Below are 72,089 nucleotides of genomic sequence, written 5' to 3' on the forward strand. Positions count from 1 at the left end.
GCCCCACCATGGATTAAAACCAAAAATCAGAGATAAAATCTCATTTCTACAAACATTGCTTATAAATGATGTGTTAATTTTTTCCCCCCTCTGGTTGACTTTGTAGTAGTCAGCTTAGGCTACCATAACAAAATACTATAGACTGGGTTGTTTAAATAATAGATATTTATTTTCTTACAATTTTGGAGGCTGGAAGTTTTAGATCAGAGTACCAGTATGGTTGGTTTCTGTTGAGAGCTTGAGAACTCTCTTTCTGGCCACCTTCTCACTGTGTCCTCACATAGTGGAGAGGGAGAGAGAGAGAGAGTTGGGGGGGGAGGAAGGTTGGGGGGCTTGTGGGAGGGGGCAAGCTCTCTGCTGTCTCTTCTGATAAAGGCACTAATCCCATTATGAGGGCCCCACCCTCATAACCTCATCCAACTCTAATTACCACCCAAAGGCCCCATTACCAAATACCATCGCTGGGGGTTAAGGCTTCATCACATGAATTTTGGGAGGACAAAAACATTCAGTCCATAGCAGACTTATCGTCCCCTCTGTATTTTTTCCATACCAACTTTTAAGTACCTGTTTTCTAGAAAGCAAAGTTCAAGCTATTCTTTGTAGAGTATCTCTTATGTGTCACAGAATTTTGACATTTAAAGAATGATTTCTGGTAGTTGTGATTGCATTCAAACTTTTAGTTTGTAGGAACGCAGAAGCAAAAAAAAAAAAAAAGTAGATTGTATAGCATTAAACCTTTAAAATAATATCTTTAAAAAATACTGCTAAAAAGTGCTGCAATGCAGGCAGGGATCATGGATTCAGATATAGTTTTAAGGGTTAATAAAATGTATTTTGCACAGAGCAACATCAAACTGTAAAGCTACACTCTCTTAAAAATCCCAGTTACCTTATATACGAACATTTACGCCGAGTGGCCTGAAATAAGGTCATTATACCCTGATGCTTTCACAACCTTCTCCTTTTCTTTATAACAAGTGCTCACTATTATGGGAAGAATGCCTGCCTTTTCTTTGCAGCTTTGCAGAGCTTTAAGGAAGCAGGGTTTTTAATCACACTCTTTTCTTGCTTGCACTTCTGACTTCTCTGAGTTGGCAAGAGAATTTTAAGTTCATCTCCGAGATAGCATCACTCTTTAACCTTGGACAGTTTAAAAGTCTCTACCGGGGCATTTCTAGGCATTTTATTGCTTCATTCCTTTATTCTCATGTCAAGGATAAGTGGACTTGAGCCAACAAACAAAATTAGAGCAGAGCCCTTACTCTATTTCCAGATCAGCTAAACCAATTAATACAATTTAATTAAAACTTATTTTCTTTCCTCTCTGCAGAAGGGGCTCAGAGAGCAGCTGTTGCAACTGGGCTTTCAGAATGTGGTTCCAGCTTCATTTAACTCTTAAGGGACATTTGCCGAGTGAGACATTACAGGCATGTGACACCACTAATTGATTTCACTTTAAATTTCCTGTGTAATACCTCTTTAAACTATATATGTTCTTCATCAAAAAGGGGAAAGTTTATTTCATTCCTACTTTTTTCCCCCTTGGGATTGAGTGCTTTAGTTGTACTTGTGCCTACAATGAGCTACTCATAGTTGGCAGGTCTCAACCAATTCATTTGAACAAATGTAAAATACACCTGTAACAAGGAGAAAAGTCCTCTATCACAACACAGGATGTATTTTTTTAATTGAAGTATAGTTGATTTACAGTGTTGTGTTAGTTTCAGGTGTATAGCACAGCGATTCAGTTATACGTGTGTACGCGCGCACACACACTCACACACTCTTTTTCAGATTCTTTTCCCTCATAGGTTATTACAAAATATTGAGTATAGTTTCCTGTGCTACACAGTAGGTCCTTGTTGGTTATCTATTTCATATATAGGAGTGTATATATGTTAATCCCAAACTCCTAATTTATCCCCCCACCTGGATGTATTTTTACCTTGAATGGAGTAAAAGTTTGTAACGGTAATAGTTCCCACTTTCCCCCTGTAATATTTACCTTGAGCATTCCTACAAGTTATATGTATGATATTGATAAAACAGTCTCTGATTCATTGGGAGGTAAGAGAAATCCAGCAAGAGCTTCCCTCTTCCCTTGGATCCCCACATTTACCTTGGGTTTCTAGAGGTCCATCCTGGGGTTCAGCCTGAACTCTGGGGACAGAGTTCAATTCCCTTCTCAAAAGTACACAGTTGTAACTTACTTTATTGCTCTTCTCTTCCACTCCTTTTTATGCCTCCTTAGACCATGAAATCTTTATTGAGACTAGGGCAGAAACAGTTGCTTTTACTTTGTATCAGTTAGAACTGAGTTTGATTGCAAGTAACAGAAACTCCAACAGAGGTTTAAGTGGCTTATACTGCTCATGGAAGTCTGGGGAGGAGTAGACTAAGCTGATACAGCAGCCAAGAGCACCACATGGGACCCAGGCTTTCCTTTTTTCTTACCCGCCAAACCTAATGGATAGCCTTCAACCTCATGGATATAGAACAATTCTAGAAACTTCACTCACCCCATCTATGTTCCAGGAAGGAACAAAGGAAAGGAAACAGACAAAAGCCTTATGCCAGCAAAGTCTGTCTTACTTTAAAAGATTTTCCTGGAAGCCCCTTCTAGTGATTTCTGCATACTTCTTTTGGACTTCAGGTAAGTACAGAGGAATCTGGAAGGATAAGCATCTTATCTTGACACGGTGGTTCTTACAGTAAAAAAGAAGATGAAAGTATATACATTTGGTGGACAACTAGTTATATCTGCCAAAGTCTACTCCTATGGATATCCAACATCCATATATGCATTTATTGTAGTATCCTGCCCCTTAGGGAACATTGTAAAATGTGTGAAGACATTTTTACTTGTCAAGACGACTGGGGAAGGGCAGTATGTTCAAGTAGTATTTGGCATCTAGGACTGTTGTTAATTGTCCTGTAACCTGTGGGATATCCTGAATAACAGAGAATTATCTCACCCAGAATCCCAGTATTGACTCCCATTGGGAAACACTTTCAAATGTAGGAATGCTACTCTCCTGAAAGGGGATTATATCCTGAATTCATAATTATTCTTCTTCTAGGTCAAATAAAAGTCTTTCTGGGATTGTGTAACTTTTACTAAATGTAACATCTCATTAACCAGTAATCTAGTTATCCACTTGCAAAACCTCCCGTATACAATGGTGGGGTAGGAACAGCATTAGCTGCAATAAAAATTTACACGTGGAAAAAAAATGAAGTCAATGACTCAGGACGTATATCAGATCCTGCCGATAAGAAGAACTGCAGCTCTTGTTTGACTCAGCTGGTCGCCCCAGTTTGGGTACTTTGGGAGATGTCTCTGGTCTGTCATCCTTCACTGCAATATTCAGCCCTGGGGTAGGAGTGCACCTTCAGGGCTACATGTGCTTTTAGTGCAGTTCAGAATCCAAGGATTGCTTTGGGGGTAGAATAGTCACAAGCAGATATTGTCCTGTCCCAGGATTTTTGTTTAGATGAGATAGGTCTCTCAAAACTTAGTAGGCTTTCAGGCTATTTGCTCCAGTCAATTCTCTGACTAACAATAGCCAAGGATCTTAGGTGGACGTAGCTTTATGCATTAAGTCTTTTATCTACTGGTTTCTGTGACCTGACCATTTTCCTAAAGTCCTCCTGGTCACTGCCTTGAGGTAATTAGAAACAACCTTGGATGGGGATACAAACATTTAGAGTAACAATTTTTTCTTCTAATACTTCCTCCCTGTATTTGGCAGAGAATTTTTGTAGAAGGGTTGTGGGCAAGGCCCAAGGTACCAATTTAAAGCTGCCTCTTCTAAGCCGTCCTCTGTTTAAGATGGAGAAGAACTTAGCTTGTTCTATCTTGGAAGGTTCAAACCATGAGAGCTTCACTCAACTTCGTTTCCAGGTCATTTGCAGGAAGTGCGTCTCACAGCCAAGTTAGTTAATCCATCTCTGCTTGCAGATGGTCTAATCATAGTCTGAGCTCATTTAGCTCTTGTAGGACTTGGCTCAAAGAGGAAAAAAGAAAGCGTAGATCCCACCATTCTTAATTGTTCCCACCATTTTCCCTAACATAACACCCTTGGTTTGCACATGGCCAATACCCCATGTGGTAACAGTTGAATAAAATGTTTTGTTATGATCATTTTGTAATATTTTCTATAGAAACACCAAGAAGATAATTCAGTCTTTTTCTCCTGCAGTGTTGATTTTTTTTTAAATTTATTATTATATACGCTTTAGATAAGTTTTTTTTCAGTTGCACAACATGGTGTTGATACTACTGCTTAAACATTTAGGTTTGTATCAAGTTTGGAAACTATCAAATTTCTGTCGCCTACGAACTGTAGACTTAGAGGGCATTTCAAGTGTTCTTGTGTAGTGATTCATTTAGCTGGAGACACTCACTAAGTGACAGGCTGTGGATGTGATCACGTTATTACTCTGGGTGCACTGGCACCGTAGACAGTGGGAGTGTTTACACCAGGACGGCTAGCAATGACCTAACTGTACACAGAAGTGACTGCAAGCCATAACGCCATATCCCCCAACTTGCCCAACCCCCAAAATGTTAACTCCCACTTGGGAGGGGAAGCGGGGAAGGGTAAGTGTTGTGAACTTCACAGGAGATGTTGGAATAAGAAATGGCAGACAACTGGGATTGAAATGTCTTAATTTTGCAAATTTTAGAAACCTTATGCACATAGCGCATCATTTGCAGTCACGTCCAGTATAGTTCAGTTATTGCTAGCTGTCCTGGTAAAGGAACACTCCTACAGCCTTCCGTGCTGGTTCACTTAGAGTAATAACATTATGACATTCATGATATATCTCTTATGTAACCCCAATTAAATGTCTCTACACAAAAAAACCTGAAATGCATTCTAATGGCTTGCTAAGGCCTCTCACACAGTTGGGTAAGGCCTGAAGTTAAGCTCCATTAGTGGCACAGGAAATCCTTCTCTGGTAAACTATTATCAGAGTAGAGTCTAACAAATCACTAGGCAATCACCAAGTAAAACTAATCAGAAAGTCACACCTCTTGATTGCTCTGCAATCACTCTGCTTATGACAGCCTTTAAATAAGGGAGGATGAATAACTTGCAATTTTGCGTATGTCTCATAAAATCTCCTTTATTTGATAGGGATTTTTGTTATTTTTTAAGTTATAAATTTGCTACCTTAGCTAGGTAAATGTTTGGCTTTTAATTTTTTTTAATTTCTTCTTTTCTTTTTCTTTCTAAAATTTTATTTTCTTTATTATAGATTCAAAGGCAAACAAACGGTAAAAACCATGTCACAGTAATACACGGAAGCAATCAGGAAAGTACAAAGCTTAACAAACTAATTGAACCTTAGGGTAGAGAAAGCTCTGTTACACCCAGAAGCTTAGCTTTGAAGGAAGTTAATACTTCTTCAACAGTTGTACTAAGAACATTAAAAATACTTTTGCCCAGGAAGGGTATCAACACTTTAATCTACCTTACACTGATAAAAAGAAAAACACACAGCAGGGAGGCAGCAGGGGCCGGTTTTCATGAAGCCACAGAAGGTAGAAACAAAATGTTCTTTGTCTGGAGAATATTGCACCTGCATTAAATTTACTGCTGACATCTCTTCGTAGAAATTTGATTTTTCTCCCATTCCCCCACCTCTGATTGTTTTCAACACTGAAGAATGTGAAGCATGCCAGTTGTCCTCCTTGTATTTGCAACATTTCTGTTTTCAGCTATGAAAGAGAACAGGGCTACCTCACCCCCTGGCCATCAGCACGTCATTTCAGCAATGCACCTGCACCCGTAACACGACACTGTACCATGCAGAGCTTCATACTTCTGTGACAGACACAAGAGATCAATTTCCTGCCTATTGGGCCTCAAAGTTTGGGTCCTGTTCTGACAAGGAAGGTCTCTTTCAAATAACCCTAACTACTAAGGGCAGCTCAAATAGAGATGAAATCTTTTAGAGGAGTTGTGATATCGGTATCATAAAGGAAGCAACTTTTGACCATATGACCAATGACCATAGGCACAGTGATTGTGGGGTATTTCTTAAGGGGAGGGGTATCCATAACCTCAATGTCCCTATAGTGGGTTGACTGACATTTTATGTTTTCTTAATATTCCATATAGCTGGGAATAATGTAAGTGCGATGGATAACGCATAGTATGGGTTTTGTTCAGAAATATTTTACCTGTGAAAGCATTATATATTATAAATTAGTTCAGCTTTGTTTCTTATGTTTAGGCCCTTTTAGCTTTCTGTCAGCCATTGTAAAGGCAGAGTTTATCCCTCCTCTGTACCCTGTGCTCACCTCTACTATTGCACCTGTAATTCTGCATGGCAGTTATTTACTTAGCTATCATCTCCTTTCCTATGTGTGAGTTTCCTAGGACAGAGCCAGGCTGTATTCCCAGGTTGCCAGTGCTTACACCTGCATTTCCATCTCGGCAAATCCCTGTTAAGTGTTTGGATTTTTTAATGTATTAATGGATTGTCAATCACGTTCGTCACCTCCTAGGAAATCCTGAAGGTACAATAATATATACTTCATATTGAAATTATGTCAGTTTGGCCTTGACTTAGAGCTCAGAAGTTTATCTTTTTTTTTTAATCAATTTTTAAATTGAAGTATAGTTAGTTGATTTACAATGTTGTGTTAGTTTCAGGTGTACGGCAAAGTGATTTGGTTATATGTGTATTCTTTTTCAGATTCTTTTCCCTTACAGACTATTATAAGATATTGAGTATAGTTCCCTGTGCTATACAGTAGGTCCTTGTTGGTTATCTGTTTTATATATAGTACTGTGTATATTTTAAGCCCAAACTCCTAATTTATTCCTCCCCATTCCCTTCCTCTTTGGTATCCATAGATTTGTTCTCTATGTCTGTGACTCTATTTCTGTTTTGTAAAGAAGTTCATTTGTATTTTTTTTTTTTTTTAGATTCCACATATAAGCAATATCATAGAATTTGTCTTTCTCTCTCTGACTTACTTCACTTAGTATGAGATCTCTAGGTCCATTCATGTTGCTGCAAATGGCAGTATTTCATTCTTTTTTATGGCTGATTAGTATTCAGCCATAAAAAAACTAGTGTGTATGTATATACCACATCTTCTTTATCCATTCATCTGTTGATGGACATTTAGGTTGCTTCCATGTCTTGGCTATTGTAAATAGTGCTGCTATGAACATTGGGGTGCATGTATCTTTTTGAATTAGAGTTCAGAAATTTATCCTGAGTTGGGTAAGAAGAGAAGAAAGTGGAGGAGGGAAAGAAGGACCAGAGGAAGATGAATTGTGTTATCTTAGAGTCAGAAGGCCTGGGCTCCAAAGATGGCTCCAACACCTACAAGTTATGTGACTTTGAGAACTGACTTAATATCTAAGCATCATTCTCCTTACTGAAAAATGGGGATACTAATAGCATCTGGGGGATTAAATGAGACCATTAATGTACAATGCTTAGAAGTGCTTCTTCCAGAGAAAAAATTCAGTAAAAATTAGCAGTTGGTACTAGCAGGGTAAGAAAAAACTTTGGCTTCAGCTTATCAAAGATGTTATCGTCATATCATAATTTAAAAGAAAGTTCCAAAAAGGCAGAGGCACAATTAGGAAGCCTTAAGTTAGAAGATGTGCCTTAGGCCACCTGCTCTTCCTATCCACTCAGAAATCACCAGGCAGGGTCTGGCTTCTACTCTATCGTTTGCTTTATGAATACCTGCAAACCTCTCTCTGTCACTGCAAATGTGCTCCAGGTTAATTTACTTTTGGCAAAGGGCAGAATTTAAATGGAAGCCTTTTACATGTCATGTCATGGATCTCGGAACAGAAAAAAGAACATCAGTGCAAACCGGTGAAGTTCAAATAAGAACTGTTGCTCATTTAGTAATATTGTACTGATGTTAATATCTTGTTCTTGACAATTATACTATGACTATGTAAGATCTTTACACAAGGGGAAGTGAAGTGAGGGTATAAAGGAACACTTGTACTATGTTTGCAACTTCCCTGTTAAGTCTAAAATTGTTTTTTAAGTTTGTTTTGTTTAGCTGAGAAATAATCTGCATTAATCATAGAGGAGGCTTCAGCAGATTTTTATTCGTTCCCAGATCACTCACTACAGACATTTGGACACACGTGGGCTGACTCTTCTAAGACCTCATGGAGACAGTATCTTGCAAGCACAGAAAATTGGAGGGCATTTACGGAGTCCACATGATATAGTTCTCCCCTGAGGACAAGATGATTGTGACGCTAAAAACTCGGAGCTGAGGCAATGCTATTGACCAGGAAAAGCAAAACAAACAGCATTCAAACCCTTCTGATAAGAAATCCCTTTTATCAACTGTGGAAGACCTTAGTTTGAAGCAGATATTTCATTCCATAGACATAGTTAGGCTTTCATACAAACAGGTCAGGTAATTCCTTCCTCAACTATGTGATATTTTATAAATGGAACGCTTCATACTTTATAGATTCCAGTGATAGTGACTACAACGCAAACCAACAATTATTTGCATTGTTAAACAATTCAAAGAAACGACTACAGAACATTTATTCATAAATCCATTATCGACTGAGCAAGCACTATGTAGGAACCTGGATCCCTGCTGCTAGCATATAATGAGATCAGCTCTTTTTCCGTGGAGACACTGCTTTGGTGACAGGCTCAGTGTAGGATTAGGATAGGGAGAGATTGGAGACAGAGGTATGAGGTTACTGCTGGGTTAGGTAAGATAGAATAGGGGCCTTACCTGAAGCAGTGTTAGGAAGGATAAAGAAGATGGCATGAAATTAAGCGATAAGATCACTAGCAAGAGAACAAAGGTATATGCTGACCTGTCTCAAATATGGCATGCAATGGAGTAGCAAAGGAAGGAGGAGGATATTGCGTGGGAAGAGAGTGTGGATGTGATGAGGTCGTATAAGGGAGAAAGGAGGTAGGAAGAAAGGCAAGCTGATAGAAGAGAAAGAGAAAGTACATAATTAAATTTTTAGGCAAAAAAAACAACAACCTTGCTTACCAAGAATCCTTGGTTTTCCTAAACTTTTCTATTTTTATCTTAGCCAACTCTGAATGACCTCTGTAATACCCAGACAACCACCACTATAATTCTAGGTAATATTGGTCTCAGGCATTATAGTATCAGTCTTAATATAATTTAGACCCTACAGCCCTCTACCAGTTTTTTTTTTTTTTCCTGAGAAAGTTATTAAGATGCAGTCAGTTATCAGGGAGCAGTGTCCTTCATTAGCTACAGGATGTTTTTAGGAACTCAGATATACTCAGGCACCAATAAATAAACAAAAGTGGCTGAGTTATACTGATATGAACTAAACTCGTGTTACACTGTTGCTATAACAGTAGTGAGTGGTCATGAAGCAAATTGCTAGTGATAATGATCAGTTTGAGTGGGTCCTGTGTCCACAGTTAGGATGCAGAAGACAGCAAGTACATGTATTCATTCTTTCAGGAAGTATTTATTAAGCCCTACTATGCATCAGGCAATGCTCTAGATTCTGGGGATATAATGGGGAATAGGAAGGACAATATCTCTGTTCAAAAACAAATTGTTTTCACTATAGTAAATGTTAGGCAGAAAATAAAGCAGGGTAGTTATAACCTGACCCACCTGGGGAGAGGGGCAGAGGGAGGAGTGCTACTTGATTTAGATGATCAGTTCTCCAAGGAACTGTCATTTGAGCTGAGACCTGGCAGGAAAGCAAAGGCAGCCACGAGAAGTTCTAGAAGGAGTGGGGGAAATGCTCCAGATGGAGGCATCCTGTGCTGGTTACAGGCACAAAATCAGAGCCAGACTCTGTAGGTTTGAATCATGATTTCCAATTACCAGCTGTTTGGTCTTAGACAAATTCCTTAGCTTTTGTGTGCCTCAGTTTCCTCATCTATAAACTGGAGATAATAAGGGGACTGAATGTATTAAATACTTGAATAAAGTGCTATTTGTGTTTGTTAAATATATACATACATACATACATACAGTCAGCTTCAGCCTGGGGTTGCACTTGGCGACAAGTAGTAAAGAAACGTTTTTAAGAGTGTAATTGTTATGCTGAATCTTGAGGTTTGGAGCAGAAACTCTTGAAGCAGAGGCAAGAGTAGATAGAAAAGCTGTTCAAAAACAACTTAGGCTGCTTGGGTACTTAAGTAATTTGGAATAGATAGGGGCACAGGGGTGTTCCAAGTCAATCTTCTGGTTACCTGTCGCTATATGACAAACTATCCCAAGACTGAGTGCTTAAAATAACTTGTTATTATCTCTCTTGATTGTGGAGCTTGATGGGCTCACCTGGGGGATCTTGTGAAACTGCGGTAAGATGGTATATGAGTCTGGATTCATCTGGAGACTTCTTACCTAGAGGTCTGGCTCCTGGGCTGCAATGGCTGGAACAGCTAGATGTTAGTTAGGTGTCTCCCTGTCCATGGGGCCCTTCCTCGTGGCTAGCTTGGGCTCTCTCACAGAATGGCGGTCTCAGGGCAGTCATACCTTTAACTTGGCAGTTTCCCCTAGAGGAACAGTTCCAAGAGACAGGAAGCGAAAGCTGCTAGTTTCCTAAGGCCTGTATTTGGAACTGACACGATGAGATTTCCACCGTACTTTGTTGGTTAAAGGAGACACAGACCAGTCCAGATTCAGGGGACTGGTTTTTTTTTGTTTGTTTTTCTTTTAATTTATCTATTTATTTATGTTTATTTTTGGCTGTGTTGGGTATTCGTTGCGGTGCACGGGCTTCTCATTGCGGTGGCTTCTCTTGTTGTGGAGCACGGGCTCTAAGCACGCGGGCTTCAGTAGTTGCAGCATGCGGGCTCAGTACTTGCGGTTTGTGGGCTCTAGAGCGCAGGCTCAGTAGTTGTGGTGCATGGGCTTAGTTGCTCCAAGGCATGTGGGATCTTCCCGGGCCAGGGCTCGAACCCCTGTCCCGTGCATTGGCAGGCGGATTCTTAACCACTGCGCCACCGGGGAAGTCTTTGATTGGAGAAGAGTCAAAGAGTGTGTGGCCATTTTGAATCTGCTTCAAGGGGTGATGAGAGGCAGAGCTGTAGACGTGGGGGATAGGAGGCTGCCTATATTCAGGAGGGCCTTGTATGACATTCGATCATGTTCAAAATTTATCTGGTGGGCAGTGTTAGAACCAGTTTAGGTTTTAAGTATGGAAATACTAACGTCCGGATGTTACAGCTGAAGACAAGATAAAACAGATTCCTTTCTTCTAAAGTTGTGGTGGAAACATGAGAACAAAAAGGGAAGGTAAAGATTAATGTAATAGTCTTCAATTCTAAAGGGTTATAATGTTCTTCCAGTACTGCTCCCTGCAGAGAAATTCTCTAATGCCTACAGATGGGTCCTAAGAACAAAGAGATGCAATTGTAACCAGGATGCATTGCGAATAAGAGGTGAGATTGGAGAGAAGGTCCTTTGCCTAGTACTCAGAATTTCTCATTTAGTTTTATTGCTTTGATCTACACAGAGACTATTTTGGGGTGGGAGACTTAACCGATCTTGGGAGATGGGTGTTGCCTTTTTTATATAGTGCAATAGTAACTTACCTTAAAGGAGCTGATCTGATACTGTAGTAATTCATGAGTAACTGGTTCTATGAAGCATGTAGACAGAATCCGTTTTCTATACACTTACATAAGCATTGATTAACACTTTCTAACCACCCCCCCATGTCTTTTTTTTTTTTTTTTCCCCATGTCTATTTTTAAAATTAGAGCCGAAGAATTTCAAAAGTTGCTCATGGAAGGAACATTTATAAAGTTATGAAACTTAAGGCAATCTGACTTTCAACAACAAAATCCCATCTGGGATTGCCACGTGTGTGATTTCTGTGCTAAATGGGAGAATTCTTATTTTATGTGTCGACTTCTAAGTTCCAGGACTAAGTACCTGGTATGGATAACATGTTTCTTTCTTCACCATGAAAAATGAACCACATACCTCAAAATAGTTTCTTCTTCTCTAATCATTTTCCCAAGCCATAGGGCTTTATTTATTCAGCAAACACTTGCATCCTGCTCGTGATGTGACAGGTATGATTTGAAGAACTTTATAAATATGAAGTCATCTTCTCATCGTCACTACCCGAGGAGGCCAGAGCTGTTATCATCATGCTCTGTTTTGTAGATAAGCCATAGAGCAGTTAGGAACACAGGTAGTAAATGACAGAGCTGGGACATGAACCCATACAGCTGGGCTCCAGAAGTCACATTCTCAAACACTATGCTTGGTTGCCGCCATTTTTCCCTTAACACCGCTATTTTAGCCTCTACATAGCTCTCCTTTAGCCCTGACCCACAGTATTACAATTTTTGTAAGCTCTCCAAGAGGAAAAGTCCTGATCTATTCTTCTGTGAATCCATGGTATCTGGCATTGGACTTAGCAAAAATAGAAGGTATTCAGTAAATAGGTTTGCCTAAATGAATGAAACTGGGTTAATAATCAGAGGTATAAATGATTCTTAGACCTTCATATCTAGATTTTTATTATCCAATAATTATGATGTCTACACATGCTTTTCACTTTCACTCACATTGGCATAAAAGTATGTATTTATCCCATTTCTCCTGCATGTCTAAGCACTCACATTTTCTTGCTCTCTAGGAAGGTTCATAGGAAGTCTAATAATTTAAATTTGATTCCAGGACAAAGGTTAATTGGCAAGGATTGCACAAGCATTAAATATCATACATGAATCACAAGGTTAGTTGGCATTTCTGAATCATATGGCTCTTATCATAATGAAATTTTTCAAAGAAATGACATCTTGCTCACTAACTAATGGTTTTTTGCCCTATTGAGAAATCATTTCTTTAACATTAGTAGGTTAATCAAGATTGATATCTGTGAACTATAAACTCCTAAGTATACAATCTAATTGGAGGCATTGTTGACAAAATGTCTATTTTATAGGCAGGGTCACTGAACAAACATCACTTGCAAATATATCACAGACATTTGAAAATGTATAGGATTCAGCAAATATTGTACATTTTATTCATTCATTTTTTTCACTATCTTTTTACAGTGGCGATGCATTTTAAGATAGAACATACTTTAATCATTGAACTACACATGCTCAATTTTAAAACAAGCCTCTTGACAAATAGAAAAGTTAAAAAAAAAAAGGAAGAAAAGGGAAAAAAGTTTAATTTTTCCCTAGATAAGAGGGCAGTTTTATGATAAAGTCACAATTGTAATCCTGATTTCTCAAGTTTATTGATTTGAGTTCTTAGAAGTATTCAGCCATTTTTTTTCTTCTGAGAACAAGACAAACAAACATATACAAATACATACATATATATATATATATACAAATATATATAAGAAATACTTCCAATATTTGAAAGCTATTTCCTCTGAAAATTCTTAGTTACAAATGCACTGTTTTACATCTTTTCTGAAAATGAATTTATTAAAAAAGTGAATTATTTTATATTGCAGGATTTGTATATATAATATTTCTTGTATTCCTTGTAAAAAATGAAACAAAATCTTTTTTTTTTTTTTTACAAACACCAAACTCAGAGACTCTGAAAAAATAAACATATGAAAAGGTAAAAAGGCAATTTCAATATTGTTTTAATTAAAGCATGTTTTTCTTATTAAAGTTTTGGGATGGATTTAAGATGCATAAAGCACAAACCAGGAATATTTGAACTGGGACAGCACACACTTTGGGGACCTAATAAAACTGCAGACCACAAGCCTCCATCTCTTGCTTCAGGGATGTTATCCGAACTCCTAAGTGTGGCTGTGAGTCTGATTAGTCATCTATCTCTGCATCGGACCGAGAAAAGACCAACCTCTACCTCACTTCTCATTTTTAAATATATGTGGGGCTGGGGATTAGTGGAGACAGCACAGAATATACCAGATGAAACAGTATATTGTAGGAAACTAGTTTTGCTATTTTATCTTTTTCTTCAACTAGGGAATCACCCTATCCATGACGAAGGTTCTGACAGCAACCAAGGCAGATCCAATAGTGCTGAGTCAAGTTGGTAGTTAGATCCTAAAAGCAGCAGAGAGATGTATTTAAAGGCCAGAGACTTGCGAATAGACTAAGAGGTGAGAAGCTGTACATTTGACAACTAAAGACCCCAGTACAGAGATGGCTTTGGACATGGTACCTGGTAAATGAAAATGCACACCTTAAGGAAAAATCAGATGTACAATAACCTGTCTTCCTGTTTTCTGATCCTGAGGTGTCCTGTTTCTAGGTTGGAGGCCAAAGAGAAAGCTCAGCTCCTAATCATCTTATGTCTGCTTTCCTTGACTTTCCCAAAGACACCAGGCTAGGAACAGGAATCATTTATGGAATAGATTGGAAGAGAGCTTCAAGATCATAAAATTGTTCTCCCCTCCTTGTTTTTCAGGTAGAGAAAAAGCGAGGTCCAGAGTGGTTAAGCAAGTCATCCAAGATGCACAGCTCTTTAAGGTCTAGTTCAGATAAAACCAGAGGTGAAGTTCCAAACTCCCAATGTCACCTTTTGATAACATGCACACAATAAAATGATTGCTAGAAAATTATCAAAAAGACAAGGAGAATGTTATTCATAAATGAGGGGATGATTCAACAGCTTGAGTTGAATCCCCCTCTGCATTTTAACAATACTCATGCTGCTTACTCATGCTGTATTTTTTTTAGTTTCCAGCTTAAGAATCCAGTTACTGGGCTTCCCTGGTGGTGCAGTGGTTAAGAATCCGCCTGCCAATGCAGGGGACATGGGTTCGAACCCTGGTCCGGGAAGATCCCACATGCGGCAGAGCAACTAAGCCCGTGCGCCACAACTACTGAGCCTCCGCTCTAGAGCCCGGGAGCCACAACTACTGAGCCCGTGCGCCACAACTACTGAAGCCCACGCACCTAGAGCCTGTGCTCCACCACAAGAGAAGCCACCGCAATGAGAAGCCGGCCCACCGCAACAAAGAGCAGCCCCCGCTTGCCGCAACTAGAGAAAGCCTGCGCAGCAACGAAGACCCAACAGAGCCAAAAATAATAAATAAATAAAATTAATTAATTTTTTAAAAAAAGAATCCAGTCACTGTTCCTGTTATTAAATCATAGGTTGTAGCCTCTTACTTGAATAGTTGAATGGATTGAAGCCTTGGGAGGTTGAGTGACTTGCTCATGGGCATGCAGTTATTTGCCAAGCGGATACCAGGTAGATGAGTTCAGTCTTGCGACTTTCTCTCATGGTACCACATTTTGTTCAGAGACTTCCTCTTAGCCCTAAGAAATGCTGGACTCCCAAGTCCTGCAGGAGAGGACGATTGGAGGTAGATGCTGTAAGGCACAGTATCTCTTTCTCTGATCCAGGAGCCACCAGGGCTTTGGAAGTTTGGGAAAGGGCAATCTTATGGGCGCCCTTTCAGAGCCGAGGGCTTACCACCATTGACGATGCATTTTTTAGGATAGTGCCTGGTGCCAGGATGTTTTGCTAAAAGGCCATGTTGTCACACTGCACAAAGCCCAAAGGTTGTTTTGCAAGTCCCCGTGCTTGCTGAATTACAGGATAGAAGACAGTCTGTGTAAGGGGGAAATAATGAGATGAGTTTTTATCAAAGGTAAAAATGTAAGGACTTGTTTATTTAATTATCTTCTGAACAGGAATCCATAAGCTCATTTCTCTGCTTTTAAAGCAAAAAGTACTCAAGAACATCTTTCAACCCAGTGCCAAAATTTGACATGAAATGGAAAAGTGAAGGCATAACTGCAGCAGAGTGTGAGAGAGTCACACAGGCGTGCCACACCTACTGGATGCTATTGCTACCTTTGCAGAGGGTTGAGGGTAAGGGACTCAGTTGCTATAGGCATTGGTGAACAAACGAATTGGCGCACAAGAAGTCCACGTTGCTGGATCAGAAGATTTCAGCCCTCCAAGAGCTGAAATAGTAATACATGACGGGCCACAGTAACCTGTTATGGTTTTTAGGGCCGGGATACTTTGAGGACATGAATTGTACTATCGTGAACCCTGAGAGTCTGCAGGATTCTGTCTCCAGCTAGTGCTATAGTACTTCTTGCCACCATTGACATTGGCATGCACTGTTCTGCCTGAGGCATTAGATGTCTAATTTGATCAAAATCAGACCCTATAATTTGAGTTCAAGCCAAGCCACAATCAAATCATAAAATTTCCAAAGCTGCCACCATCTTGGAAATGTCAAAAGCCGGGTGGGGGAGCAGGAAATGACTATAAAGGGAATAAATAGAGCCCATTTTAATGGATTTTGCATCTGGTCCTTATATGAGGCCATTAGATATCATTTAAATGTCTTGATTAACATTTCATTACTTTACATGACTGCTGGAAAAAAAAATTGTGTGTCCATGCACCACCCGTATCAAAATATCCTAAATTCCTTTGAGTTTTAAGGTGCTAAATATAGTGCTTTCAGGCTACTTAGATGGTGTCTGAAGTCTGCTCGATATTCAGCATAAAAAATAAACCTGAGAAAAAGGGTTGTTTTTCTATGCTGAGATCTAGGACCCGCTGGAAGCATGGCCTGCTTTGGCAGTCACTGTCGGACCTCCCGGGTGTCTAAGGAATTGTACACTCCTTTCTAAATCCTTTCGGAAATTGCCAGTTTGATAGAATAACATTGCAGGAAACCACTCAAATTGAACATATTTGTTGTTTTATGTTCTGCCAGGCAAATGTCAGAACAATGCCAGGAGAGCGGAGTGGGTCAGAATTGGAGGGTGCAGCAGGGGAAGTGAAGGGAGGGAACCAGGAGCAAAAGAGACAATGAGAATAGAATGAAAAGCTATTTTAATGGGGAGTTTTAAACGCGTAAAACAAACTCTTGATTTTGAGAATTAGAAGCAAAATAGATTGCGTCTTCTCAATTGTCTCGCGGTCCACAGCATGAGGTTCAATCTGAGAATTTTTTGTTGTAGAATTTAATAATTGTGGTCGACAATTTTCTGGTAAATCTCTATCCACTGGTCAATATGCTGCCAACAGTGAAGACTAAATTGAAGGCTTACTTGGAGAACACACTAATGGAGACTTATTCTTCCAGTTTTATTCCATTTATCTTGAATATGCATCTACTTTACCATGGGGACCTTTGTTTTCACTTTGCATTTTTCAGTTACACAGCATGTCACGTTAATCATTTGAATTAATTCGGGACAACAATTTGCCATAATCATTTCTTCAATCTCCTGTTTGAAGTCCCAGGGAAACTTTTTTTATTTTCTAAGTCTGGCAGTATAATAGATCTTACTGGTAGTGACTCCGAGCAGTCCTGCAGGAATTGATTTTTCCAGAAAGATCAGCGTGAGGAAAGGCTGCATGAACGACTATGTTAGCACTGCCTTTTTTTTTTTTTAAGTGGCTGACTCATAAATTAGGAACTTGATTCTCTCTCCCTGGCTTTGGATGATTTCCTAATGAGCAGAAGGGCTGTTGTATTTATTTATTTACCAACCGGTGTGGACTCAAGCTCTTGATAGCCCTTTAAAACCTTAGTGACTGCGGTTATATTGGGACTGCAGGCACTCGGTATTGGCTTGGTTACTAGAAAAAACTTTTTGCCTCATCCCCACTCAAGTATTGAGCCCAGGGCCAAACACATGCTCTCTATTTTTGCCAGATTATCATTACATTTTAGTACATTGAACAAATATGATACTGATTAAAACTGAATGTCACTTTAAAGTCAATAAATCTACTTTATTTTCCAGATCAGTTAAAAAAAAAAAAACAACAAGCCTGTAGCTTCCTTTCTAAATTATCTAAATACATTTGTTTTGGCAGCAGCCAAATAGTGAAAACTGTATCTTATTTTCAAATATGTAATAGCACACCCAGTCAAATTTTTTAAAATCAGAATTTGGATTACTTAGTCTTTGGAAAATATTAATGTTTGATCTTAGATCCATATTCATCTAATTCCTCTAAAACTGGGGATTTTCTTGTGATGTGCATGCCAAAATATTCTGTGTACTCTAAGAATAACTCTGGTAGGTTTGATGGTAGATATTATTTTTACTTAGCAGGAAGGAAATGGATGTGCAGAGGAAGTGAAGTGAGTTATTCAGTGTCATAAAGAGTTACACCAATGGAGTTAAAGATCACCAAACTTATTGCTAAAGCATTGTTGAGTAAACATACATTTGTGATCTCATTTTTTTTCTGAACTCATACAATTGCTTTGCCAGAGTAGCAAGAGAATAAGGGAATCATTTGCTACTTTCACAGGCCTTCAGGCGAATGGAGTAAAGTGAGAATTACACACAGCTTATATAAGGAGTCTGTCGAGTTTCCTGGTAGGGAGAGTAGGTGCTCACATATGTTGTGTGATTGTAGAGATACAGAAAATTTCTCCCTGCTATGAATCCCCTAAGCTGCTTTTATTAAGGTTAGACAGCTTCAACAAGGTGAACTATCCTCATGCAATTTTTTCGGTTACTCCTCATTGCTCATCAACTAGTAGAGAGCTCCATCACCCACCCCACCCCATCCAACGCAATTTACTTTTGTCTGATTGTATTTGCCTCCAACTCTCATTTTAGATGCTCCCTCCTCACGAGGTCTTCTCTAATGCCCTAGCTGTGACCATTAGCAAAGAATGAGTTTTACATTTTTAAAGAGTTGGAAAAAAGATCAAAAGATAAACATTTCATGACGTATGAAAATATAAGAAATTCAAAGTTCAGTGTCCATAAATAAAGTCTTCTTAAAACATACCATTGGTTGTAATATTCTGTGTGGCACCAAAGCCTAAAATATTTACCATCTGGACCTTCACAAAAAGAAAAAGTTTGCCGGCCCTTACCCTAAACTTCTTAATCAAGTAAACTGATGCCCTTAAGTGGCCATAGCACTGCGATGGCTAAATGTGTCTTCTCTACTGAAGTTTAAGCTTCATGGGCCAAGCTTATATTACTCGGTGTAGTATCTCCAACACCAAGAGAATACCGGAGCATACGGTAAATACTAAATAATGGGATGTCAAATTACTGAACCTTCCTAAGAATGTTTTCTTCTATGAATATCTTTGTAGATAATATGATTCATACTGAGTTCCTCCTTTATCAGTCAGTTAAAAATTATTTTGCAGGTAACCCTGATCTTGGTTAAAACAAACAACAAACACAGAAACAAACCATGGATAAGAAAGTAAGGCAGTCATTAAGTAAAAGCCATTGCCTAGAGTGGTTCTATTTTACTTCTTACCAATGATCAAGTAAAACAGGGTTAATATTAGGTATAGAATTTTTTTCACTTATTCCAATCACCCTGATTTTAGGATTGAAGGAGGAACCAGAACTTTGTGTTAAAATTTATTTCTGGCTATCTGGGGAAATCTTCTAATAAAAATATTGTTTTATTCCTCCATAACCATGGAGATGGCAACTTTTCTAGATTCTTGACATTGTTGCTAAGACACTCATGGAAGAATATTCATGTGGTCCGTCTGTTACTAACTTGTAGATGGTTAAGTGGCCACAAACCATGAAATCTAAAGGTGACAGACGATAACTGTGTCAGCTTGCTCGGGCTGTCATAACAAGGTGACACAGACCAGGTGGCTTAAATAACAGAAATATCTTTTCTCCCAGTTCTGGAGGCTGGAACTCTGAGATCAAGGTGTCCACAGGGATGATTTCTTATGAGGCCTCTCCTGACCTTGTAGATCAGCAGTCCCGAACCTTTTTGGCACCAGGGACCGGTTTCACGGAAGACAATTTTTCCACGGACCAGGGGTGGGAGGTGTGAAGGGAAATGGTGCAGGCCGTAATGCGAGCGATGGGGAGAGGCAGATGAAGCTTCTCTTGCTCGCCTGCCTCTCACCTCCTGCCGTGTGTCCTGGTTCCTAACAGGTACCGGTCCGAGGCCCGGGGGTTGGGGACCCCTTGTTGTCGATGACCACCTCCCTGTGTCTTCACATGGGCTTTCCTCTGTGCATGTCTCTGTCCTGTTCTTCTCTTCTTATGAGGACACCGGTCATATTGGATCAAGACCCACCGCAATGACATTTAGTCTTAATTACTCTTTAATGACCCTGTCTCCAAGTGCAAGTCACATTCTGAACATACTGGAGGTTAGGACTTCAACAAACGGATTTGAGGGGGACACAATTCAGCCCATAATACCTACTAAAATGTTCAAGAAAATCTCTGTCCACAGATATGTATGGCTCAAAAAAGAACACCCAATAAGCCATGCCTAAATTCTACCACTTGGGATAGCAACCTCTCCAGTGAAAAAGAAATATATCATACACCTTGATGTGAAATACAAATATCTGTTCATTAATTCAAATTTTTTGCTCATATTTGTCCTCCTCACTCAAGTAATTGATTCTCTGGCAGTGGTACCCTAGTAAATGCAATGGAATCCTATCAACATGAACAGTATCATATCATTTCCAAGGATCTAAGCAACTCTAGTGTCACAATGAGATATTTTGGTTCAGTGTATTCAGTGATTTATTCACCTTAACATATTTAAATAAGGTGGTCATGTGAGGTGTCTCTAAGATGGTAATAGGGATTTACTGAGAAACAGTCTGCACCAGGACCTCATTCCTATGGCAATTAGCCCTTTGCAGTGTAGATATTTTTCTTAGAGGGGGGTCTTCTCCCCTTTTCTCTCTGCTCTTCAGTCCCTAGGGCTGGAGCCTGGACTGGACTGAATACTGTGGTATAAACTCAACACATTCTGAACAACCTTTGACTTACTAGAATGGCTGTCATCAAGTTTACACCGATACCTAGAACTTAACCTTCCTCTTTCCCATAGTTTGCAGTTATTTTAAAAGAACAGCATAACTAAACTTCAAACTTGTACCTAAATATTTTGTCCTTTCAAACCTTGAAATTTCACAGATTCCTTTTGTCCACCTTTCTTCTCAAAAAAAAAAAAAATCTGTATTTCTTCTCTTTCAATGTATCCTCTCAGTTTGGAGACCCTAAAATAGTTTGTAGGGAGAGAAATTCTGAAGTGTAGATGTTTTAGCAGATCTCCCAGGTGAATACATTTTTAATTACACCAAGAAACCACCTACTAATGTGTCCGTGGTCCAATTTTGTTTTCTTCCTCCCTCATTCTTGTCCTCTTGTTCCTCATTCTTCTTTTAAATGAGTTTTTTGGTTGGTTTGTTTGTTTTCTAAGAACCCATGTTTCTTCTTTCAGACAATTGGTATTTCTGTTACTAGTTCTAATATGTAATTAAAAAACATGAAGAGAAAAATTAAAACTCTTAAATGCATGAGTAAGATAGAGACCAATATTAGAATATTAGACATTAATGGGAGTGAAGGGTTAGAGGTGGGGCTTGCACTCTGTATGTTTATTTATTTTTTAATGAGAGAGCTCTGACTCAAATATGGCAAAATATATCAATTAAATCTACGTGCCTGTTATATTCTTCACTTTTCTCTATATTTGAGTTCTCCAGAGCATGAGAGTTGAGTTGTGTTCTCCATTGACTTTGGGCCATCTCCAAAATCTCTCCATCTGTGTCGGTGACCAGAGCGTCATTTAGTGTTGCTGCTGGACCAAATGAGTGGCCAGTCTGTTTGGGCTTTTCTATGAGTTGTACTTTTTTTTTTTTTTTTTGGACATCAATAATTCTGCCAATGATAAATTGTGTCTTTTAAATAGAGAGTGATGAGTTTACCGGGAGGGAGTCGGTGGTGCTGGTGAAGACGGATGAGGCGATTATGTCTCATAGAGTCAGGACTGGCCATCAACAGTTATCTTCAGTTCTTAGGGTGAATCATGAGGGTTTTCTAATACTGACTCAAGTATAATCCCGCTTTGTTACACAATATTTGAGGTGGAAACGGCTAGCATGAAGTTCATTCCACAACAAACATTTCTGCCTCCAGTACCTACAGAAGGCCTTCCTTTGTGGCCTTACATGGAACCTTCCTTGCTGCCTTTGGTTCTTTGACAGGTCATCCTCAACAGCTCCTGCTGCCCTTTCCTCTCCCCTAACTGCTATGCCTGCTCTTGCCTTAATATACGGCTGCAGTACGTCGTTAACTTATGCCCAGCACAACTACAGGTCTGTGAGTGGGATGGCAATGATTAGACAAGAAGGTTGTAGGCTTTTTTTTTTCTTCTTTTTTCAAATAAATCAGGCATTCTGTTGATTAGCAGTTGACAAAGCTCCAAGCTTTACAACTTGGTCTTAGCACACTGAACACTAACTGGCTAATACTCTCAGAGTTATATTACAAATCTTTTATTATTTTTTTTAATTCTGGGTAGGTAGTAGGCACCTGTAAATATTTGTTAATTGAGATTCAATTTTATAAATGTATGTATTCCTTCTTAAACAATCACCAGTACGTTCACTCTATGTCAAATGTATGTCATCTTAGCATCTTAATATGTTTTACCTATGAAATGTAATTTAAAATTTCTCGTATATTCAAAGTTTCAAATAAGATTAAAATAGAAGTACTATCAGCAAGAATAATCTAAAACTAGAATTTAAAATTTTGTTTGTGAATAAATTTGTATAAATGCCATGTTAAGTGTTAAAAAGCAGAGTGATTAAGTGGTACAATTTATTTACCTGGACATTTTAATTATTATTTAGACAGTAATTCTAGAAGAAATGTTTCCTTTTATTGGGAAATCAGAAGATAAAGCAGAAGAAAATGTGCACTTTTAAACAGTTGTTTTTCAAAAAGCATAAAATTTTTTAAAAAACTAACATATAGATTTCATGATTAATTTTAATATATTGGCTCATCTGGGGTTAAACCTTATTTTCTCTGAATCAGTCCCCTTGACATTCTGGCATTAGAAATTGTAACAAAGACTTGAAATTGTTTTGCTTTTAAAGGATTGGAACATGGAAACTGGAAATAAAAGCTTTTCTTATAGCCCTTGAAGCATGGAGCTATAATAGAATTCGATCTTATGTAGTGAGCACTCTCTCAATGGTGATTTATAGCAGGTTATATTCATTCAGTTTATAAAACTATGATTTTAGTGAGCTTGAGTTTTCCCAAAGACTTTTCAAAATTCATGTCCTTTTGAATGGAAAACTTGTCACATGATTGATATTTCACTTATTTGGCTTCTTAATATTCTTAACAGCATGAGTAATTGACACAGTGCTGTCCTGTTTATGAGGTATAGTCCCCTCCAAGTATTCTTCCTGTCTCATACATATGAAATAGCTCATTTCATCACATCTCATGTGTCTAAAATATGTTACTCGACCAACCAAAGTCACCCTTTTTTTGCTTTCCCTATTGAATTTTTAAATTATGAAATTCCAGGAAAAAATTAATTATAGAAATAAAAATCAATATTTGTAAAATCACCTCTTAGCTCTAACAAATCTTTTTTTTTTTTTAATATTTATTTATTTGGTTGTGCTGGGTCTTTAGTTGAGGCAGGTGGGCTCCTTATTGTGGCATGAACGTGGGATAGAGTTCCCCAACAAGGGATCAAACCCGGGCCCCCTGCATTGGGAGCATGGAGTCTTAACCACTGTGCCACCAGGGAAGTCCCTCTAACAAATCTTAACATTTAAAAATATTTTCTTCAGACCATGTGTCTGAATTCTCATGTATTTTTTGTGTTTTTCTATGTAGCTATATAACTATTAAAAGCAATATGTACTATAGTTTTACAAGTTTTAAAACTTCGCATAAATAGATTCATACTCTCTCTATATATAATATGACCAGATTTTTTAAAATGTCCATTTAATAGATGTAACTCTAATTTATTCATTCCATTTTATAATATTGCATTTATACATATAGTACAGATTACTTAATATGTTCTTCTGCAGATGGACATTTAGGTAATTTATAATTTATTATTAAATCAGCACAATTACAAAGATTATTGGTACATGTCTGCTTTGCACATATTAGAGTGGGTTTCTTTTGTGGGGGGAAGCACAGTGGAGAGTTTTATCCCTAGAAGTGGAATTTGAGGACTTAGGATATATAGGTACATATGTCTATATCTATATGTATCTTCATCTATATTAAATATTGTCAAGTTCTTTCCAAAGTAATTTTAACAATTTCCATCACAAGCAGCAACTTTTGAGAATTACTATTTCCAAATATGCTTGACAACATTTGATACTGGTAGATTTAAAATTTTGCCAATTTGAAGACTAGCATTTTCATAGGCACTGACCTGATTACTTATGACTTTGCAATCATTTTACATATGTCATCATTATGTGTATAATCATTATATATATATATATTAGAAATCCAAGCTTTATTTATATGAATTACAACTATTCAAAACTTTGCTCATTTTTTCTCAATGTTTTATATATTTCTTATATATTCAATATATGAATCCTTTGTCATTTTTATGCTTTTATGCAACTATTTTTGCAATTATTTTATGCAGTTATTTTTTCACATTTTTTTGCAATTTACTGGTAGTTTATTTTTCTGTTCACATTATTTTTATTTCAATGCTATCAAAGTTATCAATATTGTACCTTAATCTTTATGTTTTTGTGGGGTTTGGGTCTAAGAAATCTTTCCCTAACCCATTATCATGTTGTCATTATCCTGCATTTTCTTCCAAAAGATTTAAAGTTTAGCTTTTCATATTTATAGGTTAGATTCACTTGTAAATTATTTTTTTAATACTGTGTGAAGTAGTGTTTTAATTTACATTTTCCCACATAGAAAAGTATCATCCCAGCATGATTTATTTAAAAGTTCCCAATGACTATTCATGCCATGTCTGCTATGTACCAAGTTGCATATATAGCTATCTGTATGGATCTGTTTCTGAGTATTCAGAAGGTAACTACTATCAGACTATCAGCTTAGGTCCTTGATATGTCAGGGAATTAATCATTAATTTTTTTTTAGATTGTTGATTTTCAGATTGTTGACTCAGATATTGCTTGGCACTGACCTCTTCACGTGTTTCTCAATTCCAGCTTATTCTGTTTCTGGTTCATTTTGTCCATTTTATTTTTGAGCTCAGTTAAATTTACTTAATTTTTTTCTTTCATATTTTTGTTTATTGCTGTGAGTCAGAAATCTTGTATTTATTGCTAGAACCCAAATTACGATCACTTGAGGCTGATGCCAGATAAGTACTGTCATATATTGACCCCAGCTTTTTCTGCAAAAACAGCTTAAAAAAGCACAGAAATGTCCTCCCACCCAGCCCCCCATCTTACTTCTACTCATTCCTCTTGTGGCATCGGCGCTTTGCTATGCTGTTTTCTGCTGATGAAAGAAGGCCACGGCCCTCACCACTCTCTTTCTGGGAGAAGGGACCAAACACACTGCCCTCTCTTTCCTGAGCCGGCTCAGTTTCTCAGCCAAGACTAATAGGTCACGGTCAGTGGTACTCTGCTGAAGGTTCTAAGAGAAGGAAAGAGACCTTCACCAGTCTGTGACCATGCCTTTGGCTCTCTTTTCAGGCCACTTCCTTACCTCACTCTGGGTCTAACTCTATGAGGCAAGAGCTGCCTTACTCTCCACGACAGAGGTGTTCTGTTTATCTCCATGGCATGGAGTCTTAAACAGGAGCTCTGACCCTACCCCCCACCAGGAGGAGGAGAAATTTGCAGTCTCAGGCTTTTCTCCTGAGTCCTGTCTTTCTGCTTATTAGCTGACTCTTCTCTGGGATGACTGATCTTCAGTAATCCACTGCATTTGAAATTGTATTCGTTTCCCATTGCTGTTGTAACAAATTACCAAAAACTTAGTGGCTTAAAACAACACAAATATATTATGTTACAGTTCTGAAGGTCAGAAATCCAAAACAGGTCTCAGTAGGTTAAAATCAAAGTGCTGGCAGGACTGCATTCCTTCTGGAGGCTCTAGCAGATAATTCGTTTCCTTGCCTTTTCCAGCTTCTAGATGCTGCCTGCATTCCTTGGCTTGAGGAATCTCATCTTCAAAGCCAGCAATGGTCTGTTGAGTCTCACATCACATCACTCTGATTCTGCTTCTGTTGTCACAACTCCTTCTCTGGTTCTTCTGCCTCTCTCTTCTACATTTAAAGGACCCTTGTGATTTCATTAGATCCACCCTGACAATCCAGGATAATTTCCTTATTTTAAGGTCATCTGATTAGCAACTTTAATCCCCCCTCATTATGTAATATAACATGTCCATGGGTTCTAGGGAGTTAGACATGGACACCTTTGGGAGCCATTAGTCTGCCGTCTGCCTACCACAGAGACAAACCCTGCTTTATGCCCAGGATTACAAAATGGCTCTAAAAAGGCATCAGAATATAACAGTTTAGTATCCATACATTCACCAAATTCCACGATATTTGTCTTAAATATCTTTACGGATGAGACATCCCTCACTCTGTCCAGGATGTGCTACATAAATGTGGGTCCACCTCCTATAGCATATGGCCATAATATGAGGGGAACATCAGGTCTTTATGTCTTTCTCTCATATTCCAGGGTCTCCTCACCCATCCCCTGTAGGCAGCTGCTTTAGGCAACAGAATGTACAATACATGCCTCCTAAGAACAAGATACAGTATACATGTAGAAACAGTCTGGACCCACTCTTAGGAAAGGAAATGTGTCTCTATCAGAAATAAGATTTGCAGAGACTTGTAATTCCTAACAACACACCCAATTTACAACTCTAAACTGCTCAACCAACGATTTTGTTTGTAGTATTTATGTTCGATTTAATTCCTTGCATCTAGCTCATCCCTCAGGACATAAATGGCCTCTCTGTTTTTCTCTCTCTCAATCTCTTTCTCTCCATATATATATATATATATGAGTGTGTGTGTGTGTGTGTGTGTGTGTGTGTGTGTGTGTGTATGTCCACTTCCAATGTTAACTTTTTTATGGAACAATGCAAAAGTCTGTCCCAGAGTTAAATTTAGGTCTTCATTTTAGAGACGAAAAACAATATGCAACATATAAATGAGAGTGTTTTTTGTTTAAAAATTATTGAGGTCCTATTTACAGTGTGCCCAATACACAAAATAGTCTCACCACCTATAGCTTTGATGCCCATGTGATAGATTTTTCAAGACTTCCTAAATTTTAAGATGTTTGCTTTTGTTGTCTATGTCCAGACTTCAAGCAATAAGTGTCACCTATTTCTACCCTACCTTAACATTTCTTTACCGTAAATACTGCTAAAAGAACTTGCCAGTGAGTTAACGTAACTTCTGCCCTTTGTCTCCTCTAAACCCCTATCTAATCCCATCTGAAGTTTATGTAAGTTTCTCCCACACCCTACAGTGTTTCTCTCCCATTTCCAGCTCCTACTCCAGCAAATTCCTTTTGCCCATTTAAGACATTTTTTCCCGTGAAAGTCCAGCCCAAGCTTTTGTCATATTGAAATCAATACTGGGACCTCTCCTTGATGAGACCAAGAATACATTTGATCTATCTGCCTTTCTCTTTTTTCCTCTTACGTGTTATAAATTATAAAGAACACTGTATCTTAATTGTCTAAAAATATATATCCCATGGGGGCAAGGATTGCATCTTTTTTACATTCTATAACCTTCCAACAATTGTGTGTAGAAAATGTTGGCGTGCTCAATTAACAAATGAATCAAGGCACTACCATTTCTTTCTTAAATGTCACATATTTTTACCCAGCTAAAAATATTTTTCTGTGGTCTTGGCATTTTGCATGTGACATGGCATCTGCTCTGAAAGTAACAATAGAATTATAACAGACCCCACAACTGCTATTTTCAGTAAACTATTTTGTCTTTGTGAAATCTTTTGTTAAAATGCAAGAAAAGATAATTATTCTTTTTTTTTTTCTTAACACTATTGTGAATAAAAGTGCCATGTACTTACAATGGAAAAATTATCCTTGAACTGTCTAATGAGGTTGATGTGGAGGCATTTAAGTAATGTGTTAATCCTCTTGGGACCACTTTATATTTTTTTCTGCACAAGTTATTTCTGCCTCAATAACTTAAACATTGCTACTCTGACCATAATCTGTCCCTCAGGCTTTTCTTCTAAGGGGGACAAATACATAATCACTTCCTTTCCTGCTTAAATAGAAACTTGGCACCACAGATATATCTGAATAACAGATTATTGCCACCGGGAAGCCTGGCACAATGGAATCAGACCTAGGAACAGGCAGTGACATTTGCCCAGAGAATTTACTAGATTAAAATCCAAGCCTCCCAAGTATTTCAGTTGCAGATGATCAAATTAAATAAAAATCAAACAATTAAAGGTGATCAACTCCCTTTGTATATAAATGCCTGGATTACTTTTCTCCCATAAAATTGATGGGTTGGTTAATTGATTAGCAGGTTGTTGGCCAAACTGTAGAAGCAGAATACAATTGGTCTCAGAATTATAATTCTCGAGATAAGAAAAGTAAAGAGGAAATACAATGAAGTACTTGAACAGGTAATTATGCATATAAAAACTGTGACAGAAAAGCAATCTTGTTTCTTACCTGATTTCTGAGGATGTGTCCGTATCAATATAGTTTGCCATACAAGTTCTGCTTCTAGTTTACAAAATTTTTCATATTTCCCCTAATTTTTCTTTTTTTAAGCAGCAAAACTAAAAGAAAAGATCAATAATTCTCATTTTCTACATTTCAAAATTATAAAATCTTTCCTCTGTGTATAAGTTGTTTCCCTTAGCTGTTACACGCACAAGCATTTGTATTTGCAGTTTAACGTTTTCTGGGTTTATTTCATCTTTAAAATCCATAAATATTTCACTCTACTCCATAACTTATCTGTATTTGTGTCTCTGTGAAAATGCTGTTTTTCCCTCAAACTTTGAGTAAAGTTGATTCTCAAGGAGACTGCTCCTACTTTATGCTGTGGCCTTGCCTTCCACCTTCACACAACCTGGGGCAGAAGTCTCCTGGCTGGGCTCTTGCTCAGCAGTCTTCAATAAAAAAAGCCAGCTTTCTCACCCCAGGGGGGCAGAGGAGCAAAGGAATTAACCAAAGTTTGACCACCTTTGGAAAACAGAGCCATGCCAGATGAGGAAACTGCAGTTGGTTTTGTACGTAAAGGTTTGCTGCTTTCCTAGTTTATGTCTCACAGATAATTAAAATGGTCATTGATAAGCAAAACACATTCTTGATTCACCAAGCCTTTTGAAAATCTCCTCCTCTCCTAGATTTCTGTATCAGTCTGTGAAACTATACAAGCCTTAGGGTCTCTCTCCTCCCTGACACCCCACATCCAATCCACCTGCAGATAATGTCATCTCTGCATCCTACATCCATCTGCTTCCCCCCATGCCCACTGTTACTGCCTCATCCAGCAACCTGAAATATTCTTCCTCCCTCACATCACTCAGATCTCTTCTCAAATATAGAATCTTCCACAGAGGTGCCCTCCCTGGCCACCCTTTCTGGAGTAGCACCCACCTTCCACCTTTTTCTATGCCCTTATTACTTTCTACTGTTACCCAGTCCAAGCTCTGCTCGCAGCACGACAGGCCAATAAATCAGGAGACGAGGTATTGAGGTAAGGAATAGGGCTTTATTCGGAAAGCCGGCAGACTGAGACGATGGCAGACTAATGTCTCCAAAAAACCAACTTACTGGGGTTTGGATGCCAGTTTCTTTTATAGAACAGAGAGGGGGAGGAGGTGGGGAAGTAAAGTAAAAAGGCCATAAGTCTTGCAAATATCTCCTGGAATGGCCATCCTGGGGGAGGGGATGTGTTAATTTCTTCTTTCTTGCAGCCATTCACAGGTGAACAGGGTCAGGATACTTCCCTGAACAAAGGCCCTTTGGTTTCACATTCAGGCAGAGGGGCAGTGTTCCCTGAGGCAGGCCATTATGTACAGACAGTATCCTTTTAGTGAACAAAAGCAACGGGAAGCAAAGGTTAAAGAAAAAGAAACAGATCCAACATGGAGTCAGGATTGGCTCTTCCCTGTTACACTATGACATTTATTACTTTTTCTTAATCAGCCGGTTCCAAATTCATCTCATGGTTTCCACTTTTGTCCCCTTACTAACATTGTCCTCCAAGCTTCCAGGTTGAGCTCCCACTAACTAAAGAACAAACGCCAAAACTCTTGCTGTGGTCTTTACTCAGCTGACTCCTTATCATGGTTTTAATTTGTCAGTCTCTCAGAGATGTCTTCTCTAAGTCTTCGCAGAGACTAGTGTCCCTAAGACACCAGTCTATATGTTTGCCCCACGTTACTCTGTAACTTCACCCTATTTTATTTTCATTATAGCTCAAATCATAATCCAAAGACCTAATATTTTGTTTTGTTTCATTATTTAATTTTATATTTTTTAGCCGTCCCAGGGGAATATAAGCCTTGCTTGTCTCATTCAGCGCTGCAAGTCCAATGCCTAGTATAGCGTCTGGCCTATAATAGTTGTTTAATAAATATCTGTTAAATGAATGAATTGACCATGATTCAGTAAAGCAGGTAGAGCACGTCCTTTAAAAGTGGTTCAGGAACACTCTAAGACTCAACCACAAGGGTAGAAAACAAAGCAGAGAAATGGCATATTGCATGTTTCTTTTTTTTTTTTTCCACGTGGAAAATATGGGAGGGTATTAAGACACTAAACTCTGTCAGAGACTTATGCTTTAATACCATCACATTAAAAACTGTAAGAAGTGACTACATTCAAAGATTACCCTATATATAGGTTTTCCATTTAAATGTAGTAATTAGCCTTGTGTGAGACTAATAACCCCATTTTACAGAAAAGGAAACTAAGGCTTAGAGAAAATTTGCCAAGTACACAAAACCAATTGCAGAGCTGAGAACTGATTCAAACTCTTCTAAAAGCTCTATTCTTTCCATTACACCGTACACCAACCAGATTTTGATTCCCGTAGCCGTGGGGAAGGCAAGATGGCTTTGGACCACAGCTTCCTCATTAAGAATGAAAACTAACCTTGTTTTACAGGGTGGTTCAAACTTAATCAAGATAATGTGCCTGCAGTTTACAGTTTATGTTTCCCTATCCTGCAGACACGATGGATACATGTCTTTGAAATCCATAAGATACCAGATAGAAAATAATGATTACTTTAAAAATAATCAGTATAATTTAATACAAAAGGTCCTCTATCATCATCTAACTTGAAACTGTAATTGAATTGATTGTAAAATCTAGGATAAATGCAGATGCAACAAAACATCTTGGGAATGATGGAAAGGCTGGTTTTTGTTTTATGAACCTGCCTGTGGTATATGCACACAAAGGCCTTTTAGCCTTGCAGAGGCCATTGGGCGTCTTACAACTGCCATTCTGGCCCAGCGTTCTGGGGTTGAATGAGAAGCACTAAATTTGGAGAGCTTTTTGGATGCCTTTGAAATATTTCTGGCTTAGGAATGTTTAAAATCCTTTTATAACATTCTTAATAAGTTTAGTGGATATTATGATACTCCATAAAAGATACTCGACTCTGCTGATAGCAATGGAGTATGTACCCTAGAATTTCACTTCATTCCTTGTGAAGATGTATGCAAAAATATATTCTGCCAGCACAAGGAAAACCGATCTTCCTTAATAATTTTAACATAAAGCCTTTAACTATAAAAGTGACAAAATTATATCCACCATTTTTTTTTAATTTTATTTATTTATTTATTTTTAACATCTTTATAGGAGTATAATTGCTTTACAATGTTGTGTTACTTTCTGTTACTTTCTGTATAGCAAAGTGAATCTGCCATACGTATACATATATCCCCATATCCCTTCCCTCTTGAGCCTCCCTCCCACCCTCCCTATCCCACCCCTCTAGGTGGACACAAAGCACCGAGCTGATCTCCCTGTGCTATGCAGCTGCTTCCCACTAGCTATCTGTTTTACATTTGATAGTGTATATATGTGCATACCACTCTCTCACTTCATCTCAGCTTACCCTTCCCCCTCCCTGTGTCCTCAAGTCCATTCTCTACGTCTGTGTCTTTATTCCTGTCCTGCCCCTAGGTTCTTCAGAACCTTTTTTTTTTTTTTTAGATTCCATATATATGTGTTAGCATATGGTATTTGTTTTTCTCTTTCTGACTTACTTCCCTCTGTATGACAGACTCTAGGTCCATCCAGCTCACTACAAATAACTCAATTTCGTTTCTTTGTATGGCTGAGTAATATTCCACTGTATATATGTGCCACATCTTCTTTATCCATTCATCTGTCGAAGGACACTTAGGTTGCTTCCATGTCCTGGCTATTGTAAATATTGCTGCAATGAAGGTTGTGGTACATGACTCTTTTTGAATTATGGTTTTCTCAGGGTATATGCCCAGTAGTGGGATTGCTGGGTCGTATGGTAGTTCTATTTTTAATTTTTTAAGGAACCTCCATACTGTTCTCCACAGTGGCTGTATCAATTTACATTCCCACCAACAGTGCAAGAACACTCAGTATGTGCCAGAGATTTTACGTACACTATTGTCAATATCCCACCAACCATGCAAGATAGATATTATTAAATATTAAATGATTTGCTTGAGGCCAGATAGCTAGCAAAATTGGAGAACCTTGATTTTAATCCAGTCCTCTCTGATTACAAAGTCCTGTTTTTTTTCTCCCATTCCACGCTATCTCATTCATCCTTTCATTCACTGCACAAGAATTAATTTAAATCCTATTATATAGGAGGCACTGTTTGAGCTATTGAATAAAACAAAGTCACTTCTTACAGGGCTGATAGTTTAGTTGGACAGAAAGGAAATAAACCAATATATAACATAACATAGTATAATATTAGGTATGTCGATATACCTGCTATAAAATAAAAACAAAACAGGGTAACGAGCTAGGAAAGAGTGTTTGGTAATCAGATCAGAGAAGTGTCCTGAGGACGGACTGTTGAAGATTTTTTGGGCCATGAGAAGGGCTCTTGATTTATATATCATAAGTTCCCTTTAAAGAATAGGAATCATTTAACCACAGAATCTAGGTATACACGTACAGACAACTCCAATAACATATTCTGCTTTTTCCAGAATTAATTAAATCATTACATATTCTTTTGGAAAAGTTTACGCAGAACTTTGTATCTATCAGCCACGGATTTGGTGCTGGGGCTAAAACAATGAATAAGACATATTTCCTTCCCTCAAGAGGAAGGCAGAAACGTAAACAGAGAAATTCACTCACAAATTTCATTCAAAATCAATGACATTCATTCAACAACATTTAATGAGATCCTATTATGCCCTAATCCAACCGCTGGTGTGAGACATTGAAAATACATGAGGAGGTATGACCTCCAGAGAAGGGAGTCTGGAGAGAAGCTACAGAGCTGTCTCCAGAGAAGACAGAGAAGCTGTCTCCAGAGATACGATGCTGTCTTAAAGGAGGAGTACGAGTTTACCACACAAAGCCTGGAAGGATGGTCTAAGTAGAGAAGCTGGCAAAGAGGCAAGCAGGGAATTGGTATGTTTCAGAGGAACAGTGACAAGACCCAGCTGCTGGGACGCAGAGTGCAAGAAGGGCCCTGGCTGGAGATAAAGTAGTGGGTAGGGCTCAACTCTGAAAAATAGGGTATTGAACGTATGCATTCAGTCAGTGGACCGCGATGCGGCACACTTTTAGTCTCCTTCCGCCATATTTTCATGGAGAACTTCCACACCCACTTCGCACACCCCTTTCGCACTCTGGAAGAGGAAGAGTAGGTTGGAAAATGAGTGTGGGGAGGGACTGAACATGCGCAGTTCAAACACACTGCCCTTCCACAGGGACGCTCACGGGAGCTTGTGTCTGTCCCTACTGGAGGTGACTGAACTGGAGGGGGAAACCTGTCTAATTCAGGGGTGAAGTATTAGAAAGACCCTTCGCCATGGATCTAAAGTCAACATCCCCCAATCGGCTTTATCACGAATAAAGCTGATATGTCTATGCCCTGCAGTCTGTCAGACTTCTGCATTTTCTCTCTCAATTGTTTTCTGATTTGGAAGAAGAATGAATTTACTTATTGGTTTTCTCAAAACTACAACACATCTGTGGAATGCAAAATAATAGTCCTCAAAGATGTCTCCATCCTCATCCTCTGAACCTGAATATGTTACCTTATGTGGCAAAGGGGACTATGCAGATGTGATTAAGGTTAAGGACCTGGAGATGGGGAGATTATCCTAGATTATCCTAGATTATGCCAATCTAATCACATGAGTCCTTAAAAGCTGAGTCTTTCCAGCTGGGTCAGAGAGAGATGCGACGATGGAAGAAGGGTCAGAGAGATGAGATGCAGCCTGAGAGGGATTTGACCAGACATTGCTGGCTTTGAAGATGGAGGATGGAAGCCACAAACCAAAGAATGTGGGCAGCTTCTAGATGCTGAGAATAAACTCCCTGCCAACAGCCAGCAAGGAAATGAGACTTTGGTCCTCCAACTACAGGGCACTGAATTTTGCCAACAACCCAGATGAGCAGGAAATCAATTCTCCCTTAGAGTCTAAAGGAAGAAACAGAGCCTAGCTAACACCTTGATTTTAGTCCAGTGAGACCCGTGTCAGACTTCTGACCTATAAAACTGTGAGGTAATCAATCATTTGCATTATTTTAATCCATTCAGTTTGTGGTAATTTGTTATGGCAACCACAGAAAACTAATACAATGTCACAAGTTGCCAGTGGAGGGTTTTTTTTTTAATTTTTTGCTTGTTTGTTTGTTATTTTTAAATTGAGATATAATAGGCATGTAACATTGTGTACGTTCGAAGTGTACAGTGTGTTGGCTTGATACATTTATATTTTGTGATACGGTTACTACAGAGGCATTAGCTAATGCCTTTATCACATAGTTGTCATTTCTTGTTTGTGCTGAGAACAATTAAGCTCTAGTCTCTTAAGGAACCAATGGAGGTTTTAACACAGAGTGATGACATGCTCAGATGGAGATGGCAATTCCAATGGCCAGTGGAGTCTGAGTTTGAAAACATTCATGCAAGTCGGCAGCATTTGGTGATGGGATGCAGGTGAAGGAGAAGGGGTATTTCAGCTTGGGAATGGGTGGATGGCCACATCATTAACCAAGACTGAAACTCCAGGAAGAGAAACAAGTTTGCATGAAATTGTATTCAAATCATGAACTCAGTATTGATATATTAAGGTTGAGGTATTAAAGGCCTCTGGGACATTCAGGAAAACAAATTTACAAGTCTTTGGAAATGAGTACCTAAAGGAAAGCAGAGACCATAAATGCATTGGAAGTAGATAAGACAATGCAAAGAGAAACATAACTATAGATCTAGTCATGATTTGGGTCATGAAAAAATACTTTAAACAACTTACGTATACTTTTTTTCACCACTAAACCAATCGTCTACAACTTTACATAATGAAAATATGGCCAAAGACAACTTTGGAAATACATAAATGACTTTCTAGGGTTCACTCAAGAAACCTGTTCAGTTTCATGCCATATCTTAGACATGGCCTGACATTTTTATTTTTTTAATCAACATTGTATTTTTAGACCTTCAAATCATCTGTAAGAAGTTTAAAACTTTTCACAGAATTCCATTGATAACCTCACCATGTGCCACTCCCAGAATCACACATCTGACACTGTTTTTGAATCACGTAAGCGTTTTATAAGATAATTGTTCACATGACATGATTACCCTATTTCAGTTTTTCCCTTATGCACTCATACCAAGGAAAATGTTAGTAATTCCTCTGTGGCTTAAAGGGTATTGTCCACAAAACTGCAGTTGAAGCCTCACCTACCATGTTAAATTCCATTGTTCTTAGAAAGTGTCTTTAGATAACATCTTTTTTCTAAACTTAAAGTTGAAAATTATTTTCATTTGCTCTCTGTGAGGCCTAACTTAGCTTTGTATAGCCAAAAACATCAACATAAGTCTTACCTCTGAGTTTCACTGTAAGGAGTTGTACTGAGGGCAAAATGATGAGGAGGTCTCAGGCAGAGACAGCACTTCTGATTGGTCAGATCATTTCCTTTGCGTAGTTGAATTTGGAGAGATGACCCAAGACACAAGACTTCTTAAAAACAGGTGAAATTTTTTACTTTCTTTTAAAAATTGAGGTATAAAAAAAGAGAAAAAAAAAAATTGAGGTATAACTGACATAACATTAGTTGCAGATGTACAACATTCAATATTTGTATGTATTGCAAAATGATCACTACAATAAATCTAGGTAACAACCATTACCATACATAGTTTAGAAAATTTTTTTCTTATGATGAGAACTTTTTGGGTCTACTCTCTTAACTTTCAATAATACAATATAGTATTATTAACTCTAGTCCCCATGCTGTACATTACATCCCCAGGACTTATTCATTTTACAGCTGGAAATTTGTACCTTCACTCACCTCTCCCACTTCCACCCCCTGAAAAACAGATGAAATTTTGAAAAGTTTAAAAAAATTTTTATTTTGAAATAATTATAAACTCCAGAAAGTGGCAAAAATAGTATAGAGAGGTCCTCTGTACCCATCACTTAGCTTTTCCTAATGGTAGTATTTTACATAACTATAGCACATTTTTCAAAACTAGGAAATTGACATTGACACAATACAATTAACTAGACCACAGTCATTACTCAGGTTTTAGAGGTTTTAGTATGTGTTTTTTTTTTCTTTTTGGCATATGTGTGAATGTAATTCTATGAAATTTTATTACATGTTGGTCATATGAGCTCCACCACAATCAAGATACAGAACTCACCACAAAGGGCTCCCTTGTGGTACCCTTTGTAGTTTCACCAACACATGGCAACCATTGATCTGTTCTCCATTCCTATAGTTTTATCATTTCAAGAATGTTATATAAATGAAATCACACAGTATGCAACATTTTGGTGTTGGCTTTTAAAAAATTTAACATAATTTTCTTGAGATTAATTTGTGTTTCTGCATATAAAAATAGTTTGTTCCTTTTTATTGCTGAGTAGTATTCCCTGGGATGGATTATCACAGGTTTATCCTTCACCCACTGAAGGACATATGGGTTGGTTCCAGTTTTAGGCTAGGACAATTAAAATTGCTGTAGACATTATCTATAGGTTTTTTGCATGAACATACATTTTCATTTCTCTAGAATATAAGTACAAGAGTCTGATTGTTGGGTCATATGGTAAGTATATGTTTAATTTTAAAAGAAACTGCCAAACTTCTAGAGTGGCTGTACCATTTTACATTCCCACCAGCAATTTATGAGATCCAGTTTCTCCGTATCCCTGCCAGCATCTGGTAATGTCAGTATTTTTATTTTAGCTATTCTAATAGGTGTGTAGTAAAAAACAGATGGATTGTTAATGGTATTTTTGAAACTATTAGACACTTGAATGAGCTCTCCAAAGTGAACACAATTTCCTACTCCCATACATGAACACGGTGTTTTTTAGGTAAGAGGTAAAAGGACAGGAGGTTAGATATTAGCTCTCCATATCTGCAAGTGAAAATGAACACAAAAGCATGAAAATTTAAGACCATCGATAACCACAAAGCCCTGTTATTTGTAACAAACTCCCTTTTGGAATCTTTGTGGACAGTTTCATGGGAGAGCAGAATGGAAGTCATGGTTTGCTGTCTACCTTGATGATCTGATTCTCAATGTTTAAATGATAAGCAGTCTTTGGAAGCCTTTCCAAAGAGTTCCACATGTTTGCATTAGAGAACAATAAGATCTAGGGAGTCTTCTTGGTGTAACTCAGTGTTACTTTATTTACCAACAAAATAAAAATAGCTATTGGAAAATACATTCAAATACTATCAATCTTCTCTATTAAGGGAAGTTTAACTAGATTAATGCACTAAAAGTCAAAGGTTATAAATTTTTAGGTATTATGTCTCTTTTAATCACATATAACTATAAATGTCCTATTTCTTTTTCTTTTATCTACTAAATTACTTAATGAACACTTCAGCTACTTAAAACATTACAGCCTATAGAAATCTTTCCACTTGCAAATGATTACACCAAAATTTCCCAACATCTGTTCTAAGAAGCGGTAGTTCCTTGGAATGTCAAGAAACCAAAGAGTTCCATGACCAAAAAAGGTTAAATAGCTCCTTTACAGCAAATCTCCTCAAAGTCACTATTAAATAGATGAATGGATGTACAATATGACACTCCAAGAGGTCAATGGAGTATTGAGAACTTCCCTGAAACGTATTTGTCCACAGAATCCTTTATTATACTGACCAGCTCAAGGACTACATTAGAAAACCCTCGATGATATTGATTGAAAGTGTGATTAATACATGAATTATTTGTATAACATTTAAATTGTAGTTGGAGAGGAAGCCATCAGAGACGCTCTTATTCATACATGTGTCTTTTTGATATGTCCAACTCCTAAAGAAATCCAGTTCAGATCAGACTGTTCACGTCCTTTATGATTCAATAATTGTTGTTTGGCCTAAATGTTGAGAAATATTGTTTATGAAAGCCACAATAAGAAAATAAATAATGCTACAATATTTTTAGCTATTTTGTTGCAATTTTCAAGACAAGTTAAAGTTCTCTTAGCATTGTGCCTTTGGGAAAAACAAACTCCAAGAAGAGAAAAGGCTAAGAAGCAGAAGCAAAAGAGCCATGTTGATGGAAGTCTGCATAGTCTTTTCACACATAATAATTAAGAGGGTTAATTTAATCACAAAGCTGCACTCAAAATCTCAAACAAGATAGTGCTTTAAGAATAATATTAGATGGGCTTCCCTGGTGGCGCAGTGGTTAAGAATCCGCCTGCCAATGCGCGCACCGCAACGAAGAGTGGCCTCTGCTCACCACAACTAGAGAAAACCCGCGTGCAGCAGTGAAGACCCAACACAGCCAAAAATAAATAAATTAATTAATTAAATAAATTTTTAAAAAAGAATAATATTAGAGATTTTTAAGTTAATATCAGCACACATGTTAAAAATATCAACACAATGCAAAATAGAAGTTTCATTTTATTTTAGAAAGAAGGACAAGGAAATCCGTGCTATTTCTCTACACTCTTGAGTGGAAATCCAGAATTTGCAAGCACTCATTCTGGGGAATCCTAACTCTCCCTAATAAACCATATGGAATTGAACAGGACTGTTGAAGTCCTTGGAGCAGTAGGGATGTTTGTAAGTTAAGATAAAAATACTTGGGTTTAAGAGGTCTAAAAGCATTAACGAGTATATAAATATAAGTTTCTCCTTCTTGGGCAGGTGTTACAATATAGTGGAAAGAGGTTGGACTTTAGATCTATAAAGACTAAAGTTGGGCTGATTTAAACTTACTGTGCCTCAATTTACTCATCTGTAAAATAGGTATAATAACATCTACCCAAGAAGGAGTTTGGAAGATTAAAGTAAAATAAAAGCTATTAACATGGTGCCTAGGAAATAGAAGGTATACAAAAAGTGTTTGTTTCCTTTCTCTTTCTTCATAGTGTGCTAAGAGCATGCTATAAGCAATTACCTGAATAACCATGAAGATTCATGCTTTCTCATTTGATAGAACCACCAGTCATCTGAGTGTCCATAAGTTTGGTTATCTATCCTAAAATGTTGTAACTTAAATGACATTATACTATAGCAGAATTGAAATAAAAATTCAGGTTAGACAATAATCTAGAGGATTCTCATTAAGCAAATGTGCTTCACATCTTTCTTCTAAATCTGTTACCTATTTGGAGAGTTACAAGGTTAGTGCAACTATGGAGCACATAAAACTTGAAGCCACTAATTAGAGTTTTGTGATGTGTTCAAATTACATCCATTTTTGGTTGCAGTTCTTGCTGTGAGGTGAGGAAGGGGAATAGTTTGTGTAATTTGCATATATAGAGAATTGACGCTCAGAGAGAAATGATAACAATGGCTCTATGAAACAACACTAGTCATTTTTAACATTAATTATAGACACAGCACCAGATGCTTTTATGCTAGATTTATGGAGAGAGTAGAAATGATTTGAAAGTGTTTATATGAGCTTACACTCTGCAAATTCCGTTATGGACTATCAATAAATAAATGTAAATGCACTGTTCTTAAGTGAGCCTGACTACTTACCCACTGTCAGTCATGACTTACTTCTGGGTATGGTGAAGGATTAGAAATGATTCTTAACTTACATGGAGCCCAAATACCATGTCACGTCTCAGGATTAGTTTAGGGAAAAGAAGGGAGAAAAATTCAGTACTAGATACTAAGGAATTTATGTTCAGTATTTCGATTAGAAGGGAGAGTGTAAGAAGATACCTTAGAGATAATGATGGAAAAATCAATACGCATCATCTAAGAGAGCCAAGTCTCTCCATCAAAGGCAACATTGTCTTGTACTACCCAAAGCCTTGGGAACTTGCTGGATGTGATATACCAGAAGTCAGCACGGTGGTCGTACACATTCCAGACATTTCCCTTTATAAACCGCCTAAAAGTATAGCTGGAGTGCTTCTATGAGAAACTCTTACAGGCCAAGGAGCCAGTACAAGTCTTGGGAGGTCTGTGTACAGTGACAGGCACTTTGCAAAGAATCCCTTTGAAATTGGCACATAAGCCCCTTTTTCTCCAAATAACACTTAATCACAAATTCAATCTTATTTGGGAATTTTAATTCTTCACATAAATGATTTATCCTTCGTTTTTTAATTTTTCAAATTCCCTCTCATTATTTTTGCTGTTAAAAGAATTGTGCAAATGTACTTTGAATATATATATATATATGGATGCATATAACAAATAATATGCAAATATAATTGAATATATATTTGGAATATATATTTGATAAATATAATTGAACATATATAACGCAAAAAGAATAATGGAGGGATCTACAGATTGGTTTGGAAGTCTCAAGAGATTGTATTGGCTCATTTTAGATTATTTATGCAAATATTCCCAAAGTGCATTTGCTGCCTTGAACAAGGGCTATGCTAAACTGGAGAATTTATCTTTATCTGGATATTGATTATTGCGCACATTAAAAGTCATAATGATAGTCAAGGCTTTTATCTTTTCTCCATAGGAAATTAGAACAAGAGACGTAAGAAACTTTACTTTCTTAAAACAGGCTATGTTTGCCTTTCAGTTATCACTGCTTCTTAGCCATTTAGCCTTGCCTCATCTGTATTTCTCAGTAATAGGAGTATGACCCAAATTTGATAAAAAAGTGATTCGTCAAAGAAAAAATATGTACATGTTTTTCTTTTGCTTTATAAACAGGATTTTGAGAATTAACCAAAGAAAGGTTGCGTTGGGTTAGTGAGAGCCCATTTGCCTCATCCACAGTAGAACCTCCCCTTGGAAGCAGTCCTGGGCCCAAAGTCCAATCTGGGTTTTTATACTGTGGCATCTGGATGTCTACAATGTGAATTTCCCGGGTTTCCCATTTAGCTTTATCTATGAACTATGTCATTTAAGTAGTAAGCTAACTTCCCCCAAGTTTATCACAACCAGCCAGGAAATAAGAAAGTACAGATACTTTCTATTATGTTCTACTTTATTCATCAATATATCTTTGCTTTCACTGCAACAGGACACCTCTCCCATAAAATATGACAGATGTTAATACTGGCATATAAACACATTTGAACTTAATAGTCTTTTATATAAAATAAAATTAGAATCATCCAAAGTTACCAAAGGGCAATAGCTTGCCTTTCTTCAAAGCAATATATATCAATATATACATATACACATATATATAAGCAATATATATATATATATTTATAGAGAGAGACTAGATTAGAAAACATAATTATTCTAGAACACACTAGAAATATTTTAAATATGTCATCTAGTGCTAAATTTCATCAGAGCTGTAATCAGATAGGTCCCATACATTTTCTCAAGAAATATTTTTATTAGTATTTAACTTTACAGATATCAAATAAATAACCTAAAATGCTCTAAAGTAATCATACCTGTTTTCTGAGACATATAGGTAAATGAACACACAATTCTGTGCCAACAAAGAACATTTTACTTTCCATACATACCACCGATCATGACCACCTTTACACATATGGTGCTGAGGAAACGTTTTACTTTGTCCCCAAAGCATCTCACAGGACTTATTTTTTAAGTATTACATTATTTTTTACAGAGGAAAAGGTTTGATCCAGCTTATAGCTCTTTTTCTTTTAATCCTTGGTCTTTTTCTACGTTTGGTTCTTTTAGTGCTTATAACACATTTTTTCTTCTTTTTTAATCTGGGAAAATTTAGCTTTGGTGCACCATCTGTTTCACGGTAAAGTGCTTGTATTCAGCTTCCCAGATGGGTTGAATAAGAGAAAAAGGTTAAATGATTTTACTTGAATTCACACTGTGAGTCATCTGCCCTCAGCCCAGTCATGACAAAGTAAGAGATTTTTCAAGGTTTTTTTTTTTTTTCCTTCATTACTCTAACTCTAAAATCACACAACTTTCAGTGGAGCTTTCTCAAAACAGAACAGAGTGGCAAATATACTCAGCATTGTTGGACAATAATTTGGATTTGAAATTTATACCTTACAACTTTTGAAAATTGAAAAGTAAACGCTTCCTTTTACAAGAAGTTAAAACTTAACTTTTTCAATATCATTGCTTCCTAGCTGGTGTTCCCATCTCTCTTTCCTCTCCTGTCCAGGCCATCTTTTACACTTCTCCCATATTACTTTGTCACAACACCCCTTTTTTTCCTTTTCTCTGCCAATGAGTAGGCAGTTTTTCCTACCAACAGTGCACAGATCACTAGCTTTCCAAAGAGTGCCTGAAACCCATCTTATTCAGTAGTTTTCTACTCTAAAGTTTAAGTGCTTCAACACAGTTCCAGAGTTTGCAGAGCAGAAGAGCTCTCATTATAAGAAAGAGTGCAGATAGCAGAGGATGCTTGTAGGGATAAAAGAATGTGTATTGATTAAATTTATTGCATTTTAATAGTATGAAAAGAGGGTCAAAGTTGATTTATTCAACCTTCAGTAAGTTTCACATGGTGCAGAATTCTAGTCCAAAGACGCTGACAAAATTCAAAAGAAGTAGAGATGATGACTGCCCTTGAGGAATTTGGTCTCTAGTAGGACCCACAATCAAGGTGTCCCCATTTAGGGCAGAAACAGATTATTTCATTAATGAACCAAATTCTGTGACTATCAATTTAGCTAAAATTTGATGGACTGAGTCTTTTTTACTGAGTCTTTTTACTGTTCTTTTTACAATTGATCCAATTATGTATTTCGATGCAGTAAAAATACAGGAAGTTACCCTACCCTTAGTGTTTTGTCCTAGTTTCTTAGTTTACCATAAAGTAATAAGTTCTCTTTGATTGATATGTGGACATATTTTAATACCATATATTTGAAACTATAATGATTTAATACAACTTACCTGCTTCTTAAAGAATTTGAGAAAACCCTTACTTTTAGGATTAAGTTTCAAAAATATAAAGTAACTTTAGCATAGAGGGCTTACAAATGCATCATAAAATAATATATATATAAAACCCAGCATTATGCTTAGCTCATGATTCAGAGACTGTTCATTACCTTCATGAGACATTGAAGTATTATTGACATTGAAGTGTAGTATTGATCCATCCAACGTTTCCACCAATCTAGAAAATCAAACTGAATATTTATGTCATACAAAAGTTATTAATAATAGAAGCAACCTTAAAGAGACTGAACTTTCAGATTTATTTTTGTCTATATGAGGTTTCAGATGTAGCTATATCCTCACTGAGCTTCACCTTTAAGTATAATTAGTTGCTCAATTTTTTTCTTCTCAGATTGATTGTAATCTCTATAGGGAAAAATGATCTCTGCTTATTCAGTACTATCTCTGCAGCCCCTAGAACTAGAATCTGGAATATTGTATTATATTTTGTCAAATTAAACTGTGTTGAAGACCATCTGCTTTCCATTTTAGGAGTTCACAGATTATAGGAGAGGCAATGTTTTTAAAAATAATTTTAATCAAAGTAAATAAGCATTTTCATACAAGTATGACTAGAGTTGTGCAAACAAAACAGAGCTAGGGTTACAGAGGAATTCACTGAGGAGAAGGCATGGGATTTGGGTCTTGATGGATGATTAGGGTCAACCAGGTGGAAGGGTAAGCAAGGTATTCCAGGCTGAAAGGTTGATTTTCAATAAATGGAAATGAGAAAAAGATCTCCTTTATCTTATTATCTTCCCCATCTAGCCAAAGAATTGCAAAATGTTGAATACATTTCTTTCAATCACATACAATTCAGAAAGATGCCAGCATGACCAGATGGATGGTTTTCAGATTCACACTTCTGAAACACATGGTGCTTCTCTGAGGCAATTGTGTACTGTTTCTTTTAAAATAGCAGGAAGCATATGGGAACAGGATTGGATCTGTCAGCTACTATCAAAAGAATGGTGAAGCTTCTAAAATAAATTAAATCTAAACCTATAAAGTAACAAAAATTTTTTATCATATTTTGAAATTCTAAAGTTTTACATTTGTAATACATGGACATTTAAAAAGAAGAAGATCTACTTTTTCATGAAACCCACAATCCCTGCAGCAGCTGCCAAATCCAAGGCAAAAAAAGATAGAGAAAGAGAGAGAGACAAGGTCAGTGTAATGAGAAAGTCTGGAAGAATTTTATTGATCAACCATTAAGTATTTCTACTCCTTAACAGTATTGCAAATTCCTTTTTTGTAAGAAATGTATGTGTAGAACATTTTGTCTATTTCCCTCCAATATCTATTTCTTTTCTTAGCACAAACATACAAACAAACATAAAAGCAATTACAACTTCAAACACACGTACGAAAACATCTGCTTTAGTTTAAGTAACTTAGGAATTATGGTTGTCCATTGCTTTGTGTGAAGGCCTCTCTCCCTGTATCCTGTTGGTACCTTTAAGCAAGTGTAGAGGTGAGTGGTTTTGCACCAATTCTAACCACGATGATTCCATGAATGAGTTTTATAACCAGGTCAAATCTTCCTAATACTAGACTTAAAATTCTACCATACTCTATGTTTTCTATGGCCGTTTATCTTTTCCTAAGTTATTATTATGGGATTTGGGATGATTAAACATCAAGGAGAGTGATTTCATAGGGCTGAACCCAAGGAATTAAAGGAGCTTTAGATAGCACACCTCTATTTTAAGACAGCTTTTTTTTTCAAGGAGGATGACTTTCTTTGCTTTTTATCCACGCAGAGTCCTTGATCCAGATAAAGTAAATGGTTGTCTGGTGGTTTTGAAGTCATCAGCTAGCCTTCACTCATTCAGGAATGTGCATTACTCTTCTCGACTCCCACATGCACAAAGCTTTGCTGTTAAAATCTGTTACATGACCATATAAACTTGTCAATATTAATTATGGAGCGGTGATATAAAAATAACACCATCTGTTATTCTTATTCATTCAGTCATTCCATAAGCATTTATTGACTTCTGGGATAGGTGTTATGGAGCATTCAAAGATGAATTAGATCTATATCATGACTTCATAGAGTTTATAGGCTGCTGGGAGATCAGAGGTATACAAATAGCTATAACACAAGGATAAAGTGATAAGTATAGTAATCACGGTACAAATAAAAGTGTTACGAGAGCTCAGAAGAGCAATAGGTGGCCACAGATGTCTAACATTCATAGACAATCAGCTGATTTTTCTTTTCAGCATATTCTGGAAAATCTTTTGACACAGTCAAAAGGTTTTAGTCAAAGTCAGCCGATGGAATGTGCACAACTAGCCTGAGATTTTACACGTTTACATGATACTAACTTGTCATCATTATCATCATCGTCATCCCATCATCATCCCATCATCCAACTCCTTCCTATACTTTATCATAACTACAGGCAAAACTGAAAGTGATTGAAAGATAGCATGTACTTTCTTTACTATTTTTTAATGGAAATGCCTGCATTTCAAATCCTATCTTTATGTATCTGAAACACCAATAAAAGCTATTTTTAAGATATTTCAATAGTAAATATTTAAATATTTAAAAATTTTTTGATATTGGTTTCAACTTACAGGCACAGTGTCCTCATCATATTTGGTTATTAATGCCATTTGGTTATTAATAGATAAGCTCCATTTATGTTTTCAAATTTCCTACTCTAAATTGCATTAGAAACTGAAAAGCTCAAAAGCTGTCATGCTAAGAAGTTGTGTAGCTCTTAAGTTAGTGTAACTTAAAACTACTGAAGCATGTTCCTTGGTTAATTTCTTTGTACTGGGGCAAACTGAGGTGTTTTCTAAAGCGGTATCGAATAGGAAAGAAGTAGAATTACTGCCAAAGGAACCAAGATGATAGAGAAATGGGCTTTGAGACTGGGTGACAAAGAAAGGAAATGGAAGGATAAAACCTTGAGGTCGATTCCGAAGATGATGAGAAGACCAAAATTTCAGTTAGTGAATAGATTGAGAAGACAGCTCAGAAAAAGGGGGTCTTAGAGTCTCTTCACATGCTGTCTGGTTCAAGCTGCTCCAGCAGGCATAGTAATTTGAAGAAGCTGCAATGTTGAATCTATCTTCCTTTAGTTTCTGAATAAATATATTCCAGAGAGTCCTACCACCGAATATTCATGTAATAAATAATTGTCATCATCCGTGCCATTTCAATTTCACACTCTTCAGCATTTTTCAAGAAATAATAAGTGATCATCAAGTATCAGAGCCAGGCTTAGCCAGCTGTTATTCTCCTACCATGACTTTGTAAAGGTATCACCTCTACTTCCAAATCAAATCATAGTGACCAGTGAATGTGCTACGTCAGAGGCACTTGACAAAAAAATAAAATTAGTATTAGATTGATGAAGACTTTATATCTAAATTCCAACTTTAAGTAAAGCATGCTCCACAGAAAACAATAGCTCCAAGCATAGGCTTTGTTAGTAGAAAAAGGAGCATGTAAACTCCAAATTTCTAGTGGCTATGCCAAAGAAACAGTTCGGCCTTGTGTATTCAATTATAATATACACAAAACACAATATCACAAAGTAAGTACATGCTAATAAATAAGCTTGTTTGCCATAAGTAATGATTTAATTACTTGAGAAATAGGGGAACTCACATTTAATAAATTTACTTTAGCATCAAGGATTTCATTGACCAGAATGTTGACCAGAATGCTATCGCATTCCACAGGTTTAAGCTCCCATCCTAAAACACAAATGGGAAGCCAAGTCTCTTTGCTTCCAAGACTGTTGGCCTCTAGGTAGCAGAGGATAAAAAAATAAAAGAAAATAAATCTTTATATTAATAGCACAGTTAATACTGACTTCTGGAGAGAGGACTGAAGGTCTTTCTCCCTTCCTCACACTTGTGCATCTCAAAGTCACTCATGGGCTTTGGTGGAAAGTCACCAGCCCTGTTCCCTGCTGGTAAGGTTCCTGTGTTGGGAAGAGCCATGGACACGTAGCAGTAGCTCTCTCTCTCTACATGTTTGTCTTTTCTGCGCTTGCAGATGGTAACTCTGTCTCCAGTATAATGTAGTACACTGCATTGAGTGGTAAAGTCTATTGGATTCCCTTTACTGAACTGTGTCTTTCTCGAGGGCCAAGTCTATTTCGCTTTCTCATCCGCAAGATTCCTAGGACAGTGCCTGACATACTGTAATTAACAGGAGAGGGAGGTGCTTGTTAAATTCAACTAAGTTGCTATTAACTGTGTTTTAAGTAGCTGCCAATGTCTTGTGGGAGAATAGTTGGTTCCTCCACCCCTGCCTCCAAAACTCACCGGAGGAGATTACTGAACGTCCCACACAGCTTTGAAGGCTCAGGAAGCTGACTTTGTCTTGTGGGCACACCGCCACATTAATCTAGCCCCAGAAACCAATGAGTAAAATCCAAATGTCAATGTATTACTTTGCACTGAAAAATATGCACTCACCCCTCTCAGCTCACATTCTGACTCGGAGCACTTTTTCATCATATTTAGCCGATAACATGATAGAAAGGTACACAAATTGTCTTTACTAGCAAGACTGGCATTAATAGGAAGAGGCAACACATTACTATAATTTAGGTTTAAACTACATGGTTTCCAGTAACCCAGCTAGTCACTTAGGATTGTTTCCAAGGAGACAGTATCAGTTATGGTTTGAGGAAAAAAATATTTCCAAATTAGAAAGAACTTTTATGGGGATTTAGAATTTACTCATTTGGTCTCTTTTTGCAGGACTTTCTACCTAAATTAATGACATTTGTCTTTTCTTATTTGTTGCTTAATTGAGATTTTGTTCTACTTGAAGAAAAGCCTTCTAATTTTAGTATAATGACCTGGAAAGTAGGCATCATTCCTAACATAATAATGACATATAGGTTTTTATTTCAGGTAAATGAAAAATTATAAGAAGAGTTTTAAGCAGTAAGATAAAAGCCTGGGAGAGGGATATATCTTTGTGGAATGCATTTCTATAATTGCATCTGCTCTGCAGCTTGGATCAAGAACTAAAGCTCATAAACATTTTTAAATTTCCACAAATTAATCATATGAAATATAGAGACATATAATTTTATCACTAATTTAGTCATGTACATATTTAAACAATATCCAACCAAAGCCCTCTACCAAACAAATATGCTCTCAGCAACAATTTTATGATATAGTTATTAGAAGTGCTCCATGCTATCAAAACTCTAGGTCACCTTTGATAAAGAACGTGAAGAGGGGCTTCCCTGGTGGCGCAGTGGTTGAGAATCTGCCTGCCAATGCAGGGAACACGGGTTCGAGCCCTGGTCTGGGAAGATCCCACATGCCGCGGAGCAACTAGGCCCGTGAGCCACAACTACTGAGCCTGCGCGTCTGGAGCCTGTGCTCCGCAACAAGAGAGGCCGCGATAGTGAGAGGCCCGCGCACCGCGATGAAGAGTGGCCCCCACTCGCCGCAACTAGAGAAAGCCCTCGCACGGAAACGAAGACCCAACACAGCCAAAAATAAAAATAAAAATTAATTAATTAAAAAAAAAAAAAAAGAACGTGAAGAGAAGAATTGTTATTCACTGCCCCACCACCTCCTCGTACATCAGTCATTTAAGGATTTAAGGTTAAGGCTTAAAGGTTAAGGCTTAGAAAACAAACAAACCTGTTCTTCACCAGTTTCTAAGACAGAAACCTCATAGAAGTTATCTGAGATAAATGTTATGATCTAAACTGTGTCCCCGCCCCCCAAAATTCATAGGTTGAAACCCTAATCTCCAATGTAACTACATTTAGAGATAGGGCCTTTAGGAAGTAATTAAGGTTAAAGGAGGTCATAAGGGAGAAGCCCTAATCCGATAGGACTGGTGTCCTTGTAAGAAGAGAAAGAGACCCCAGGGATGCTCAAGCCCAGAGAAAAGGCCCCATGAAGACATTGCAGGAAAGTGGCCATTTGCAAGTCAGGAGAAACCTACTCTGCCAGCACTTTTTCTTGGGTTTCCAGCCTCCAGAACTGTGTGAAAATAGATTTCTGTTGTTTAAGCCACTCAGTCTGTACAATTTTGTTATGGGAGCCCTAGAAGACTAATACAATAATGTAGCAGGCGCTTTTTGGAGAGTTTGTTCAGTTCGTGCCTCCCCTTTTGCTAAGAACTATCCCTAAACAGAGTGGATCCCTAAACCTACATATGCACTAAAGGATCTTGGCCTCGTGGTTACAGAGGCTCAGATTTGTGGTGGATTCCCAATACAAGTTGGGGCCAATTATATTTTTTCTTCTGTGAAATTGAGCCTGGGAATCAGAAGTGCTCATCTATCTCTAGTGGGGCTTGGACTTGGGTCTACTAAGGTGGGTTTTGTGTTGTCCCTGTACGTAGACTATCCTGCGTGATCCACCTGCTATGCAGTGGGAACTCCCTTTTTTTTTTTTCAGTGAGTACTTACTAGGTGCTAGATACTGCTAGTTTTGTACATACTAACTCATTTAATTGTTACAACAACCCCTGAGAGATAGGTTTTACAGATGAACAAAATGAGTCACAGAGAAGTTAAATAGGTTGCCTAAGATGAACAGCTGGTAAGTGGTAGAGTGAGTTTTGAGTCAGGCAGCTCGTCTCCAAAGTCCAAGTTCTTACCCACCATCTATACCGCCTCCCTCTTTGAAAAGGAAAGGGGAGGGGGGAAGGGAGGAAGGTGAAAAGGGAGAGGAAAAACTTTCTTGAAGCAATTTTTTTTGTCCGGAAGTTCCTTTTCATTCACAGATTTAGCAGTAAAGCATCCTAGCTCTTTGCAAACAACACTGAAAATCCACCATCGGCAATGACCTAGACCCACCTGAGTCGTGTGTTGTGGCAGTGCTGGCAGGACGCAGCAAGCGAGTGACATGGCAGCCTCGCCTCGTTTCTACCTCACAGCAGCTCTCGGATCCCCCAGATCTCATTCCTGTACAGCCTTTTTTCCTTTGTGCAGTGACCATCAACTCAGACACGACTGGATGAAGGCTAGGAGGGAGGCTGCAATTGGGGTGTGAAGGGAGACAGAAGAAAGGTGTGGCTGGGAATAAAAATGTGAGTCAGCAGAAATCCAGGAAGGAGCATGCCCACACACTTCAGTACTTGGGAATTTGGTAATTGAGATAGTTTCCAGACATATTCCTGGAATGTCCAGAGTCTCACTCAGGTTTATCTGATTAGTCAATCAGTCAAGCTTTGAATGCTGTGTATCTGGAGTGCCTCCCTCCCATTTGAGACCCACAGCTTTTAACTGAGAGTTTGGAAGACTTTATATGTGGAAAACCCAAAATGCCTTAAGACATACTCATTTTTTAACTCATTCTACCTTCGAAGTGTTTTACTAAAAAAGAAAAAAAGTAAATGATATAAAAATCAGATCCAAGTATCTTTCTAAGACTAAATATGTAAAATTTAATTTTGGAGACATGACAAAATTATATTAAGATGGATTTCTTTGTTAACATACTGTTTCATTGTGCTCAGTAATTTTACGGCTTTATGTTGAGGCTCTAGACTAATGTTACAAAGGGACACTTACACAATGTTTTTTAATAGCAACAAGTAACAAATCTGTAAACTGAGAAATGTCAGTTTCTCATGAAAAATAATAACTTTCAAGCATCTGCAAATGTCAACATATTGAATTTAGAAAGTGAAAAAAAAAAAAAATTTGCAGGACATACTTGCCTAAACTAAGAGTCCCCATGAGTCAGGAGAAAAAAAGAGGGATCTCTCACCCTCTTCCCTAAAAAGAACTTAGGCAATTTTTTGCCTCACACTATGAAAGTGCCAAATAAACCAATTTATGGGTTTAATAGTTCATCAAGAGCCTGGATAGATGTCCATCTTTATGGAGTTGGAAGGAGGTAGAAGCATATAGAGAGAAAAATGGAAGTGTCTTCATATTATTTGAAGAAAGAAAAGGAATAATAAAGGTAGGCTCAAGACCTGGGAAGTAAATTTAAATTATTTGTCAAAGTGGGACAGCTCTCTGCTGGGCTTTCCAGTTGGAGAAAGCCTGGAGATCTGTTCAGGCTACTGGAAAAGAGTAGGTTTTTGTTGTTGGGGGTGGTTTGTTTGTTTATCCCTAAAGCTTTGGGACATGCAAAATCAAATTATACACTAATGGCTTCTTCTTTTCACATAGCTGCAAAGCTTACTTGAGTTTTTTCAGCCAGCGGAGGGCATCCCATATGCTCCCAAAAAGTAGAGAGTGATTTTGAAAATAACAATGAGAATCTCAGATCATTATTTAGATCTTGTTTGAACTGAATTTGGATTAGTTGACCTCTTAAAGTCTCCCCTAACCCATCTGTGTTTCCTTGTGATATTACATAGCAGCTACTCTATAAAATGTTTTTTAAAAGACTGCCCCACTGTATTTTCAGTTTGGAATTTTAATATCTCAAGATAGAGAAAGGATTGCTGTGTTCACATACATCATATTCATATAAATTTTTTATCACAACAGTCCTATCATCCTTCTGATTCATTTCACATAAATTGAGCTTAACCAATATTAACACCACTAACGATGAAATATGTTTTGTAGCGTCACAGAATTGACTAGAGCCCGATTGGTTTTAATTATGTACATGATTATCATCTGAAAAGAGAGTGGTTGAAGGGAGAGAGAAAAGAAGGCATGTGAAATTATGAAAACCCAAGGCTATTGTTAATTTCACTGCATTTTAAAGTCTTCCTTGCAGGCCATACCTGAAGTTCTAAACAGCCCCCAATCTGACACCTCCTTTTCTTGAGTTACAGACAATTGCATTCCTTAAGAGCAGGGACTGTCACAATGAAAGAGAAAAGGTTCTCAAGAGGAAGTAGCTGTCAAGGATGGCTAGACTGGAAATTTTACTTATCTTGACAGCGGTTTTGACTGTAATGGATTAACCCCCAGGATTAGTGTTTGCCTACTTTCACCTCCTTCTACCTCCATCTCTTTTGAGCAAATGTCTGGATCCCTGTGATGTTGTTCTATTGTCTGGAGACATTTTTGTTTGTCACAACTGGGAGGGGGGGTGCTACGGGCATCTAGTGAGTGAAAGTCAGGAATAATACTAAACATCTTACAGTGTATAGGAAGGTCCCTCCCACACACACAAAATCATCTGGCCCAGCACATCAATAGTGCCAAGATTGGGTAGCCCTGTTTTAATTCCACCTTATACATCAGAGCATGCGTGTCAACTGAGAGCAGCATTTATTTTGCCACAATAAATGCTCTTGTCATAATTTCGCTCCTTTAACATAAAATAAAATGGACAATATATCCTTCTGTAAAGGAAATATACTTCTGTGCTTAAATCTTCCTGAGTGATAACAAATAAAATTACGTATAGCTGATTCAGGAAGAGGCCCATGAAGGAAAATTGCTTGCCGCTGTTGGACAGTAGTAATTTGCAGCTAACTAAGTCATCCTTGGCCCAGGTTGCATGTTGTAATTACCTGGAGAGATTTTTAAAAGGACTGGTGCCAAGGCCCCACCCCCAGAAGATGCCGGTTTCATGGGTCTCAGTTTGGGCCTGGGCTGGGGTGGCTTTTGGAGCTCGTCAGGTTATTGTAATGCACAGCCAGAGGTGGGAGCCATTGATTCTAGCTGTGGGCACCGCTGCTATGCCAGCAAGTTCAGAAATTCATTGGAGGGTCCAGCTCACTGGAAATGAACTAGGTAGATAAAAGTTTCAGGAGTTTGCTTGGTGTTCTAATCTTATCCGTTTTCTCTAGATGGCTGGGGGTTAAAGAGTGAACCCCAAGATTTCCCTAAGGTCTATCAGTACCTGCTAAGGTCCATCTGAAGGATGCCCAGAGAGAATCTAAACTCTCCAAATCTAAAAGCAACACAACCTATGAGTGCGAGGTGTGTACACTACTCTAACTTTCCACGTGTGTCTATCCTTTCTTCGCGTTGCGCTTTTTGTACCGCATGAAGTACAGGCGGAACCAGCTCAGCTCTTGCCTATTAGGCGCTATCTCAAATAATACATTTTCAACAGTGAGAATGGGATGCTCTTTAAAACCAAAATATGAGGGACCGCAAATGTATTTCCGAAGGCTAATGTTTCTTCTCTTTCTCTTCCCATAATCCCCTGGAATGGAAAGAATGTTTTTTTCCCCTGTACGCTATTTCCCTTCTTCCAAATGCCAGCCTCTAGGCTAAGCCTTAACAAGTAAACGTGGAGACTGTCTCTACCAATTTGGAGGACCCCATGATGGAGGTCTTCCTGGTGCTCTTGTTGAAATGTTAAGACTAGTGTGTGCCCGTGTGCAGGGAGGGGTGCTGTAGCAGGAAGCAGGTGAAGTAGGGACTTAAACATTCCCAGCGCTGCTCTCCCTAGAGGCTGCCTTTCAAGCCCATTACTTTGTCATAGGATCAGGCCCCTGTTCTGTCCTATCCTGAAGTGCTAAGCTTGAAACTACACAAAGGAAATTTTACTTGAGGGAAACCATTTAAATGAACTGGTTTAATATTTGCAGAAATATTATTCCTGTAATAAAAACATGTACATATACTGAAGTTGAGTCGGTCAAACTCAAGAACTTGTAGGCAAGCATAGTTGTTCAATATTAATTCCGGAAAGCACCAGAGTATTTAATAATCGCTATTTTATTTGAAGGGTGATCTATACCAAGGGCAAAGTGTAACATATGCAAATCTGATATGAAACAATACTGAGTCAGAAATATTGCTGACTCCTGACAACCCCAGAGAGTGTAGCTCTTCGTTTAGGACACCGTGTCAAGTCTGTCCGGTCATCTCAGGATACACTAAGAGTTGAGGAAGCCAAGAATCAAACCAATGAGTACAAAAGTTCTCTCAAGGCCAGCTGACTCTGTTCCCATTATAGCCTCTGCTAGTTTTAAAGCAATTCTCATCAGGAACTTTAAAAGAATGGGATGGTGTGAAGAATTCTATCACATGTTCTATCCGAGATCCATCCTGAAAAGTCATCAGGAACTTTTATTCCTTCAAGTAACTATGCCAGTCTAGTTACGTATGATGGAAGGTTTGGTTAGAAGAGGCAGTCAACGCAGAACACAGAATTGCAGAGACCAATGTGACCTGAGAAAGTGTTAGTCCATACCTTTGACTCAGTTCTCATAAATCAGGAAGAGAAAAGTGATTGTCTCAGCTTATTCTCAAAATCTAGAGAATAAGGAACATACATCCTCCTCTGAGAACCCAGTCTCTTGACTTTTAGACATGATGTGTCTGGGTCCTTTTAATTTTTTATTTGTCAATATCTGCCTGTGAACTATGAAAAATGAGAGTACTAGCAAATCACTCTACCTGTAAGAGAACAATACAATCGATTAATAAAAAAAAAAGCAACGTTTTGGAGTCAGACAGATCGAAGTTTAAATAATGATTCTGGCACTTTCTCGCTGTTATCTTTGGCAAATTCTTTCACATCTCTGAACCTCAAGTTTCTCAACAGGAAATAAGAAGAATTGGACACCTACCACCCAGCATTGCTGTGAGAATCACAGGCAGGGCACCTGGCACAAACTCGGCCACAGAGACAGCCTTCAAAAACTAGTGGCTGTTCCTGTGATTCTCGCTGCATTCTTCTCTTGCCCGCAGGTTTTTACTTCTTTTACCTCCCTTCCAAGGCTCCTCAGGTCCTCTGCTCCGATAACAGAAGTGGGGTTTGGCCATGCAGAAATAGGATTGGGTCAAATGACCCAGAAAGAATGAGAACAATAACTGGGGAAACTGGAAAGTGAGTATTCATTCATTAGGAGAAGGAAAATAAGAGGGTTGATGGGAACCTCAGATTATAGTACGAAAACAATATCTTCATGGATTCCTTGACTTTCCCTGCTCACTCTATGATAGAACATTTCATAGTTCTTAAGGAGTTCCAATTTTGAATTTTCAGGAGTGAAAAACAAGATTGTATCTTTAGAGAAGTTTACCTTTAGAATTTCTATTAGAATTCTCCCTCTGATTGGATTTTACTTCCTAGTTTTATGTTTCAATATTGTATGATATGCTACTGGAAGCATCTTTGTCTCTTAAAAAGTGAATAACTTTCCTTTGTGATTGTCAAATTAGAGATAACTGACCTTCCACACTTTACTAATTACACATGTTTGGTTTGTTACTTGATAAAATTAGGATAACAATACTTACCCCCCAAAATTGTTGTAAGGTTTACTTAAATATCTAAGTGTATATAAAGCTTGGAATGTGCACTTGGAACATATTTAGTATGTGCTAAATAAATGTTCATTCACTTCCATCTTCATACAGTGTTTTGACTAACTGCAAATGATTTGAAGAAAAAAAGGTAGAGATGTATTAATATTTCTTCAAATCCATAGTCCAAATTGTTGGTTTCTTTATCTTGCAGACATCCCTATAACTGAGAACTGCCATTAACTTAAAAGAAAATCTCTAAGAGAGACACGACACTAAAATTTAGTATTTTGCAAGTATAATCTGTCACAGCATTTGAGATTTTCTTTCTCAGTAAGTTCTGACTAACTAAATGTATGGAAGGCTATTAAAGTTTGGATTCTGCAAAGAGAAACAGCTTTCAAAACTATCTCCTAAATTCTCCTTCTAAATTATATCTATTCTGGGGCAAGAAAAAAAATCTAGGTAAGCCTGAATTTTATTCTACAAGGAAGCTATTTTCTGTCCTTTAACTTAAGTCTCATAGGAATCAATACTAAAGTCAATTTAGAGGAACTCTATTTGGAAACAAGCTGAATCCCATGTTTTGGAAAGAGGCCGTAGTCTCTTCCGCCCCCATGGATGGGGCTACCACAGCATTTTAACCCTTAGTGAGAATTTTGTTCTGGGAAAAGGGAAAGGGCATACCTTATACCAGAAGGCATGTTGAATATTTTAAGTGAATTCAGTGCCATATTTCTATGCAAACACTCACAACATAACTTTTATTCCGGATTAAGTAAGAGAAAGGCAGAGGCATTGTTGGTGAGACACAGTGGCGTTACTGTTCAGAATGTATAATGGCTCCGGGGCTGATTAGGAGAAAATGTGGCCAGTTCCTGGACCCAGAAAAGATAATGGTCATCAAAAGTAATTCCAGATGTCCCACATAAACAAAATGCATCTAAATGCAGGTACTGGGGGGTGGGGAAAGGGGGTGAATGTGAAAGTCATGCCTTCACTTTTTAATTCATCTTGACATCTAAAGGTGGTTGGTCAATAAGGGCTCGTGCATTTAGAAAGGGCATTAGCGGGTTAAGTACATTATAAGGCTAGGGGATCAAGACTGATTCTCTTCTAGTTCTGTGGAAAATTCAATTGCCAGAATATTTATTTTAAATGCAAAAGTTAATGCGTTAACCATGAGAATAATAGCATAGAATTTTCTCTTGCATTTTTATTAGAAACAGCTCAAGTACAATTTTTAATAAATAAATGCGCCTCAAAAATAGAGCAAATATTGCTTTTAGCATGAACTTACGCCTATTCCAAAACTGCCCTATGTTAATTAAAGTTGCAAAAATACGTATTTCGCAGCTTTAAAATTATGTATAAGGAGAGACTGAATAACATGATGGGGACATCATTATGCTAACACGTTGGCTGAAAATAGAAAGAAACAAAATTCTACATATGGTTAAGGTCTCAACAATCTATTTTTAAAGACGCTGGAAGAAAACATACAAAGTGTTCATGATGGTTGCCTTCAAATGGTGGTATCATGGTTGAATTTTTTCAACTTTATATTTCTATTTCTGTATTTCATATAATCTACATGTTTTATTTTTACAATCCTTGGGGGGAGAAAACAAACGTTCTATGATATCATAATATAGAAATATCATATGCATATTTCTGCTTCGTTAGAGGTGACATTCACATCCCAAGGTTCTAGCAGCACTCTTTTTCTTTTGACTTGCTAAATTAATCAAATCATGCCAAGATTTTTTTTTTTTTCCCTAAAATCTCAATGAGAATTTTCCTTTGAAACAAGGAGCTCTAATTTTTTCCCCTCCACCCTAACACAGCGTTTGTGCTTTTTCTGGAATCCAAATTAGATGCCTTCAACAAACTAATTTCAAAGGCGGTGGAACACCAGCCTCCAGAGAGCCTTTGGGCACCACAGTCACTGTTACTTTAAGAGTAGAATTCCGCCTCCCCCTCACACCCACATACTTGTCCTCTCTTTGCACAGCAAGTGCCAAGCAGTGACATCTACTATAGTTTCTAGGACACGATGGTCTCTGCTATGCAGGGGGAAAAAGGGAGAGAAAGAAGGCGGGTGGTGAGAGAGAGGAAGCACAGACCCAGCTATGTTCCCAGAAGATGACTCACTTCCTCGCAATAATCCTGAGATGCTGTTTACGGCTGTGCCGCTGATAGGCTGCCCGGCTCGGTTTCTCAGCAGAGCCGCGGGGGCAGCCAACCCCCTGGCTGTCCATTAATCACCAGGGGCTGTACCCAGTACACACAGAGTGGGAGTTCTGCCTACAAGTGGCCTCTAGCTGTCTCCAGCTCAATGAAATGACCCTGTGTGAAAACTTGTTTTATGAGAGATTGGTTGATTTGTAACTAAACTACTTCCTCCGTTATTTGATAAGCTCAAATATTTGCTACTGATAGTCTGAGAGTGTCACATTTATTATCCTATTTCAGTGGTTGCTTAACTCCTTTGGAACTGACTCTATTAACCCTTTGAGGGACAGCAGGGGTTTTTTATTGGACCAGCTTCTATTTGCTTCCGCCAAAGCCAATGCCATTTTTCAGGCAGTCAGTGTGCATCCAATGTGACATGGGGATCAAAGAGAGGCCTTTCTTTTCCAAAACAGAACACAGACAACTGTAGAAACAGGGGGTTCTACAGAATTCTCAGGGGCAGGGGCTTCCGAGGCGACCGTGAAAAGGAAGGAGAGGTATTCTAACTCCTTAACGGAAGTCTTAAGACATCCTGTGCAGGGTAGCCTTTCTGAAGTCACAAATTTTACGTATGTCGTGATAACCTTCTGTCGTTTCTTAGACCCCCCAAGTATCATGTGTGCAGGGCGTGCTGTCTGAAATCCCACAGCATTCTGCATTTTGAAACTTGGCCTTTTGGAGTCTGAGCTCATTTGCATTTGGCAAAACTTGATTTCCTGCTTCTACAGAAGGGAGAAGGTGGTGAAAGCCTTCACAGTCCTCCTTCAAAGGGCTCAAAGGGCTTTCGGAACATATTAAACTATGTTTCCAAGAGTTAAATGAGCCAGAATGAGGCAGATTTCATTTGAAACGAAAAAGAAATACAGGCTTTGTTACATGCAATACACTTGAAAAACCTAAATTGAAATCTCTCTCCCCACCGTTGGGGCTGTTTTTCAGTTTTCTCACTCTCCGATCTGCTACACAGAGCCCTCAGTGTAGGTAGAAGAGGCTAAGGAAATAACCACTTATGTGTGGCAAAATGTTCCAGCCTTGCAGAGATTTTCCCAAAATCATTAGACCCACCAAAACGCTTTCCATTGGCCGGGCCCACACCTTCCTCATCAGATTTTCCACACTTCTCGACTCCAAGTACTGTCCATCTGTATTTCCTCAGAGAGCCAGTCATTTGTAGCCAAAAATCTGAGTTTGCTCTCATAAACCAGAGATCTCCTTGACTGTCAACCAGAAAAGAAAAAGAAAGAAGAAAAGAGTTCACCTCCTAACTCATTTCCAGAAGGTCAGATTGTGAGCAGGCTTACATACCCACCCCTCAAGAAAGGAGCTGAATCGAGGGCAGCTACGCTCTGAGGGTGAAGCAAGGTGAACACGAAGAGAGCCAAGCAGATCTGCTCCACCGTGGTGGTGAATGGCGAGGGGGGCAAAGGTTAATTGATGGATCCCACCTCTGGTCACTCTTTGGCCCAGTTCTCAGCAGGTGGCCTCCTGGTGTCACTGCCCCAACTGCCTATCAGTGGAACAAAGACTGGCCCTGAGTGATGGTCTGAATTGTCATCTGTAGTGGATTTGTATTCAGAAACAGTCAACTACTGTGTTGAATAGATTTTTATATTTTAGTGCTCCCATCTTTTCCTTCATCCTGTTTTTGTTTGTTATTTTATGGTGGTAAAAATCACATGAGAGCTACCCTCTTAACAAATCTTTAAGTATACAGGACAGTACTATTAACTATAAGCACCATGCTGTACAGCGGATCTCTCGTGATGACTGAAACTTTGTATCCCTTGAACAGCAGGCAACTCCCTCTTCCCCTCCGCCAGGCCCTGCCAACCATCCTTCTACTTTCTGCTTCAATGAAGCTGACAGTTCTTGGTACCTCATATAAGTAGAATCATGCAGTATTTGTCCTTCTGTGACTGGTTTATTTCACTTAGCATAATGTCCTGCAGTTCTTCCATGTTGTGGCATATGACAGAATTTCCTTCTTTTTATGGCTGAATAATATTTTATATATATGCATATATATCAGTTGTATCTATTATAGCTCACATTTTATTTATCCATTCATCTGTCTATGATATTTAGATGGTTTTGCCTATTTTGAATAATGCTGCAATGGACATGGGAGTGCAAATATCATAAATCTGATAAGGGGTTAATATCCAAAATATACAGGGAACTCCTACAACTCAATAGCAAAAAAACACAACTAACCTGATTTTAAAAAATGGGCAAAGGTCTTAAATAGACCTTCTTCTCCAAAGAAGACTTACAAATGGCCAACAGTATAGGAAAGGATGCTCAACATACCTAATCATGAGGAAAATGCAATTCAAAGTCACGATGAAATACCACCTCATACCTGTTAGGATGGTCATTATAAAACAACAACAACAAATGATAATAAAAAGTGTTGGTGAGGATGTAGGGAAATTGGAACACTATCACACTGTTAGTAGGACTGTAAAATGGTGCAGCGACTGTAGAGAACAGTTTAAAAAATTAAAAAATTGAACTACTATATGATTCAGTAATCCCATTTCTGGGTATTTATCCAAAAGGATTGAATTCAGGCCCTCAAAGAGATATCTGCACTCCCAGTTCATTGCAACATTTTGGGGTTTTGTTGGTTTGTTTATTTAGAAATTCTATCCATGCAGACTTTACATTGTATCAAGTGAAGTGAAGTGATGATGGGCTGGAGAAGGAATGGAATTGGGTTCAGACACAGGCTTTAGTTGTTAACTCCAGCCTTTACTGGCAATGTGACCTCCGGTAGGTCACTTAAACTCTGGGGTCTTGATTTCCTTTTCTCCAAAAGGAGTATGATCCCATCTACCTTAAGGGTTGTTCTGAGAATTAAATGGGGTGACTTGGGTAAAAGCTTTAGCAACTGCAGAGCACTAGGCAAATGTCTGTTGTAACCTGAATAAACAAAACAAAATTCTGCTTATCTTTTCCCCCTCCACAAAGTAAAAAAAAAAAATCTGCTTTAGAATGTGTGTTTTCTAGCTTTCATCAATTCTGGATCATTAACTGGGTGATAATTCACTTGTCATGTGTCTTTTTGCCATGTAGATACACAAAGTATTTTATTCTTTAAAATAAAAGAAAGAAAAGCAGTGTATAAGAAGGCATTTATCTGTGTGTACGTGCATAATATACTAATATATTATCTTAGATGAAACTGTCAAAAACTGTGTGCCATCCTTATGGAATAAATTGATTTTCAAGGTAGTTTTTAAAATATATTTCTATGTTAATTAAAAACATAACTGATAATTGCTATTACTTATCCTCAGGCAGTGAGTCACAGGTTCCAGGATAGAAGACTAATCAAGGTTGAAATAGCTGTGAGATAAACAAAAAGTTCTCCTCCTAGTCAGGCACTCTGGCACTGATGGTCCATTGCCCACCCGTGCCGAAGGGGAGGAGAGGGTGATCTACTCTCCCAAGATGGCGCCCTTTTTTTCACACCATACCTTTGGCAGTTCTTTTGTGTTACCCATTCCACCATGTTGTTTCTGTAGCTCAACATACCACATCAGTTCAGTGGCACAACAATGCTTACTAGAATGTCAAGACCCATTGGATCTCCACACACACGCACAGCTGAAGTTAACTTCCTGCACAAGGTCATATTACTCTGCTAGCTTGGTAGCTCCTTCCAAGGCCTTCCAGTTGCCTTTTAGTTCACAGTGCCTGATGCATATGAGCTACTCACATTGAAAAGGTTGTTTTTGTTGTTATTCTTATACCTAAACCTATATTCCATGTCCTTGAGGTGAACTTGACACATCTCTTAGCATATCTTGATTCTGATGCCCCTCAGCTCTGTATCCTTTCTGGTCCATGATTCTGTAGAGTCTCAGGACAATAGCTAAGATTTGGCATTAAACTGGATCTGGATTTAAATACTGACTTTTCAATCTATAGCTCTGTGACCTTGAGGAACTTACTTAATCGCACTGAACTTCAGGTTTCTCATAGGTAAAATAGGAATAATAATACCAATTGTTTTTGTGAAATTTTATGTAATGAGGTTTGTAGACCACTTAGGCCAATGCAGGGCACATGTAAGATTTTATTATTTTTCTTTCTTTCTGAAGCATACATTCTTTTTTATTATTTAAAAAGCCATATTATGAGGAATGACAGAAAATTCCCATGAATTTTAAGGTAAAATGTGAGATTTGAAACATGGATGTTTTATACATACTCTAAACTTCTCTGGGCTATGCTTTCAAGTTGTCACATATTCATTTTTATTTTCCTCTGCTATTTCAGAGGAAAATTTTAAGAATCACTATGCATTAGCTGTGATTTTACCAATTATAAGTGATAGAAACATCAGCTGGATCAGGGATAAGTGAAAAATGGGATTTAATAGTTCCCATTGCTAAAGTGTACAGGGGTGGAATTCAGGCATAGCTGAATCCAGGATTCTAATGCTACCATATGATAAGATTTTATTAAGCTCCTATTATCCTTACTTGAAGATTTTTTTCATTCCTTATTTGTCTAGTCAGGATTAATTTATTTTTTCTCCCTCTTTCTGACTCTCTTTTTTTCCTTCTGCATCTGTATTTTTGCTAAGAAAGTCCTGTAAGATCTTAGCAACTTTGACTCACAAGTGTCATCTTTTCTAAGTTTGGTTTAAATCTCAACTTTCCCCTAAATGGTCCTGCTTGTTCCATTTTTATCATGCTAGCACTAACTTAAAAACCCATGAGAATGCTGAAGAAAACTTTAATCTGAAAGTGTAGTCACTGCAGTGTTAAGTGGCAGGTGTAAGTCACAATCTTCAATCAAGAAATTAAGGAGCCAAGATGCCTGCTTTTTTCTCCTTTCTTCTTGATCCTTATGCCGAGGTGGTGAATAAAGGATAGATTTAGTGGAGAAAAAAACAAAAGTTAACAATTTTTAACAATGACCACTATCTTAAAACATTATCCCACCTGATCTAAAATATTTCATCTGAACGCATTTGCATTCACTTATATTTTACTTACATTTTATCAACATTACCTGCTTATTTCCTTGACTATAGAATGAGTTCGCCAAGGGGACAGAAGTATCTTCTTTATTTTCACATTTATTTCTAAAACTTAGCACAGTAGCTGGCATAGAATGGGAGGTTAAAATAAGTGAATATATTTTATTTTACCCCCAAATCATAAATAATCTCTTTAATCAAATGTAATCACACATTTTCAAAAGTTATTTTCTAAAATGATACTTTTAATTGTGTAAAATAGATAAATTAAAATATGGAATGTATGAATATAGATATGTTTTCTGTAAAGAAAACAGTAGTAAATTTTTCAGCTTTGCAGCCATACAGTCTGTTGCAACTAATCATTGTAGTGGGAAAGCAGCCCCAGACAATACATAAGTGAACGGGTATTGCTGTATTCCAGCAGAACTTTATCTACAAAAACAAGTTGCAGGCTGGCTTTGGCCCAAGGGCCATGGTTTGCTGACCCCTGTTCTAAAACGAAGCAGAAGGTATGTGAAGTAAACTTACATTCTCTAGGGTGACCTACCATTAATGTTGCCAGAGACTGAAAGTTTCCCAGAACAAGGGACTGTCAGTTTGAAAAGCAGGACAATCCTGGGAAAACTGGGATGAGTTGGTCACCCTACTTTTACTAGATCTCATTCATTCATTCATCCAACTGTTCATTTAACATTCAGTACCTACTAACATTGAATCAACACTCAAAGTTTCAAATTAAAACGAAACATTTACAATGCTCTGCATTATCTTATGATCATATAACATGTAATTTTAAAACTAATTGTAAAAGGCACTATTTTTACTTTTAACTTTTAAAATTTGGACAACTTTAACATGAACAGGCTTCAGTAAATGTCAACATAAAATAATAGGATATTACTCAAAATTTTTAAAAAAATGTAGCAGTATAAACTTTCCAACTTACATCATATAGCAGTTCTTCACTTAATTAGTTTCACTAACACATGTTTTATTCAGGCAATAAATGATGTCTTCCTGTCATAAAAATCCCAAATTAGACTTCTTTATAGGCAAGAAGTTTGAAGAGGTTGCCATACATGCTTAGGAAAATCCCAGTGACTTCATGATTCATCATTTGTATTGAAAATTAGAAGGTGAGAAAATTGAGAGGAAAAAAAATATCTCACTAATAAGGATTAAAAACAAATGATTCACTTCTTAAACTTTTTTCAGAGGAGCAAATTATAGCCAAATCATAGGCCTGACAAACCATAATTAAGTCATAAGAGGAACTATGGGGAATTGAGAGGTGAAGAAGGCCATGTTTCAACTTAAATATCAATTTCATTTAACATTGTTAAAATTGCTCTTTCCTGCTACAAATTCTTTCAGTTTCTGAAGTAAATATTTAATGAAAAGGGAAATGGAATATTAGAAACTACATATATAAACCCAATGGGATTAAACATGGGAAGAAACTTACATAAGTTTTAAATAATGTTCATATGCAAACATGGATAATATTTTTGCCTGGAAATTAGAAAGGAGGCTTCAAACCTAAGAGTCAAGAGAACAGTAAATGCACACATTTCTTTCTCCTCCTTTACAACTTGAGTGCTGCAAGAAAACTTCTGAGACTATCTTTGCTCTGAACAGTGTTTTACTTTGGATAGTTTTAAAATCTGGAGTAGAAAATGACACTGATTTTTAATCCAAGCATTCATATAGTAAAGCTATAACTTTAAAAATCTCACTTTACTAGAATATCTTGAGAATGGATTGAACGACTTTAAAATAAATGTTTCCTTAGCTGATTATTAATAGGGAGCATATTTTATTTTATTACTTTCCATTTTGTTACACGTTTTATTAAAATGACATGGGAGAACCATACTTTTCCTTCAATAATTCAGTCATAACCACAAAAGAACCTTTAAGCTGAATAGCATTTTTATTTTATATCACTGCACATGATGAATAGATACTGTTTATGAATCTAGACCCTTTAGGTGTGCATTAAATGAGGGCAAGAGGGTTTGGTTTTTTACTTTAGAATTTTAATTGCATTCATTTGTAATCCAGTAAAGGAAGTAAACAGCATGCTAGTAACATTCATCAATGAGAATAGGGTAAAAAGTGATTTCAATAGAGTCTGGCTACGTGAGCCTAATCAAATGAGGCCAACAGTGTTCATACTCTCTCCCATTCTCTCACTAATAACAGATCATTCATGAAAAACTTGATAATCATTTTATTAGCCATTCCTGTCAGAGGTCTAGTAACTTTAATTTCAGGGTCTTTGACTGTGGAAGAAATGGAAGTATAAAAATATAAAGGGGGCACTAGTGGTCTGAATGTGGCCCATGCAGTTAGCATAGCCCCCTTTTCCTGCTGGAGGACGTCCAAAAGCAACAAGGAGAATGGGAAACAAAAATACAAACTTCAGTTTCTGCAAAAGTAAGAGACAGCTCAAATCTCCAGAGCCCAAAATAGGTGTAAGGGCTGCCAAAAGCAGTGGAGACCGAGCACGACAGAGCAGGGGCCATGTGGGAGAAAACTGAGAGAAAATGCCACAGAGTGAATTCCCTGGCAGCAGGCAAGGGGTCAGCTTCTGCAGATATCAGAAAGAAGCAAAATGACAGCCCTCAGATGCAGTGGGTGCAGTGTAGTCATTAAAACTAGACTGCTGTTTGCAACACAGAATTGGGGTGCACTGGCTGGCAGAAGAAGCAATGTCAGACCTGCGTTGATTTTGAGACACAGAAAAGGAGGTCTAAATAAGGAATCACTCATAAAACTGCCATATGTATAGGGAAGCAGTTTGTCTTGTGACAACCAGGTTCAAGATAGTCTTTGCACGGTCTCACACATGCCTATATCCATGGACTGGTGAGAAGAGGTAGCTACGTGAACCAATGTGCAACATGCCACAGCCTGGAACTGGGTCCTCCTCCACATCTGAAACTCCTGCAATAGTTGGTCCAGAAAAATGCACCTTTTTCAATAATGATTACAAAAGCAAAAACAAAAATGAGATACTACAAGAAGAAAGAAAAAGAAAGAAAGAAAGAAAGAAAGAAAGAGAGAGAGAGAGAGAGAGAGAAAGAAAGAAAGAAAGAAAGAAAGAAAGAAAGAAAGAAAGAAAGAAAGAAAGAAAGAAAGAAAGAAAGAAAGAAGAAAGAAAGAAAAAAAATAACCAAGAATACTCATCTGGGAGGCAGCATAGCATAGGCATTAATACAATGGAGTCTGGAAACAGACTGCGTATTTATCAATACAAATCTCTGGAGTAAGTTAATTCATATTTTAGTGCCTTATTTTCCTCAGTTTGTAAAACGGAGTTTAAGTTAATACATACTGCATGGGGTTATTATGATGATTAAATGAACTAACATTTATAAAATGCTTAGAAGAGTAATGATGACAGAATAAGTTGAATATAGATGTTAATTTTTTAAAAATGATACTATGAAATATATGTAAATTTACCTTGATTTTAAAAAATAATTTAATGGTGTAATTGCCACTCTGAAGCAAGACCACAAAGCAGAAATATAAAAATTAAGGGAAATAATGTTGAGATATGAGGCAGAAATAAAAAATGAGCTGGTATTGCTCAGGAAAAGGACAGGGAAAAAATCTCAAAAATAAAGGCAACATTAGACAGATTACCAGGGAAAATAGTGCCAAAAATACAGTAGACATACAAAGTGTAGAAATGATTAAAGTGACAAAATAAGATTAAAATGAGCAAAAACATTAAAAAGAAATGCAGGGCTTCCCTGGTGGCTCAGTGGTTGAGAGTCCGCCTGCCAATGCAGGGGACACGGGTTCGAGCCCTGGTCTGGGAAGATCCCACATGCCGTGGAGCAACTAGGCCTGTGAGCCACAACTACTGGGCCTGCACGTCTGGAGCCTGTGCCCCACAACAAGAGAGGCCTGCACACCGTGATGAAGAGTGGCCCCCACTCACCGCAACTGGAGAAAGCCCTCGCACAGAAACGAAGACCCAACACAGCCAAAAATTAATTAATTAATTAATTAAAAAAAAAAAAAAAAAGAAAATCAAGGTTCCTTTAAAAAAAAGAAAAAAAAACAAAGAAATGCAGTGTAGACACTGGAGTCCTTTAATTAAAGCATAAAACTAAAACAATACAACAGAATAAACATCAAAATTTAATTTCTGAAATAAAAAGTAATTTGAATCTAACATAAGAAAACATGCACTATATGCCAGGGAAAATTTACTTAGTGTTGTCAACAGTGAGACATATTCTCATATATTAATAAACTTTTAATATAAAGCCTTCCCTGGATAACAGACAAACAAACAAGATTACTTACAAAGGGGAAAAAATATAAGGCTGAGCACAGACTTCTCCACAATACCTAATTCAGTATCATAAGAGTAGGCCTAACAAAAAATCTTTAAGGAAAAAAAGTTCAGGGTTTCCCTGGTGGCACAGTGGTTGAGAATCTGCCTGCCAATGCAGGGGACACGGGTTCGAGCCCTGGTCTGGGAAGATCCCACACGCCGCGGAGCAACGGGGCCCGTGAGCCACAACTACTGAGCCTGCGCGTCTGGAGCCTGTGCTCCGCAACAAGAGAGACCGAGACAGTGAGAGGCCCGCGCACCGCGATGAAGAGTGGCCCCCGCTCGCCACAACTAGAGAAAGCCCTCGCACAGAAACGAAGACCCAACACAGCCAAAAATAAATAAATAAATTAATTAATTAAATTTAAAAAAATCAGTTAGAAGACTAGTCAAAATTTTAGCTTGCATGGGGTCCTTCTTGGCTTCACTGGGCTTTGGAAGGGGCAAAGTTTTCCAGTCTGAAAGAAATTAAAGTGTCCTCTGCCAATCATCCTGGAAAGACTGAATTCCTGAGGGGGAGGGGAACCCCTAAGAGTATGTGTTATTCTGGTGTGAGAGGAAAAACTTCCTCTCCTCTCCCATCGCTCTCAGTGACCGGGCTTCTTGGCTACAGAGCCAGGTTCCTCAGGCAGTAAGCTGACTCTTCCACACAGTGGGAGATGGAGAAGAACACCAGAAGTACCTCTGTGGGGGCCGAGGACTGTGGATTCTAACAGCAACTGAAGCTAATAGCAGTTTTAGGGTCGCTTTCCGTTTCTCATGCTTTTCATGGTCTTGTTAATATTATAGGAGTGCCTCAGCTCTGCTACAGTGAATTCTGGAAGGACCCACTGCCCATGCTTGGGGAGTATGGTCCAGGCAAAAAGAGCAGGGGCGTGAGGGACACTCAGTCGCAAGACAGTGAGATGTTACCTTCCAAAGAAGAGCAGTGGTCCTTCCACGTGGAGAGGAACAGAGCTGCCATTTGAAGCCAGACAATAGGACTCCAAAGGCCTTAGTCTTCACCTCCATTCTCTACTGCTTCTAAAATTGGCAACGGTTGGATTTCCTACAGTCAAATGGAAAGTCAGCCATACTAAGGAAATCTGATCTGTCAAGGGAAGTGTGACATTATAGGCATGTGTGAGGGGCCAATAGAAGAAAGTGTGTCTCAGAGGAATGAAGTAACTGGCCCAACATTGGGAGAATCTGAGGCTGGTCTGTTGGACTTCAGTGCCCAGGCTCTTAATGACTGTGAAACATAATACCATCCCTGCCTCACTCACAGGCTTGTTGTAAGGATCAGACATGAGCAATTTTTCAAAAGCACTTGAATAGCTATAAAATGGGATGAAGATATATACGTTTATATTATATAGCTATGGCATACTTGGCTTCGCTGTAGAGAAAGACAAGATACCTTAATCAAAATAGGTACAAGCCAGTCAGAAGGCAATTAAGTTTCTCCTCTTCCTGTCTTCTCGAGGATAGAAACAATTTCAGTCCAAAACCACTCCTCGAAAGTCAGCAAATACATTCAAAGTCCATGCTTTTGCTGGTCCCTGCCTGAACTGCTCTATGCCCCAAGCCTCCTGGTTTCTCAAGATCATATTCACCTTATGAAACCTACTTCAAATATCATTTCCCCTGGGAATCTTTTCTCAGCTAACCAACCCCCCCACCCCCCGCAAACACACACACACCAGATACTTAATGGCCGTGCCAGCAGTTGATCATGTTCATACCTCTAACTTCATGTAACGTGATGTGCCTTCTCCCCCCTCCGCTGGCCTGTGCTGTCCTTTCAGCACAGCCACAAGCCTTTTATTCTTCACTGAACAGCAAGGCTAGAGCCATGCTTAAAAACCTATTAGGCATTTAATAATGATTGAACATTATTGGTAGAACAATGACTTTTCCTAAACGATTGTAGCCTATGTCGTTCCCTGAAGGTTATTCAGATGGAAGAAACCATACACTGATCCTCTAAATTTTAAGATATAATAGCTAGTATTATACTGAGACTGAGATGGCCAAGCATGTGTTGAGTTTCTATTTCATCCAGGTTTCTAATTTCATTTTCGTTCATGTCAACTATTATAAACCATAGAATGACAGATGTTTGCTTTTGTTGGGAGGGAGGGTTGAGTAAATTGTTGACAAATCAGAGGCTAGTATATGAGATAAGAGAAAGCAGGTAGAAGTAGAAGAATATATCAGGCAGGCTATCAGTACTATGAGTTGGAAGAGGGCGAAAGCCAGGTAAGGGTGCCCCGAGCAGGTCAGTGTTCCGGAAGTGATGTGCAGTGGTACCGGGCAGAAGGCCTGGCTGTGCAGTCAGTGATAAGGGCTCTTCTGTCTTGTCTTGCATTGTGCTACCACTGATAAAGGGTAGGCTGATGTTAAATACAGATCTAATCCAATCACCGCTGAAGACAGATTTACCAGAAGACAGATTAGAGTTTACAGGATATTTAAGAGACCAGTAATATGGTTTCTTAAGAAAAATACCATGAAATAGTTTAAAAGAAAAACTGAATATGCAGGATAATTCCAGGAATCGTGGAAGCTGAATGAAAGATGCCAAAAACTGAAATACATCATTTATCAGACTCCATTCTTTGATCTTTAAACCCCAAATTCTACATTCACTGAGATATTCCAGGAACATTTTAACCACAAATTCAAAATGTTTTGTCAATATTTTCTCATGATGTTTCATAAAGGACCTTTTCGGGAAGGAGCAAGATTTGTCGTCATGCTCATTTTACAGTTGTGGAAATACCGAGTGCACAGTCACAAGGAGCTGGCCTGGGTCTCCGGGATCCACCAGTTTGGGTCGTATTTAGTTTAATTGTAACTGACCAGTCTGAGAAGTTCCTGTCTTCTTTCCAGGCAGTATGCTGACTTTTCATAGGATGAGGATGAGGTCTGATGAATATACAGAATTGCAGATAGAGTGTGGAGAACTTGTGATTAAAATAATTCTCTGAACTCTCTGTTACTTGTAACAGAAAAGACAGATGATAAGACAAAAAAAAAAATTCTAACCATTCTTGACGACCATGCCAAAGCCCTGTCACATCCCTCAATCATTTATGGTCCTTCTTCTTTTTTTCTCCATAGCATTTCATTTCAATGGGTTTATGGTAACTTACCTAAACCTTTACCTTTCTTTATATTATACTCATTGTAATTCTTGCCTAAATAGAGTACACACTTGCTGATGAATTTACTTATCTCTATGCACCATGTGTTGCTTAATAGAATTTTTTTTACATAGAAACTCCAAATATATTTTAATTATATCCTGGAATAAGCATTAAAGGATTTGATCCATCAACCATAAAACAGTTCCCAATTATGTTAATTCATAACAATTATTTCCTTAAAGAGTTGAAAAATGAAAATATTCCATAACTAATTCTCTTTATTAATTTATTTATTCATTCAGCAGATTTGATCTGCCATTTATAGTGTACCAGCAGTGGAGATACAGTAGAGTACAAGGAATAAAATGTCTCTGCACTCCTAGCACATAAAGGGAAGGGAAAATAAACAAGTAACTAAATAAGATAAATTCATATAATGATAAATGCTGTGAAGATAAAAATATAACAGAATAATATCATTGAAGGTGATCAGGTGAGTGGCTACTTTAGATGAAATGACGAGGAAAGGCTTCCATAATGAAGTGACATTTGAGCTGAGATCTGAATGTGAAGAGAGCCTTGCAAACATGGGTGGGAGAGTGCTGTATGCATAAGGATTAGCAACTGCAAAGGTCCTGAGGCAGAAAATGTTCGAAGTACAGAAAGAAAGAAAGAAAGAAAGAAAGAAAGAAAGAAAGAAAGGAAGGAAGGAAGGAAGGAAGGAAGGAAGGAAGGAAGGAAGGAAGGAAGGAAGAAAGAAAGAAAGAAAGAAAAAGAAAGTCAATGAGGATTGAGGTCATTGTGCTCAGAGAAGTGTAATGTAAAATGATGTTGAAGACAGAAGTAGAACTGGAATCATGTAAAGCTTTATAGGCCATGATTAAATTAGGTTTTCTAGTTGTAACATAAACCATATGCTTTCTGCAAGACTTGAGTGCTATGCTCTATAGCATCTGGGTGGGTCCTGGTGACCAGTTCTCTCAAGTGGCATGCGGACAGACATGCTCTGTGTCACTTCCAGGTCAAAGTAGTAAAAAAGCGTGCCTTCTCCACCCTCTGTCTTCCCTCTTATGCTGGAAATAAAGGACTCTGAAGCCCTAAGCATGTCAGATCTACAAGACGAAATTAGCCCAAAAGAAAGCTTCTCATCAACCAGGAACACAGGTGCTAGACACTTACATGAGCAAAAAATAAACCTCTTGTTTTAAACCATCAAAATCATTGGATTTATTTGCTATAACAAATCACATAACCCAACTAATACAGATATGACGTGACTTACATTTCTAAACAACGACTCTGGTACCATGGGCGTAATAAACATAGGGCTCAAGTATAGAAGCTGGGCGGCCAGCAAGGAGGTTGTTGCAGGTGTCTTGATAAGCAATTATGCTCACTGGTTTCCGGAGTAGACATGAATATGGAGAGAAGTGGGCCAATTCAAGATGTACCTTTTGAAATTAGACCCGTCAGAAGCTACTGAAGGGAGAGAAGGAAAGTAAGGAGTCCTGGGTCAGCAGTATAATGTTTTACTTTTGCTTTATTTCTCAAAAGAGGACTACAATTTTCATTTTTTTTTACTGGTGTGACAGGGAACAGTTATGCCCTGAAAAGGTCTTATAAAACAGGGGTCCCCAACCCCTGGGCCGTGGACTGGTAAAGGTCCGTGGCCTATTAAGAACCGGGCAGTATAGCAGGAGGTGAGTAGCCGGCTAGCAGGCAAAGCTTCATCTGTATTTACAGCCGCTCCCCATCGCTCGCATTACCTCCTGAGCTCCGCCTCCTGTCAGATCAGTGGCGGCATTAGTTTCTCATAGGTGTGCGAACCCTACAGTGTATTGCGCGTGTGAGGGATCTAGGCTGCACGCTCCTTATGAGAATCTAATGCCTGATGATCTGAGGTGGAGCTGAGGCGATGCTAGCGCTGG

General features: G+C 38.0%; 1 long non-coding RNA gene across 1 annotated transcript; it reads right to left on the bottom strand.

Moving 5' to 3' along the window:
• Positions 1 to 29,569: 29,569 nt before the first annotated feature.
• On the bottom strand, positions 29,570 to 50,246 carry LOC137752240 (uncharacterized). The gene is made up of 4 exons (XR_011071100.1): positions 50,112 to 50,246; positions 43,407 to 43,487; positions 35,810 to 35,973; positions 29,570 to 29,806 (listed from the first exon to the last, which is right to left on the bottom strand). It is a non-coding gene; the product is annotated as an uncharacterized lncRNA (long non-coding RNA).
• Positions 50,247 to 72,089: the final 21,843 nt, after the last annotated feature.

Source organism: Eschrichtius robustus, chromosome 18 (genome assembly GCF_028021215.1).
Source record: "Eschrichtius robustus isolate mEscRob2 chromosome 18, mEscRob2.pri, whole genome shotgun sequence".
Taxonomy (NCBI): domain Eukaryota; kingdom Metazoa; phylum Chordata; class Mammalia; order Artiodactyla; family Eschrichtiidae; genus Eschrichtius; species Eschrichtius robustus.